The 60948-nt window shown below is 47.4% G+C and overlaps 1 long non-coding RNA gene across 1 annotated transcript; it reads left to right on the top strand.

Moving 5' to 3' along the window:
* Nucleotides 1-14911: 14911 nt before the first annotated feature.
* LOC118660342 lies at nt 14912-60419 on the top strand. Its single transcript, XR_004968875.1, has 3 exons — nt 14912-15160; nt 22910-23026; nt 60147-60419. It is a non-coding gene; the product is annotated as an uncharacterized LOC118660342 (long non-coding RNA).
* Nucleotides 60420-60948: the final 529 nt, after the last annotated feature.

Genomic DNA, 60948 nt, shown 5'->3' on the forward strand with positions numbered 1-60948 from the left:
CTCTGCTTCTCAGCCTCTTTCCTTGTCTCCACCTCCTTCTGAGCCAGGAGAAAATCCACTTGGTTCCCTTCTGGCCCTTAGAATGGATTCTTTAAGGCTGCTTCAAAGGCTCCCTCTGTCTTTTTTCTCTCCCTGCTCTGGAAACCGTGGTCCCGTTGCTTCCTTTAGAATTTTGTCTGAATTATTGGCACCTTTGGTTGCAAGGCCCAGACCAGACAGGTCCAGCTAACCCTGAGATGGGTGGCTTACGTTCCGGGAGCCTAGTGATTTATTTCTCTATATGACATTTTCAGGAGTACTTTAAAAACATTCAAGCTTCTAGACAAGTGTATGGTATTCATATCAAAACCTCTGCAAAGCTCCAGTTCAGGCGAGGCATAGATTCCTGTTTTGTTCTTGTTTGTAGGCTGAGGAGTTATCGCTGGATAAGTCGTAGCACTTCTCCGTTAGTAGGGATCTCAGGGATAGTATTCCAGTGCTTCAGCCAGTGCAGCAGTCTGTCCATGCCTCAAGCAGAACCAAGTAGTGAAGTCAAGGACAGCTTCATCACTTGAGCCTCTCTTAAGGATGAGAAGGTGATGCTTATCTGAAGGTACCTACGGTGGCACGAGTGGGTCCTGACTGAGAGCAGGTGGCAGGTGTAGGGATCAAGTTGCCTGAACTAGATCACAGCATGAAGGGAAATGTTCAATATTTTCCCATTATTTTTGCATTCTAATGTGTCTTTATGATCAATCAGTATATGCACTGCAGCATTCAGTTCTTTCTTATAACATTTGCTTCATTATCTCACTACATAGACAATAGCCTCTAAAGTTCTACTGTTTGTATATATATAAGTAATGGCTCTGTCACTTCTGGTTGAATAAATCAGAAACTTTACAAAATTCTTGGCAATAGCAGCCATACAATAAATATGCTTAAGAGCTGGTGGAAACAGATAGGTTCTTAAGCATGTATTTATAAACATTATTAAATCACTTATCTGGTCAGTTAACCCAGTGAAATAAACCACATTTTTCTTAAGTATATTTTAGAATAGCAAGAGGGTGAAAATGTATACAAGTACTAAATTATTAAATAACCATTTTCCTTTTTATTTTTTTGCCATTGGTTAAGAAACCATTCAGCTGTTTTGAAACAGACATTTGTCTAAAAAATACATCAATGGTGGCTATTTAAATTAGAGCTTTACTTCACATTTATTTTTATATTTTTCTTTGTATTTCCAGCCTTTGTTTCCACAAACTCTTTGAAAACCAGATATAACTGCAGCCAGCTCTTTTTCCTAAAGATTCATGTAATAACAAAGAAACTTATATCTTAATTGGAGATAGAAATGTCTATAGATTGATAAGTTGATATCCATATACAGCTGTCTGGGTATAAGTTTACCCTTTAGGTCAAGTTTAAAGGGGTGAAATCCCCATCATTGTCTTTCTTATCACCGGATGACAGTAAATGTTAAGGACATCAAATAAATCCTGCCTATGTTAGCCACAATATCACTTTCTGATGGTCACACCTTTTGTCAGTTAAAGTGCACAAGTTTGTAGGGCAATGGTTCTTAACCACTTATTTCCCATTGTGTTGGCAGGTGCCTCTGTAATCTGCATGTATAGATGATGAGCTATTGATGAATTAGATTTAATTTTAAAATAATGCCAGCTCACCCAATGAGCAATGGCCAGGGAGTATTTAAAGATGCAGGGCCCTAACCGGTTTGGCTCAGTGGATAGAATGTCAGCCTGCGGACTCAAGGGTCCAAGGTTTGATTCCGGTCAAGGGTATGTACCTTGGTTGCAGGCACATCCCCAGTGGGGAGTGTACAGGAGACGGCTGATCGATGTTTCTCTCTCATCGATGTTTCTAACTCTCTATCCTTCTCCCTTCCTCTCTGTAAAAAATCAATAAAAAAATATATTTTTTTAAAAAATAAAGATGCAGGAATGGAGACTGGGGAAGAGGACTAGGCTTGAAATTCAGATCCATTCAGGAGAGAAGGTATTACAAAGAGCCACCTCATCTACACATGCATGTGTGTAAGCATGTATTCCTTCCTTCCTTCCTTCATCAAATCCTTATTGAAATCCCCGCTCAGTGCCAGGTGTCATGATACTATTGATGAAAGGGACAAGACACACTCCTGCCCCTAAGGAGATCACTGCTGAAAGTCCCAATCTTTGTTTGTAAGCATTTGACTTTCACCAACTTTCCCCCTAATTGCTGCCTTAGTTTCTTTGTCTGCAGATATCAGCTGCCAATGCAAGATGTAGAATCAAACGGTTTCAGGTTTGCTAAAATAATGACCCATTGACGGGAATATGGAGTTACATTTTCTAAACATTCTAGGACACTTATTCCTTTTAAATTTAAAACAGATAGAAAGGACATTTGCCAGGGCAGAGAAAGCTAGTTTCCAGACAGTGATCATATTTGAATTGGACTTCCAAGTACATGGAGCCCAAAGGTATTACCTTCCTGGAAGTTATCTGCTGAGGACACGCTGTCTTTGAGACTGAGTCCAAAGCACCCTCCCCCTCAATCAGGCAGGTGTGATTCCTGCTCTTCAGTGGGATTTGGGGGACCAGGGCTTGGGAGCTGAGTCCCACAGGGTGGATTTGTCTGTGAAAGACTTTCTGGGTTCGGAATCCTATCTTTGTCTCTGTGCCTGTTTTTGCACATGGATCTTCTCTTTGTGCATCTGGTCAATAGTTTATTCCCAAGAATGTGAAGTCATTGTTGGCCAGAAAACTTCAGCCCTTGGACTCTGCTCTTTAACTCCTGAGTGAGTGTCTGGTTTTCTGGATTTCTTGTGTCCTCAGTGCCCTAGGGTTAGCCTCCAGGAAGGCAAATGCCGGGAGACAGGACCATGGGCAGACCAGGGGACACGAGGGAGGACTTTTCCAAGGTTTTCTGCTTTGGTGTTAAGACTTATAAATATGAGCTTCGTCTGTTTCATGTGCTGCCAGGGGCGCCTGCACTGGTGCTTTTTCCTGCCTCTTTCAAACACTTATTGTCCCTCAGTCAGCCTCAGACACCTGGGAAAGGCTGTTTTCCACTGAACAGTCAGAATAATCTCTTTAAACGCATTTGGAAGACTCAGGCACTTTGTGGCACTTGCCAGGGGAGAGCTTTTAAATCCTCGGGGACACAAATCACATTGCAACTCCCAGAGCACGAGGCCGTTAGCACCCCTATGGCCATGTGGCCTGGAGGTGGAGGGAAGATCTCCCTTTCAAGGGTGCGGGGCTACCTGACCTGCTCCTTAAACAGAGCCTCCACTTGTTTATGTGCAGGAGGGAGCCCCTGGTGGTGAGGCATCTCTCTCCAACTCATTGGAGAAGCTCCTTAGAGGCCTTTGCTCCCTTTCTACCAATCCCCCACCGCACAGCACTCAGCAACGGAAGCCTCATGCTGCTGCCTGCTGCTGGTTGAACCACCGAAGTCTATGGGTTCTCTATGAGGGCTGGAGTGGGAGAAGCAGTTTAGGTTATTCTCTGGTTGTCCACTGCTGTGTAACAAACCACCCACAGCCTGGTGGCCTAAAACAAGAAGCATCTTCTTATGCTTATGGATTCCTGGGGGCAGAAACGTAAATACGGCACACTAAGGATGGCATGTCCCTGCCCCACAGTGTCTGAGGTCTCAGTTGGGAGGACTAGAATGCCTGCGGGGGCTCGAGTCACTGATGTTGGAATCATCTGGAGGTTTCTTCGAACATGTCTGGTGCCTGTGCTGGTGCTGGGATGCCATGGAAATTGGGCTCAAAGGGGTCTCCACCAGTGTGCCTACATGTGGCCTCTTCATGTGGCTTGGGCTTCCTCCAAGCATGGTGGCCCCACGGTAGTCAGACTTACAACCTGGAGGCTCCGAGCGCTAAGAGTGAATGTTGTGATAAATGAGTCCTTTGATACTGAGCCTTGAGGCCACTTTCCCCATCTCTATTGGTCAGAGCTGTCACAGACTCCTAAGCACTGGAGGCTGTGCTTTAAAGCTGCCACAGATTCCATTTGAGTGAGGACTCAACTCCAGTATCAGAGACAGGATGGGAACATTGGTGGGAAAAAAGATAGTCCTATGGCCATAGAAGGCAGATGGAGCCTTTTTATTTTTTAATTATTAATTCTGGGGCACTAACCCTGAGTTCCGAGAGCGACGTTATCCCTTCCACTTCCAGGTAGCAGTGGCCGGAAGGGTTACAGGCGAGTCAGCAGAGCCTTCCTGGGGGCTGGGCTGGGGCTGGGCACAGGTGCGTACGCTGTCCTGTGAGCACACGCTCACACCTCCGTCAGCCTGAGACCTGAAGACTTTGCTTTTAAAACTTCCTCCAAGAAGCTCTTTCTGGTCCCTGGGCGTCAGTATTTTTCCTGACTTCTCTGATGCGGAGACACGCTCCTCACAGGCCTCTCCCTGGGTGGCGCTGAAGCAGACGCCATGTGCTACCAGTCAGCGCGGGTCAGTTCAGGTGCCCTTCCCTTGTCCCCAGGATTGACATTGGCTGGAGAAGACATTTAGGGGGACTTGTCCTCAAAGTCCGCACCCAGCCTGTGGCCTGGAGCAAGCTTAGAAGGGTTTGACTTTTCATCCGAAGCACATAGGGATTTGCAGTTTGCAGTTTGGGACCGTGGTGTGTGTCTCCGTGAACTGCCTTCACCCCTGAGCGCTACTGTAAGGCGCTAGAGAGAAACCTTATCGCATGTGCACCCTCTGGCTGCTGAGGAACTGGGAGGAAGCACTGGGGCTATTTTATTAGCATCTTCTTTTCTTTAAGTGAAATAATTCTTAGTCCCTAAAGTCACCAGCTCGTTTGGCCATCTGGTGGGGTTCGTCTGCCACTGGAAAAGCACGTTATGTTGGAAGGTTGGGTCCAGGAATGTCCTCTATGGAGCAGCAGGACTTCCAATGGAATCTTGGCTTTTGACTAAGACTTGCAGCTTGAATCTCCCAGGAGAGGCAGCTGAGCTGCTGGCGGAAAATACCCTGTGAAGACCGTTCTGAGCTCTGCCTCAAGCCGCTCTCAGGACTGAGGAAGTCCCATCGCAGTCCTGTCTCAGGCTGGACGTTTCATGAACAAACACCTTTCTGGGTTATCCTTAAGAGAGTTCATGTATATTTTGAGGATGATCCAAGATAAAAGGAGGGAGATGAAATCTGGAGGGGGATAAAGCAAAGAGAGGTGGGGAGGAGACAGGACTGGGAGGAGATGGGACGGGGTGGGGGGAGGCAGAAGGCACACAGCGACAAGCACAGGCAGGGCCATCTCATCATTTATTCCGTCACGAATAAAGTACTCACCTCTGACCCGCTCAGGTGGAAGGAATAACTGTGTAGGCGTGTCCGTAGCAAACGGCCCTCACAGAGCTCTGGAATAATTCAGCCTGGCCTCACTCTTCCCAGGCTCCCCGCCCCCAGCATGGCAGCGATCGGGAATGAGACCCAGGAGGCTGTAGTGAGGCCAGCTTCCGCGGATAAAGTCGCCCAGCTGCAAAGCATGAAGTCCTTTGAGACAAGCCATTGGATCAGAGAAGATTTTGAAGCCCCAGTGGCTCTGAGGTCTCATTTTCACTCCCACAACGTGACTCCCTCACATCTGGCCCCTGGCCTAGCTGCTTATTTGGTGATTGCATTTTGGGCTGCAGCTCAGAGATCAGCCCCCAGGCACCTTTGCAGGTAAGCAAGGTGTGACTTAGCGCCTACACATCTCTGGGGGTGCAGTGCTTTCACTTACACAGGTCAACCCAGCAAGTTAAGATTTCAAAGAACCTAGGAACTGCTGGGCAGTAAATGGTGAACCTCTAGGCTGTGAGCTACCCAAGAGAAATGCCTCTGTTTCCGTGTTTCTGGGAGAGCTCTGTGCCTGGCCCACGGGAGGACCCCAGGGGTGAGGGGCAAGCATAGCGACCTTGGGGAGAGTCTCAGGGTCACCCTGCAAAGCCGCAGGTAGATTACAGAAAGCACCTGGTTTTCATGGACAAGCAGGTTTATCCCAGTGGTAGAATAGGGCATGTGCGGGGAGCCCCATGGTCAGCCCTGGAGACTGAGGGCTGCTGGAGGCCTGGCTCCTCTGACGGTCTTAGACCAGCGATGGAGAGGGCGGGGGCACGGTACCGATGCCCTTCCGTGCTGAGCTGTGCCGGCGTGAAGGTCTCAATGCTGTCACCGGTGGCTGGCGTTAGTTTCAACAGAGACGCCTGGACCTTTGTAACCCCTGGCCTGGCTCCTGCCCCCAACACTCAGGCAGCTGGGTTCCTCCTGAGTGTCTGTGTTTGGGTTCTGGCATCTGCGCTGATGAACGGAATGCACCTTCCAGCCCCCTGCTGCTGCTGGCTGCTCATCTCTGTTTCAGGCTGTTTCCGACCTGAGAGGTGGAGAGGATGTTTCTTTCTGTTAAAAATCACATTAAAAATTAGGAATTTAATAGCTTCCCAGTTCAAAGTTTTATTTTCTAAGGCCTCTGAGTAGCCCAATCTGACGGAATGCCTAGAAAAATAAGAGTCTTAACAGGCCCAGAGTAATTGGCAGCCCCTGTGCTTCCTGCGCTCACAAGTTCTCATTGTTCTCGGAGGGGCCTGGACATGACTCAGTTCCTCTGGACACAAGTCCTCCCGCTCTTTGGAGACAGTGATCTCCGGGAAGGGAGGGCCAGGGCTGACTCACTTGTGTCTTCTTGTCTAGCTCGACGCTGGGCCCCTGAGGACACCAGCTTATTAAATAACTGAAGGGTGGTGTCACCTTCAGCTCGGTGCCACTGGCTTGGATACCGACTGCCTTTGGAAGAAGCTGGCAACCACCCTCAGGGGTCTGGCATTGTACCGAGTGCATGGGTTTTGGATTCTGTGGAAGATTGTTTCCAAAGATGGTCACCAAACTCCTGGCCAGTCCTCATGCCCCTTTGAAATGTGCCTGTCCCTCCTCCCATCCCAAGGTGGGGTCCATTGCCCTCTCCTTGAGTCTGGGATGGCCCTTTGACCTGCTCTGACCAACAGAAGAAGGAGTGATGTCACTTCATGTCCAGAGCTATGCTTTGTCCACCGTGTGGGTCCATTTCACTTTCTTGGAGTCCTGAGCCACCGCAAAAGGAAGTCTCGTGTCCTGCTGGAGAAACCAGGTGAAGAAAGACAGGCCCTGCAAAATGAGACTCCATAAGAGAAGAGAGGCCTCGCAGGATGAAAAACCGAGAGCAGAGGGGGCCCCTTGCTGTGGGCAGACACGTGAGTGAGGCCATCTTGGATCTTCTACACAAAACTGCAGCCGCCTGAGAGAAGCCAGACCACACTCCATGGGTCAGACAAGCATCCCGATGAGCCCTGCCGGCCAACCCACAGAACTGTGGGCAAATAAAATGGTTTCCATTTTAAGCCACCAAGTTTTGGGCTAATTTGTTACACAGCAATATATGACAGATATAAACTGATATAGGTTTGTTTTTTTTTTTTCAATTCTGCACTTGTTAACTGTGTGACTCTGGGCAAACTTTTTTAGCCTCCCCCTTTATATGTAAAATAAAAAATAAATAAAATAAATAATAATACCTACTTCCTAAAATGAATAGTAAACATGTTCTGTGGGACCTTGTCAGCCATGCCCCTAATTTGGAGTTGCCCACAAGCCAAGTGCAGGGTTGGGCCTGTGTGGCTATGAATGTACCACATGGGTTTAGCACAGGGGTGGGCAAACTTTTTGACTCGAGGGCCACAATGGGTTCTTAAACTGGACCGGAGGGCCGGAACAAAAGCATGGATGGAGTGTTTGTGTGAACTAATATAAATTCAAAGTAAACGTCATTACATAAAAGGGTACGGTCTTTTTTGTTTTTTTAGTTTTATTCATTTCAAACGGGCCGGATCCGGCCCGCGGGCCATAGTTTGCCCACGGCTGGTTTAGCACCACCCACAACCATAGCAGATTGGACCACACACAGGCACCTGACCCAGTGGGCGGATTCATAGGTCAGGTGAGCCTGTTCGATTTTCTCTTGAGATTAGAAACTAAGCCCAGAAATGGAAGGCAGGGAGCTGAGCCCTGGAGCTTCCAGGCCATGGAAAGTCGAAGCCAGGATCAGAGTCACAAGGAGCCACAGTCACACACGAGCTGAAGGCGAGAGGGAACTGGAGCTCTGAGAGCCCAGGAGGCCAGCGCACAGGGCAGGCATGCGGAAGGAAGTCCAGAGCAGAGGCTTCCGGCCGACCTTCCCCTCCCTCCTGGTACAGCTCCCTTTCCCGTCTTTATGCTCTGACCTCCCCTGAGGCCTCTTGCCTCAGGCGGGTGTAGGTGGCTGTTGCTTCCCACCAAGCCATCCCTGACCACATTTGAAAATGGATGTACACTAGACACATAGTGGCTGTCTGATACATGGTAATTATTAATAATATTCAAGTCTTTGGTGTAGAATAGTGTTTCCCTTTTTCTTTATTGGCCCTGGAGGCAGGGACTCTTTGTCTACTTTTCTATCAGAATCTGTATTCTGTCTTCTCATTAGGTTTGATGGCATTATCTCCTGCCCTGAGTCCCAGGGAAGATGCTAACCTCTTTCTAAACTTCACATAGAAGCACAAGGTTTTTTCCTTTGAGGCCACAGATCTGCTGAGTTGGGGGGAGTTGTGGCTGCCTCTGCCATAGACTATACCTCCCAGCAGCCCCCTGAAGAAGAGGGAAGGAAGTCCGTGAGCAGCTCTGGTTTCTGGGTGCTTCCTGTGAACAGACCCACACAGAATAGGACTTTTCCAGAGTTGCAGGCTCCAACTGGATGCTTTACAGGTTGGCTCCAGAGCAAGAATTTTCAATCTCTGGAAAAGAAAGACTCAGTCCTTTGATAATATTTTCCTAAGAGCAATAAATTCTGTGTCCTCATCTGTATAGAACTTTCTCTTCTAACTTGAAGCAACAGCTGAGCTTTTCACTAACTAGCAATGTGACCGTGGGCAAATCATGTAACCTCCAGGCCTTACCCTTCTTGCCTGGATAACCAAGTTGGCAGCAGGCTATTCTCGTGGAATTGTTGGAGGTTCGAGATTACTAGTGGCCTGGCCCAGTGCTGGGCAGGTGCTTGGTGACCGGCTGCTTCCATTTCTCCTGGGACCACTGGATGGTCTGCTTCTCTTGTCCTTGCTTGCTCCATTTTCTGGACCCAACTTTCATATGTGTCTTGGACTAAATGGACTCTTAGCAACTTCAGAATTGAACTCTGCTTCCCTGTTGCTCCTGGGTCCTGTGACCTGCCTTCGAGTCACGGCCCCGCAGGCTCCTTCCCTGTGTGAACTCAGGGCGGCCCCTCCCATTCAGTTCATCGTGGCTTTGAAGTTGAGACCCAGACACCCCTCAGCAGGCACCATCCGTTGGCTTCCTCCTGGGGAAGAGAATTGGCTATGCAGAGTCACTCATTTCTTGCCAAGATCTTCTTTTCATGTGGCTCTGGCCAGGGTTAAGGGGAAAAAGTGAATGTCCTGGAAAAGAGCCCTCTGTACATTCTGTGTGAGCATGAGCTTGTTAGCTCTTCCCTCAAATCAGGTGAGATGTTTGATGAGAAGACCTTGGACACAACACGGAGGCCAGTGCATCCTGCCTCCAGCCCTGACCACCCCCAGGACCCTCTCTGTGGTATTTCTGCCTATGGCTCCACACCAGGCTCCCAATCTGCGTATGCTGGCCTCCCCCAATACTGGACAGCAAGCAGGAGAGCCTTGGGCCAGCTCTCAGGCCTGTGCGTTTCTTTATCCTTTGCAGGTAGGGCACAGGCTCTGTTGGCAAAAGCTGGTTCAAATCCTGCTCACAAGCAAAGAAAGTACACATTCAAAAATAAGTATATCCAGCAAGAAATTAAAAATGGGGAATAGGTTTTAATGATACAAAAAAATTCTACATAATGTTAAAATAATAGGCCAATTTAGTCAATATGGTTTAAAAAATGGGAATCAAGCTAGCCTGTGTTGGAATTCGTACAGACCAAACAATGGATGGTTGTTTGAACACTGAACTTTTGAGCTGGTTCCTTTGTCTCCTTATTGGCGCAACTCAAATCTGAGGGAAGAAAGCTGCTGAGAAATCTCACAGAGCCTCCGCCAAGCAGGAGACCGGAGAGCACATTCTTCAGATGGTTGCGCATCATGCTGTTGAAAGCGACGGTGGGTGTCAGGGTGGAGGCTGGGGTGAATGAGCGGAGCATCCTTCACGCACAGCCCCCATCACCAGTGCTGCCCCATCGCGCATCCTGGCCCCCTCCCTGGCCTGGCTGATTTACAGGAGAAACATAGATTCACAATCTGTCGCCATCCACAGGTGATTATCTGAGGTTGGCCTTCCCTTGGGGAGAGGGTGGAGGGCTTTTTATTCTAATAAGCTTTGCATTTATGTAGAAAGAGAAGGAAGGTTCACAGCAGGAATGCTCTAATTAAGCTCCCAGTCACTCTGGGTGGAAGGAAAGGACATCTTTATAACAGCAGCCGTGCTTGCACAGAGTAAGTAGATTTTTTATCGCTTGATAGGAATTTATAATAATAAATCTCCTATTTCTTCTGGTAGCCATTTCTTGCAATTGGAAAACAGCACAATGCCTGACTTTACCTAGGAGAGGGTCAATATCACTATGGCAGAAGCATGAAAATACTGAGTTGCTGGTGATTCTTTAAAGACATAAAGCTTCCCCCCCCCTACACATTTTGCCTGTATTTGCTAAATTCCTACTTGAATTTAAAAATATTATAACAGGAGGAGGATAGAAAAGAACTTTTGTAACCTCAAATATGCTTAATGATCAGATTCTCAGAGATATTTGTAATTAGCACCTGTTTCTCAACATTAAAATTTTGTCCATGCCCCTAAAAATAGTTTATTCACTGTTGCCTTTGTTTATGCCATTAATGTGTTTATAAACAGCACATAGAAAATTTAGCCTAATGTATCAGATTTCTTCTCAACTGGTAAATCCAAGTTAATGGGGTGTAACTTAATAATGTCTTCTTTTTAAAATTAAACTTTTGTGTTTAGTTTTGTCTAAAAATGTAAGTTTCCTACAAAATTAAATCATACGATAAAGTAATTATGGAAATATATATTAAAAAATCAAAGTAGGAGGTAACAATGGCCTCCTTCCTTCCTCACCTGTCCTTTAGCACCCGCATCACCCAGAAGTGAGGGATCATTCTTCTCTCATCCCTCCCCACGTCCCTCTTCTCCATCAATAACCCCAGGTTTTCTTTGGGGACTGTCAACCCTAGGGTTCTTAGCTTAGGACTGGCTTGTGAGTGAATTAAGCCCATCAGTACATGTGGCAGATATTATTTGCCACATATACTGATGGCTGTTTTTCTAGATGTTATTCTAAAATCTTCTAGAACCTTGTCACTCTTCATCAAGAGATGGAGGCTATGTACTCTCCTCTTGAATCTGGGTGGGTTTTTTGTATCTGTGTCAATCAACAGCATAGGGCAAAGTGAAACTGTGATTTCTGAACATAGGCTATAAAAATTGAAAACACTTTTGTCTTGTTTTCCTGGGATGCTGCCCTATAAGCAGTCTGACAGCCCTGAGACCTCCATGCTGTGGGGGGAGGCCCAAACTGGCCCAACTGAAAAGATCACGTGGAGATGCTCCAAGACTGCATGAGAGAGGGATGCCAGTCAGCTCCCAGCACCATCTCCCCTCCCCCAGTTTCAGCTCCCAGCACTATCTACCCCTCCCCCAGTTTCAGCTCCCAGCACCTTCTGACTGCAAATCTGTGAGGGTTCCTAAGCCAGAGTCACCCGGTTGAGTTTACCCAAATTCCTACCCACAGAAACCAGGAGAGATAATGAGATGATTGTTGTTTCAGTTCCTAAGTTCTGGAGGGATTTGCTACTCAGCAGCAGATAACCAGAACAGCATGCCTCATCTCTCTGGCCACAGTGATTGCTGCAGGATGGACATATGGCCCACTTTAATCTATTTGGTCTGTTTGCCATGAGTGCTGGAACACAGATTCTCTTCTCCTCTGGACTCCCTGGCATGAGTACACAGGCTCAGTAAGACGCTGTAACCATCTGACTAGCAAGAAGGAGAGACAGGCTGAGGGCAAAAGCAACAAAAGGAAGCAGAGCAGAGGGAGACATCATGTGACGTCACTGAGCCCTGAACCAAGCCGCACCTGAAGCTACCATTGGACTTACTCATTACCCACTCGAAGCCATCTGTTCAAAAAGTTTGGAATTGCAAGTCACCGTACAGATAAAACAATTTAATTCCTTTATTTCAATTCCTTAATTCCTGAATTTTCCCCATTTTACTCCTGACCCACGGCCAGCCAGACATTAGAAACCCTGCAATGACAGGGAGCTCACCACCCTCTGGAGCACCTATTCCATTCCCAAGCAGCTTTAATTGTTGAGCCAAAATCTGTCTTTCTGCAATAGTTTTCATAAGGCAAACTAAAATGTCTAAGAATTCTCTTGTTACAGAATTTACCTGGCAACTGAAAAATACACAGGGATACCAGAGGTACAGGAAAAACCCATTTATTTTCAGATGTTTTGCATGTACTAGTACAGGACTCAGGGGAGACTGTTTCTCTCCAAATCCTGAGCAAGCCAATATGGAGGAAGCTTTCCCTTTATACCCTTTGGTTTCTTTATCCCCCAAATATGGATCAGACTTCTGGACCTTTTGCAGGCTTTGCAAAAAGCCCCGTGTGTTGGGATGGGGACCGTGAGACCACACCTAAAGGCCTGGCCTGGTGCCAGTGCTGATAACCCTGTCTGGGGGTTATGTATTGTTCATGGTTTATGGCCTTTCTAAAATGGGAGTAGTACTTAGGTAAACAGGTCTTGCGGGCCCAGATAATTAAGGAAGGGGCAGTGACTAGGCTATAGGCCCGTGGTCAGCAAACTGCGGCTCGCGAGCCACATGCGGTTCTTTGGCCCCTTGAGTGTGGCTTTTCTTAAGCCTTAGGAGTACTCTAAGTTAATAACAATGTAGTTTAAGTTTTAAAAATTTGGCTCTCAAAAGAAATTTCCATCGTTGTACTGTTGATATTTGGCTCTGTTGACTAATGAGTTTGCTGACCACTGCTATAGGCTAACAAGAATGTGCATTAGGTTACTGGCACAGATTCAGATTGCTAGCCCCCCCAAAATATCTCATTTTCCCCATCACTCTATATAAGAAGAGTATCTAAGTTTTAGCAAGGCCCATAAGAAACAATTTTATGATATTCAAACTGCCAAGATAGAGAAATGTGAGGTGGGTGCTGTAATAATCAGCTAGATTGACAACTGGTTGATCACTTTCTAGCTAAAGAGCATTGATTCATCGATCAACCTAAATCAGCATCAGGTAGGAGCTGCTTTCCTTGGTCTCCTTGTTCTTGTCAGTATTGAAACCAGTGGCTTGGACAGGCCACTGAGGTTATGCTGTGAGTAACATGAAGCTGGGAGGGACAACTGTTACATTGAATGAGAACTCAGGATCCTAAAATATATTGATATGCTAAAGAACTGCTGACTCTAAGATAAAATTTAAAAAGAAACACTTAACATTCTGCTCTCTAGTCTTCTCAGAATCACTGTATAAGTATGAGAGAAATGAAAAATGACTGAGTTTGGCCCGGCTGGTGTTGCTCATTGGTTGAGCATTGACCTATGAACCAGGTCAGGGTTTGATTCCTGGTCAGGGTACATGCCCAGATTGTGAGATCAATCCCCAGAGTGGGGCGTGCCGAAGGCAGCCGATCAATGATTTTCTCTCATCATTGATGTTTCTAATTCTCTCTCCCTCATCCTTCCTCTCTGAAATCAACAAAAGTATATTAAAAAAACACATGACTGAGTTCGGAGTAACGCATATGGATTTAGACATATACTTGTCAAAAGGACTTGATGTAAGACAAAGGGGTTATGTAGCTATCAAAAAGTTCCCATCGATATCTTACAAAGAGATAGCAGAATGATCAAGGGAGTTTATTCAGTTTATTTATTGCTGACTTCCAGATTTTCATTGCGTGTTATTGACTAGATGAGCATGTTTCAATTTGTGTGGTTGCTTTAAATACTGTTCAGCCTTCATTTCATTTATTAATATCAGGTGCAGCTAAGCTGCCTGAAGCAAAGAAAGTGCTCATTCCTTCCAGTCCCCCATCTTCAGCTTAATGCATGCCATACTCCCAGTTTACCTTCTCGCCAGCACGAGTGTTCCCAGTTCTCTGGGCAAGAACCTCGGGCAAGAGGAGTCAGTGGCCGGCGGCTGCTATGCAGTGGCCATGGTCCATGGGGCCGACGCCATATCTGATGATAATGCATGGTGTGTGCAGAGCTTTCCAGACCTGAAGCAGAGAATCCAAGACGCTCTCTCTCATGAAGGGGAACCTGCAAAAACATCATTTGTCTAGAAGCGGAGGGCGCTCTGGCACGGCTTCGGGTGGGGAGCGTGCTTTCTCTGTGTGTGTAACCTGTAGAAATAGCCCCGGCATCTCGGGTGGGCCCAGCCTGCCTGTGGCAACACTGGCTCCACTTGGAATAAAACCCACATGGAGAAACGTACAGAGGAAACTATTCGAGAGGGATCTGGGTGTGTTTCAGACGTTAAGTCTGCAAAGAAAAATCTGTAGACTTTTTTTTTTAAAGAAAAACAAGCCCCTGGAAATGAACTTTGAGAGAGATCATTTATGCAGGGAATCTTCCCAGAAGGGAAAAAGAAACAGTTTAAAAGCAATTCAAGTTTTAATAGGGCCTCCTCCCCCCCATACTAGGAACAAGAAGGAAGACAGCCATTGGAAAACGAACGGTTCACTGAAGCTCTAATAGAGGCTGTGGGTGTGCTGAGCAGAAACCGAAAGACATTGTTCTCATGCTGATAAATGACTCCAGTTTCTCTCTGTGTGTTAATAGCTGCTCTGTGTCTTCAGATCTGAGGAAATGACATTATTAACAACAGTGACCCTTGTCCTGTTTACAGTCCTGCTCACAGCTCTCTCTGTTTTCCTTCCACTTTTTCTACTACGTAGACACATCTTCTAAGTGGAGGAGTGGAGAAAGAATAAAACTGAAAAGGCAAAACAGGAGGGTGAGCTGCGGGAACATTCCAGAACCTCACTGCCTTTGCTGTGCTCTGCACGCTGGCCACCGCACCCACCGAGAACAGAGGCCCGGAGGCTGGGCACCAGACTAGCCAGTTAGAATCGGCAGGACCGTGGGTGAGTTTCTTGAGTCCTTTGTGGTGATGTTTTCTCAGTTATCAAATGAAGGTCTTCACAGTGATGGCGATGGCGTGAGAGTCAACTGGATTCATAAACTCAGCATTTTCAACCTTATTTTCATTCTCGTCCCTGTGTCTCACCCAAGGAAATATTTTAGATTTTTTCTAATTGTTCCCCACATGGAAGTTGGAACCCACAGACATGCTATGGGAACCGAAAGAGAGTGCAGGCCGTGTTTATATACCTGGTGCTGCTCCTCCCACTTGTCCATCCCCCCAAATCACTCATGTTCAGGACTCACTGCAGGTAGGAGAGAAGGTTCTTGAATACTGTTTACTGCAAAGTAACACACGCCAAGCAGAGCTCTCTGAGTAGAGCCAGTCCCGGGGCCTGGTCGTAGGAGCAAACTAGGGAATCAGGGAGCATGTGGGTCTTCAGTGGACAGTAGGTGCCTTGCCCCAGGTGACAATCAAATGGCCTGTGGCCAGAACTGTGCCTGCTGTAGTTGTGGGCCCGGTGGCCCCCTGGGTCCTGCGGCATGGTGGGCTGTATGGCGCTTTCCTCTCATCCACCTTTGGGTGTCGAGCAGTCACATCTGGCTGGTGTCCTCATCTGCCTCAGGATTCCATGTGTGGGAGGCTGGGCTCTCCCTGGGGACACATCTCCAGGGGGTCATCCTCTCCAGCTCCACTTCCTCTGTGTCCTGGTATAATCTCCTCACTACTATTCCAAGCAACTGAGTTCCCTGTGGTCGGAAGGCCAAGCCTCCAGGATTAGAACAGTGTTGATGACATGAATGCCAAAACCCTGTGCTGGGAACCACGCATGCCAGCACATCTGTTTGGACAGAAGGACCGAAATAACCAATTATCCTGACATGTGCCACAACATTTTATAAAGTAAAAGTGGCCAATCAACTTGGGTAAAACCAATTGAAGAGGTGTGTGTGTGTGTGTGTGTGTGTGTGTGTGTGTGTGTGTAAAGTCATAAATTCAAAATACACTCACCCTTATCCAAGGCTGTGCTGATATCATTGCCTCTTGGAGCATCTGGGAGACCCCACATCAGTCACCTAGGGGAGGGTCTTGTTGAAAGGCAATTTCCTGGGCTCCCCCTCTGTACTGCACCAGAATCTCTGAAGTGGGACCCAGAAATCTGAAGTTTAATGAACACCCTGAGGAAGTCCTTTTGCAGACGGAAGTTTAGAACCATTGGCTCTAAATGCTCAAATAGTTTGGTCAGTTCAGTGACAGCATCAAATCAGACTACTGACATGTCACAGAGAGAGAGAACGGTACCTTTGCTTATTCTATAAATACTTCAGAACGACACATATCCTTGTGCACCTTTTGCGAGTTTGCAGAGCATTTTGTACCCTTATGTACTTCAAGTGTCAGAGGCAGATGAGAGACCAAATAGTCGAGCTAGTGACAACTGTTTTCATCTCCAAGGGAGGAGTCCCCTCCACAGGAGCAGTCCTCCCAGTGTCAACACCCTCCATAGTTCAGGGTCACCAAGAAAGATACGACTCACCTAGACACTGGGTGGCCAGCACTTTCCTCCCAGAGAAGTGACAGAGCAAGATTAGTCTCCGGGGTGGCCCGGGTCTTGTCCTGCGGCTGACAGCCCTGTGAGATTCCAGCTTCTAAGAAGATATAACTAACAACTCACCTTCAACGGAAAACAACGGGGCTCACCGTGATGGGTCAAACAGCCTGACACACCTTCCGAATGCATCAGAAACGATTGCCGTGTTTGCAAGGAGCTCAGCGTGGGGAGAGGGGGCTAAGTTCCCAACCGGCTATGAAGCCAGCTTGGCTGAGCAAACGTGTGAAGTTTAAGACAAGGAGCAGAAACCGATACGGCTACTCAAGTGAAAGGGGAAGTTTATTGCCAACATGTACACAAGCAGTGCGAGGCTGCCCACAGGGCAGACCACGAGGGCGCTATGTTGTCAGTGAGAGCACTCCTTGTCCCTACCTGCTGCTGCGGGAAGTGGGCTTCTTGCGATGTCATGAGAGAAAGAATTTCCTGAGACTCGCATGGGAGAATGAGGTGTTGTGGAAAGCTTTATTTCTGTGGAATCAACCCCTTGAGTTTCCAAGGCCCCATTTCTCTTCCTCCTGCCAAGGAGAAAGCCCCATTTTGCTTTTAGCAAAGCTAGGATCAAAGCTGCTGTTCCATGTGTACACAGTCCAGTCAGCATCAGGCTGGCTCAGCTTGTGTTCGCAGCTGCGGTCTATTGCCACATGGCTGTGGAGGGAACACGGCGAGAGCAAGGAGGCAGGAGGGAAACGGGGACAAAAGAAAAGGGGCGAGAATTCCTTTGTCTCAGGATTTAACCTTTCAGGATTTTGCACACTTGCAGTGGCCCCACCCCCCATGGCCAATGATCTCTGTTCCAGGTTAGGCTGACAGACACCTTCCCTATGCCACCCAACTTTACTGCACATGCACCCATCCCACCCTTGTCCAGTCCCTTCCCGCCTGTGATCTGCAGAGACTTTCCCTGGGGAGTGCAAAGTTGCATCTACCTGGTGAAGCTGCCTAGATGGTCATGCTCCTAAAGTCTGGCCTCCCTTTGCTTTCTTCCTATTATTAATAAGTAGCTAATTACAACAGTCTCACTTACAGCACTGGCAAAGAATTTTTAACGATCTGATAGGTGATGTTTAAAGAGTAAAGTAGGTAGCAGGTGCAAACCACACCTGTGCAGGACTTGCTACGTATAGTTGAGCAGGATTTTTACTTTTAGTGACTTTTGTAGGGGTAGGGAATGTTCAACCTTCTCTGGTTTGGTTGAGGCCTCTCGGGGTGTTAATGTGGCCCAGATTCTGGGATGCCCTGTGGGATCCAGGCTGGCACTGCAACCGGGCCCGGCTGGCACTGACACAGAGGCCTCTGAGGAGGGCGCTTCTGCCTCAGGTGTGGAGTCTGCACAGCTGTCCCGGTAGCCGGTGACCTGGCTGCTCCAGGCAGGTCATCCCGTTCACACAGCACGGCTCTGCGCGTGGCTCTCCCTCTCACACACACTCTCAGTCTCAGTTCTATATATGTCCCTGCCGGGCCAGGCCCCGCCGGTTCACTGAAGCCCAGCCAGGGACGGCGGGCTTGCAGTCCTGTCTGGAGTGGGACAGGCAACATGGCCGAGAAGGGTACAGATTCAGGAGTGGGACTAATGGTTTCCCATCCTGAGTCCACCACACCCTGATGACGTATTAGCCACATTTTATATTTTTAAATATATTTTTATTAATTTTAGAGAAGAGAGAGGGAGAGATAGTAACAACAGTGATGAGAAAGAATCATTGACCGGCTGCTTCCTGCACACCCCACACTGGGAATCAAGCCTACAACCCAGGCTTGTGCCCTGATCGGGAATCGAATTGTGACCTCCTAGTTCATAGGTCGATGCTCAACCACTGAGCCACGCCGGCTGGGCATATTAGCCACGTTTAAAAACCCTGCTGCCTCAGTTTCTTCATCTGCCAGATGGGGCAAAGAATAGCACCTACCTCATAGGGTTTCTGTGAGGAGTGATGAGCCCCTGAACACTGTGCCTGGGCACAGGAAGTGCTCAAGAAGTGTCAGCCAGAATTGTTATGAAAACTCTTAGGAGACCCTGTCACCATCTGGATCAAGGAGGGAGGCAGTTCCAGGAAAAAGGGTGTTAATGGCTTAAGCGCTGGGCAGCTGGCCAAGGACAGCAACTACAAAGGCCCAAGGACTGGGCAGCTTTGCGAAGCATATGGGGACGTGGCGCTCCCATGAGTGGTCTGCAAGCCGTGGTCAAGAAGAAAGGAAGCGGACGGTGCAGGATGTTACCGAGAAAGACGTTTAGATGGAGAGATTGCCTCCCACCCACAAGGCAGCTGTGCTGTCCAGAGAACAGGCGTGATAGGAAGGTCATGAGAAGTTATTGTCATCCTGGCTGCTGGTCCCTGGAAGATAAGACTGTGTGTGAGGGGGTGATCATGTGGGAAATGACTCAGGAAACATTTACATCAAAAACGAACTTGAGTCCAGAGAGTTGTCATCTTCTACTTGTCTGTTTTTGAGAACGTGACTCATGAGCAAGAGGCAACCCTGGCGGCCGACAGCTGTGTCACTGCGACCCTGGTGCAGACCCCTTCCTTGGCCAGAATGTTCAAAGCTTGCTGACGCCTGAAGAGAGCAGAGCTTCCCTGTCTCCCACGTGGAGTAAGTCCAGGCTGCTGGGCTTGGCTTGGCAATGAGAGCAGAAAGGGAATGCAGGAAATGAGCAGGCTTATTCTAAGCACTTTAAGTGCATTATCTTATTGATGTTTAAATCCACTGAGAGATAAGGAAAGTAAACTCAGAGAGGTAGATTGTTTGCCAACGTCACACAGCAAATGGGAAGGGGGTGCGGCTGGCAGAGGATGCCAACGCCTTGTCCTGACTTCTTGGCCGACTTTTGGGTGGGTGCTGGGTGCACCCCGAGAATGCTGACTTTTCCACCTCTTGCCCGAGTCTGCCTGCTTTTATGCCTGGGAGCCTCTCTCCAGTCCCCAGGGGCCTGCTCAGCCCACACTTGGGGAATTTCAGCCAGATGGGGACAGTTAGTCGAGGACCCACCACCTGGGGATGCCACCAGGCTGGATTACATGCTCAGGCGGGACCACAGGGGTTAGTCACCCCCACTTATAGAGTCCAATGACAGGTTCTTCAACATGAATACCAGCCAGGCCTGTCTCTGGGCTCAGGCTCAAGATGAGGCCACTGTGTTTGCTGGAATTCACAGCCCCAAAGGCCACAGAGGGGCTATGGCAGGACTGCCTCCGAGTTGCCCACAGTGACACCTGCTCATGGACACATGCCCTGAATGACTTTTCTCCCCCCTCAGTTGTGCTCCCAGGGATCCCCTCTGCAATAAGCCGACCCCCCAAGATAAGCAAGTGCCTCCTCTGAGAAGCCTTCCCTGGCGGTGGAAGTTAACTGTGCATGCCAGCCCAGCAGGGCCACGTGCCAGATGACGGTCAAACACTGTCTGGATGTTGCTGGGAAGGTGTTTCTTAGATATGATGAATATTTTACAAGCAGCAAACACCTGCTCTTCACCCACAACTTCTTAAAGAAATAGCCTTTCATTCTGATAAAGGATTGTGAGATTATGTTCCTACTGGATGTGTCTTGTAGCACATAGCATGCTTTCTTCCTTTTTTAAAAAAAATATTTTTAAATTGATTTTAGAGAGGAAGGGAGAGGGATATAGAGGTAGAAACATCAATGATGAGAGAGAATCATTGATTGGCTGCCTCCCGCACACTCCCTACTAGGGATTGAGTCCACAACCCAGGCATGTACCCTTAGCTGGAATTGAACCTGGGACCCTTCAGTCTGCAGATACTCTATCCACGGAGCAAAACTGGCGAGGGCAGCACGCTTTCTTTACATTGTCCTTTCATAAACAGATCTCAGAGTTTTTGACACAGCAGCTTTCTGTTGACAGATGGACAACTATGTTGTATTTGTCCCAAAACACTGCAAACCGATTCCTGGTTAATTCCTGGCCCACCTTGCCATCTTTGGAAACTCACCTCTCTTCTCCAAAGATGTTAATAATAGCCGTTCTTGAATATTTACCACATGCCGGTCCTTGTCTAGGCACCATACATGAAAGCTAATTTACATGCTGCAAATCTGTTGTTTTCAGACTGGGCAACTGAGGCAGGTAAATAGCTTTTGTGGAGCTGCCTCGCTGGAGCTTGCCCTCCTGCCCTGCTGCCCTCGGTCCCTTCTTGCCTAAATGCCACAGATTGAAAATTCATAGCGCCAGCTCCTGATTCTCCCTCCCAAATTCCCGACTTGTATCTCCGACGGCTCTGAGGTGCCTCCACCTGAGTGTCCAAAGGTGTCTCCAAAGTGACCTCTCCCAGCCTGAGTGCCCCATCTCTCCTCCACTCCTGCTGCTCTGCAGGGAGTGGTTTCTCTGCCAACTGGGATGCTCAGGCCAGAAACCAGGGCACTACCTCGGCCTCCTCCCCCACCTCCCCCCTCACATGCAAACCATTCATCCTCGGCTTGTCCTTCCCCCTGCCTATCCCTAGAAGACCTACTCCAGGCCCCCACCTCCACATCTCCGTTCTCCACAGTGTGCCAGGACCATTACAGCACACAAATAGACCATCTGTATTTGTTATCTATTGATGTGCAAGAAGTTATCTCCAAAACCGAGCCTCAGAAAACAACCAGCATCCATTACCTCACAGCTTCTGAGGGTCAGGAATCTGGGGGCAGTTGCTGAGTGGTTCTGGGTCAGGTCTGTCTTGGGCTGCCGCCATCTCAGGACTTGCTCAAGGGAAGGTAGGCTCCCAGCTCACTCATGTGGCTGTGGGCTGAGGACATTGGTCCCTTGCCAGGTGGGGTTCTCCATAGCATGCCAGCTGACTTCTCCCAATACCACGATGAAAGACAGTCTTTTTACGACATAATCTCAGAAATGACATCCTATCACTTCTGCTGTGCTCTGTTCGTCAGGAGTAACTCACTAAACCCAGCCACACTCGGATGGAGGGGGTCACCCAGGGTGTAAATATCATAGGAAGTGAGGGTCACTGGCGCCATCTTGGAGCCTGCCTACTACATCGCATGTTTGCTCAAAACACTTCAGTGAGCACACATTGATGTACGACATAGTCCAATGTGGGTTACAGGCCCTGAGAAGGGAACACTGTTCCAGCCACACATGTCACCACCTTTCCACATGCACCCTGCCCTTCCCTGGGGTGCACCGACCACGCCACGCACCAAGCTGTGTACAGGGATGCTGCCATGCAACCATCCAAAGCGTTAGCCAAGCAAAAGCCTCTTTCCCCTCCTTTGGTTCGGTGGCCATTTATATGATTGTTTTAACTTTGCTTAATGATTGCAACTTTCTTCCCTTACAAAGTTTAAATGTAATGAATTTTAACATCCTGAGAAATGTATGAAATTCCATATGTAACAACCTTTACACTAAAGCTTGCTAAAGAGCCACATTTAGAGAAAGCCATTTAGAGAAAATGTATGTGTTGTTCATTGTAGCATTATTTACAATAGCCAAGCTACGGAGGCGCCCCACGTGCCCATCAACAAACAAGTGGATAAAAGAAAGCTGTGGATATAGAAACACATATACAATGGAATATTACTCAGCCATAAAAAATGAAATCATACCGTCTGCAACAGCATGGGTGGACCTGAGGGTCTTATTCTAAGTGAAATAAGCCAGTCAGAATAAAGATAGGTACCATATGATTTCACTTATATGTGGAATATAAACAAACAAAAGAGAAACAGACTCCTAGATTCAGAGAACAGACTCATGGTTGCTAGAGGGGCGGGAGTTGGTAGCTGGGTAAAAAAGGTAAGGGGATTAAGAAGTACAGATTGGTAGTTACAAAATAGCCATGGGGATGTAAAGTACAAGATAGGGAATACAGTGAATAATATTGTAATAACTATGTATGGTGGCAGGTGGGTACTGGAAATATCCCAGTACAAAAGGGGGGGGGGAGACATTGTGGAGTATATGACCGTAACCATGATGCTGTACATCTGAAACTAATACAAAATAACATTGAATGCAAACTGTAATTTAAAAATATTTTAAAAAAAGAGAATGTCTGTGTTTATATGTATAGCATCAACATTGAAATGGTGATTATGTTCTCAGTGTCTAAGACACTTGACCCAGAGATCAAGGGAGCATTAACTCATGTCTCTGTCCTTTCTGACTTTTTTCAGTTACAAAATGAATAGCATCTCAGGAGGCCAGTGTCTCATTCCAGGGACCCCGCGTGTCCCTCCTGCCCCAGACGGAGAAAGCAGGGCCTCAGCATGCAGAGGACAGAGTAAAGTGAGGTAGGAGTGGAAATGGTCTTTCCTTTTGTTGTTGGAATCTACCGTTGCCCAGGCAGCAAAACTCTGACAGGGCAGGGAGATGACAGTGAGGCAGGGGCGAGGGACAGCCATGCTCTGGTGTTTGCAGCCCCTTAAACAGCACCCGGAGGCTCAAGTGCAGTTTCCCAGGTCATCGCTCCCTCTCTCTCAAAGCTCCTTTAGAGCCTGCAGTGCTTCTCCAGCCTCGATGAGCCCTTCAAACAGTGGCTTGTGGCTCCTGCCATTCCTTCCATCCCCAGCTCCCAAAACCTCAGAGCCAGCATCTCAGGGCATGTCTACTTTGGCTTACGCAGAGCATTACAAATCTTTCCCTAATCTCTCTTGGCTTCTTGCCTCTTTCCCTTGTGCACTGTTTGTTCAGCATTCAGAAAACTGCTGGTCCCTTTATCAAACACCACAGTTTATAATTTCCCAAGTCTTCACTTTTGAGCAATTAGATGCCCCCGTTTGTTGAACAGGAAAGAATCATCAAGCCTCGTGTCACAAGCTCTGCTGTGCTGGGATCCCTGGAGGGTTGGTGGTTGTTTTTTTAGCTATTGGAATGGAATTCTAAAATCTATTTTTCCTGACCTGAAGCAACACTGACACCCCTTCCATACTCCCCCAACCCTGCCCAGTTCAGTCTCGGGTTAACATGGGTTTAAGTCCAACACAATAGGGGCAATAGAGGCTTTACAGTGAACTGATAGGAGACTCTGGACTCAGAAATGGCCAAGCATCACCTCCACAGCCCCAGCCCTGGCTGCAGCCAGCCTGTGACTCAGGTGGTCTCCGGGTGCTTGGTGTGAGACCCCTCCCCCAGGCGAGTGTATCGGCTGAGCCCTTGGCTTTGGAGTTCCAAGAACGGGAGCTTACGTTCTGCTCTGCCCTTTGTGATTCACTTGGGACGCCTGTCCTTCATCTGTAATAGAGGGAGCGCTGGAGTCCATGAGCAGAAGTTGTGAGGATTAAAGGAGGAAATGCAGTGCTAAGAATAGCACCAGGAAGGGGCAGTAGTTACCCCTCGTGTGGAGGCTTCCTGGGCCTCCCATCAGGCTTGGCTTCCCTAGACATGGACCACACTTTGTGCTTCTCTGTCTTCCCTGGGTCGTGTCAGGATGCTCATTCCCTTCGTGTCCAGCTTAGCGTACTGACAAGGAGACAAAGTTAATCAAAACCAAAGGTGCGAATTACAAGAAGCTGGACGCCCGATGTCTCCCCGAGGAATGTTATGCTGCAAAGCATGCTTTTAATGAAGGATTGAGTTCTCTCAGCGGACATTCAAGCAGCGAGGGAACGACAGAGTGGGGACTCACATGTCTTCTCTGTAGATCCCGGCTCTTCATTGAGGGCAGCTTGCCGAGCTGGGCTCTCTTTGGGAACATGTCCGTGTAGGGCTCTGATAATCAGATGAGAGGGCTTGACAACGAGGAGGTGCTCCTAAGGGTTCTTTGTTAACCCAGAACCGATGGCATAAATGACAGACGTGCTGCAGTATTAGGGGCAGAGTACAGATGTGTGCAATTTACTTTGAAATGTATCAAAAAGTAAGATGGATTAATAAATGGATAAAGGGCTCAATAGCTTGATATATCTTGATACAACAAGTGCGTTTAATAAAATGTTAACGGTAGAATCCAGCAGGTGAGTCCACATGTGTTCAACATAAAATTCTGTCAACTTTGCCATGTTTAGAAATTTTCATAGTAAAAAGAAAAATGGAACAATTCCACAAAAAAACACCAGAGTATGATAGTCTTTCCCTAAAAGAATGACTAAAAGAGGTAATTCAGGAAGAAAGTGAGCACAGAATGAAAAATGATAACTGAAGTACAGGAACAATAGTCTAGAATTTGGAAAGAGAATGAGTGCAGTTAATGTGTTTTAGGTCCTGATTATTATTTAGAGAGAGTTAAGATATTAACTTTAAACTTGATCAATACTTTCTGTTTGACAGGAAGTATTGATAGGGTTGTTGTAGGGATTAAGTAACCGAAAAAAAGTACAACACAATTTGTCACATGGCATTTTTTTTTGCCATATATAAGGGGTTGGCAAAAGTAGGTTTAGAGTTGTAATACAATTAAATAATACAATCATTAATAAATATTAATATAAGAATAAACTGTGTTTCACGTACCCACAACTGTAAACTTACTTTTGTCCACCCCTGGATAGTAAAGTAGGAATGGAAGGGGACGTCCCTAATGATTGATAGATGGTGTTTAGCAGAATGAGAGCCAATGTCAGCCACAATGGTGAAATGCTAAAGAAATAAATTTTAAATTCAGGAACATGGAGATACCACAATAACCATTTCTATGATAATGAAAATCCTAGCTATCGCAGTGAGAAAATAAAAGTACAAATAATGAGGATAGAAAAAAACAACAACAACTGTCATCACAGTCAGGTGATACAGTTCAATCTACATTAAACACCTCAAAAATTAAGTGTTTTAGCAAGATGATTGGATTTAAGATCAATATAAAAATCCATGGCATCTATAATAATAAAAGTGTAATATGCTAATTAGACCAGACAGCCAAATGACCTTCTGGACATCCTTTGGACGACCTTCTGGACGAAGCTGAGGCTGCGAGGACTGAGGCAAGCTGCCGCAGCTGCAAGGGCCAAGCCCCTTGCACAAATTTCATGCATCGGGCCTCTAGTTTATATTATAAAAATGTTATGAAGGAACAAACTGTAGCAAATGGATGAATCTTGGAAAAATTTTGAGTGTAAAAAGCAAGTTGAAGAGGGTTAATATCCATTATGGTACCATCATTTTTATGAAGCTCAAAAACAAGGAAAACTAAACAGCATATTGCTTAAAGGTACAGATGTGAACCATTTTGAAAAGCAGCAACGAGAAACCCAAGTTTCAGGATTTTGCTTTCCCAGGCCAGCCAATCAGGAGGAGACATCTGGGCCACTTGAAAGGTATTGGTCTCCTTCTTACATTGAGCGATGATTCTCAGATGTTCCTTGTATAATTATATTTCACAACCGATGAAGACACTAAGAATATTTTCTATTAATGAAGTATTACATTCAATATTTTTGGCATAAGCCAAAGCATCCAGTGACTTGCTGGTCATATTGCAAGTGTTGGACTTTATTTTTCCACTTAATTCTTATTTCCTATGGGACTTCTCAGCATCATGAGCCAGGCCAGAGTGACATTGTGAACTCTTTTGCCTGAAAAATAGCCTCTCCTTCCTTTCAGTCACATGCCCTTTTCTCTGCCCAGCTTCCTACGAATCAAAGACCCAAAGCTCTAGCTGACTGTTTGAGGAAGATTTTCCCAGCAGACCTCTTATTAAGAGACATGTCATCCCCGGCCAGCATTGCTCAGTGGTTGAGTGTCTACCTATGAACCAGAAGGTCATGGTTCAATTCCCGGTCAGGGCACATGCCCAGGTTGTAGGCTCGATCCCCAGTGGGGGCGTGCAGGAGGTAGCCAGCTAATCAATGATTCTCTCTCATCCTTGATGTCTCTATCTCTCAGTCCCTTTCCCTTCCTCTCTGAAATCAATAAAAATATATTTTGAAAAATACTAAAAGAGAGAGAAAGAGAAAGAGAGAGAGAGAGAGAGAGAGAGAGAGAGAGAGAGAGAGAGAGGTATGAACCCATGGCATCACCCCTCCCCACCAGCAGATTGCCTGACTGTCTCAAGGCTCAGGGCTTGGAGCCATCCTGGAAGCCCTTTTATAGGGGAGTGGGCCTCTCAAGACTTGACTAGTTCATGGGACCAATGATTTTTAAATGCGATTTAATTAAAAGCATCTTCTTCCAAAGAGCCATGAAAAAACTTGACTTGGGGAAGTTGAGTTCAAAGCCCTGACCAGGCAGGTATGTGTGGGGCCTGCTGTCCCCTCACCTCTGCCTCTGGGGAGCTCTGTGGACTTGCTGACTTTCTCTCTGTCTTCACTTTTCTTTCCTTAAATGTGTTGTGATCATATTAGCAGACTCTGTGGAGCCATGGAGATTCATAGTTAATAAAACCTTTTGGAAACGTAAACAGAAATGTGCACAGAGGCACGTGGAAGATTTTGCTGTCAGCCCCAGCCCAACCCCCACCTGGGGATTAGGTCAGTTTGGCACCTGCCTCCTGGGGAGCTGGGGCCATGATTCATCAGTTACTTGCTGAACTAGCATGGGCATCTTTCCCACCTGTTGGCCGGGGCAGCGTGAAAACTGGTGTGCACCTCACAGACAGAGCGAGTGGGACCCGAGCTCCTTCCAAGGCTCTGTTGTGCATGCATGCAGGCCAGCTTTCAACTGAGTCCCTCTGCAATGGCAAACGCCAAGACCATGACTGAGTCTATGGGAACGAGGAGTTAGGAGCATGATTTAATTAAAAGCACTATTTCTGTCCAAAGAGTCAAGAAAAAACTTGAGTGAGGACAGTTGAGTTCAATGCACTGAGAGGATAGTGTGGGTGTCCATGATACAGATGGAACCAGGGGGCCGGCAAGGGGCCATGGCCAAGTCCAGGCCAGAGGTATTGACAGAGAAGAGCAGCCTAGGTATAGTGCCTCCCAGGGCTGGTGCTGGATCGTCCTCTCTGCTTCTCACGCTATAGTCTGGCTCCATCTTGGTCCCACTAGTGGCCTTTGCATGTTGGGTGACATGGTTGGAAGCATAGGCCGGGTGGCTGGGCACGTCTCCCTGGGTTCCAGCAGAAGCTGACTTTAGAAGAATTCCTTCATCTTTCTGGGCTTCTTCTTTTTTTAAAAAAAATATTTTTATTGATTTCAGGGAGGAAGGGAGAAAGATAGAAACCTCAATGATGAGAGAAAATCATTGATCAGCTGCCTCCTGCACATCCTCTACTGGGGATTGAGCCTGCAACCTGAGCATGTGCTCTGACCGGAAATTGAACTGTGACCTCCTGGATCATAGGTCAACACTCAACCACTGAACCATGCTGGCCGGGCTACCATACTTTCTTTAAATATGTTTTTCTGCTCCCATTCTTATTCTTCTCTTTTTCTGAGACTTTATTACATGCATGTTAGTTCACTAGATATCCCATAGGTCACTGAGGCTCTATTTGTTTAGATTTATTTCTCTCTGTTCTTCAGATTGGATACTTTATATGGATAAATTATCTTTGAGTTCACTGACCATTTATTCTGTCATATCTAATCTGATCATCCAATTAAGTTTTCAATCCTTTTATTTCTGAAATTTCCATTTTTTATAGCTTCAATTTCTCTATTGAGATTCCCTATCTGCTTTCTCATTAAGACCATATTTTCCTTTAAGACTTTGAACATATTTTGGTATCTGTTTTAAAGTCCTTGTATACTAATTTTAACATCTGGGTCATTTCAGGGTCTATATCTATTTACTGTTTTTGTCCTTGGTTATGGGTTAAAATTTTCTGCTTCTCACATGTCTAAAGTTTTTTGTTAATAATCTAGATATTTTGTGTGGTACAGCATAAGTGGCCTTTAATTTCTAGAGTTGTACTTAGGAGTTGGCCTTCCTAATGTCCCAGCTGAGTAATTGGGATGATAATGAGGGCTATCATGCTGGTTGGGCTAGAATTCCACTGTTTTCTGCCAGGCCTGTTGGAACAATGTGCAGCCAGCCCTTGACCAAGGATCCACAGAGAAGCTTTGCACAGTTTTCAGATCCTTCATGCGTCTATCTCTCCCCACTCCCAGTGCAACTACTTTCTCTTCTGAGTTCTGAACTTTAAATTCTGCTTTCTCAGCTAAGCAGAACTGCACTACTCTGTTTGAGTGTTATCTCCTGATATTGAAGTCAAATTGTTCTCAGCCAGAGAGCCAGGGTGAATGTGGGGCTCACATCATGTACTTTTCTTCTCTCAGGATCCCAGTCCTGCAGTGCCTATTGTTCAGTGTCTGAAAACAATGCCCCCGTTTACTTGTCCAGCTTTATAATTGTTTATGGTGGCACCAGGTACTCCAAACTGTCCAGAAAAAGAAGTTCCTCTATGTGTTCATTTAAAATTCACGTGATAAACAGGAAAATTAAGAGATAATTATCTTAAGTCAACTCTATTATCTCAAAATCATTTTGACTCAAAAACATTTTGCATGTAAATATAGATGATATGTAAATGTTATGATTTGAAAAATTATCTAAATATAAGATGTACCTATTATGGTTTTTGCACTTAAGGGTTGCTACTAGTTCTTGAAGATCTTAGCATAAGTTGTAGGAACTTATATTCCCATTGATATAGATTCCAAGGATGAATATTTCCTTTAGTCCTAACACTAGATCATAGATTGGCCAGACCTGAGAAGCTTGAACTATTATAAAAGTAATGACTTTATGAGAAATTATTTAAATAGAATGAGAGTTTAAGGTGCAGCCAGAGAATGAAATTGCTGTTACATTTCAGATACTAAAGAAAGTGTGACTCAAAGAGGAGACAGATGTTTATTTTAGTTGCTTGAACTGCGGGAGTGAGAGTATGATTGACATCCTGGAATACCATGCAACCATCACTCAGCTACCGTGGGTCACACATGAGCTTTCCGGGAAGTTCTTTATTGAATGTTTTCTTTGCTTCAGTGGTTAAACCTGGACTGTCCAGGGACAGCCTAATGAGCCAGTAACATTTCAAGCTGAAACCTAATTAATGCAATGACATTAGGTTTAATGTCATTTAAACATTTTAAATGAGTTCAGGTTTAAAGGACTCATAAAAAAGATCTCATAAAAAAGATGTGCTAATGCCGCCAAGTGCAAGTAAGAAAGTCTGCATCCCTGTTATAAAGGAAAGGAAATGTCAGCTCTCTGTGGTCAGCTCAATGGCAGTTTGTTTTTTAGTGTCCAGTAAATTACTGTTTGCTTTTAAAATTGGCTAAGACTTTTGGTTCAGGCAGGATGTGTTAGAGCACCTGGCCTTGAGAAGTATTTGGTAACTAGGCCAAGGCAGACCCCTTCCTGGGCCTGGAGACTTATTAGGGTTGGTCTGAGGCCGGGGTTAGGTGAGAGAGTGTGTGACCTACAAAGGTCATTAAAGGTGTGAGATGGTGGTTAAGATTCAGGCTTGGAATCCGACCCATGCAGATTACAGTCCTGACTCTGGGCAGATTAACTTGGCCTCTCGGAAAGCAGTTTCCACATCTGCAGAATGTTGATCATAATTGAATTGGCTTCTCCGAATCCACGTGATGCTTCAGTGAGATTTTGTTTATAAGGTCCCGAGACAGATCTTGAAGATAATAATGCTCAGTCAATGGAAGATGTTATTATGAAACATGCATGTCCCATGACTTCTCTGTAAGTTTGCACATTACAAATAAAATAAAGCCAAAGCATTGCGGTGTTAAGATGCCGGTGGGTCATAGGTTAGGTATGAACAAGTGTCTCTCTCCCTCCCTCTCTCCCCCACCCTCATCCCTTCCCATGCCTTCAGAAGATTGCTACTCTGTGCAGCACCTGGGCAACCTCAGGCTCATCCAGTGGTTGGTTAGGTAGATCTGTCAATGTCATTTCCCAATGCTTGTGTTGTGACATTAAGCAGACTTGGGGCACACTGTTCAGGATGAAGGGGAGCACAGTTAATCCATCCTGGAGTTTGTACTGGGCGGGCCAAGCTTTGTTAGGCTGGAAGGAGGTGTCTCTTCTACTGGGAAGCCCCAAGGAGGCAGGAGCTTTCAGTGAGAAAACCTCCTCCCTGGTCTGTTGTTTCCATGGACAACTGCCCAAAGCCGTGGTCGGCAAACTGTGGCTCGCGAGCCACATGCGGCTCTTTGAGTGTGGCTCTTCCTAAGCCTTAGGAGTACCCTAATTAAGTTAATAACAATGTACCTACCTATATAGTTTAAGTTAAAATTTGACTCTCAAAAGAAATTTCAATCGTTGTACTGTTGATATTTGGCTCTGTTGACTAATGAGTTTGCCAACCACTGGCCCAAAGGATGTTTTCTGGGGGGTGGGATGCTGGCAAAGGCGGATTTTAACGTTTATAATTTGTTTGCATGGGTGAACCAGGTGTACACCGAGACTCTCTGGCTGTCCTCTGTGTCCTCACTCTGCTTGACATTCTTTATCTGTCTCCATTTCCCCCCTGAACCTTGCCTGCAAGGTGAGAAGATCTTAAACCATATAGTGTCAGATGGACAAAATTGTGCCCTTGATAGAGTACTTTAGAAACTAGAGGAAAGGAAATGTCAAGACCACCTTTTCTACCTCTCCCCATGCACCTGGGCATCTGGGGCAAGGTGAGCCTGGAGGCAGCAACAACACCTGGTAATGACAGCTCAGTTGACAAGTTCAAACAACGGTGTCTTGGAGTGAAAGGCACTCGTCAGGCTGTGATGAAAGCCTGTCCACTTGTTGAAAACCTCTGATGCTGAGAATGGAGGGAAAACAGAGCCGAGCCTGACTTCCCCTCCCTGTTCACCTCAGTGGCATTTGAGTCCCTGAACCAAGGCGGCTTAGTGCAAACAGCCTGGCAAATTTTAATTTTTAAAAATATATTTTTATTGATTTCAGAGAGGAAGGGAGAGGGAGAGAGAGAGAGAGAGAGAGACATTAATGCTGAGAGAGACTTATTGATTAGCTGCTTCCTGCACACCCCCTACTGGGGATTAAGCCTACAACCCGGTCACGTGCCCTAATCGGGAATTGAGCCATGACCTCCTGGTTCATAGGTAGATGCTCAACCACTGAGCCACACCGGCCTGGCCATTAGAAATTTTTTAAGAGGACAAGCCATAAATGTTCTCTGTGATGTTTCAAATTTCCAAAGTGAAGGAGCTCTCTGAAGTGTCTCAATGAAAAGGAGTTTTGTTGGGGCCAGAATGACAAATGAGATAGCACAGCCATCCGCACTCGGGCTGTGTGCAGGGCTCGTTGTCAGCCCTGGTTCACACGCAGGAGCCAGAGGCCAACAGTGACCTCAGCTCCACTCCCCACTCCCAGCGCCAGTCACGGGGCCTCAGGGCCTTGACCTCAGCGAGACTCTGAGCCCTCCACCCAGGCCCCAACCACAGGCTCCCGCTCCAGCCTCTGAGGGGACCAGAGGTGGAAAGTTTACTGATTGACTCACTGGGGGACTTTCCAACTTGGAAGCCAGGATCTTCATCCTGTATATTTCAATAATAAAAAATAATTACTGCCGCTGGTGAATTTTTGTGCTAACCACCAGGTCCAGACATCTGCATTAAACTACGCTGCAGGGCCTGTAGTAGAGATTTTTCCACAGCTGCAACTCTCTGCACAAACTAGGACATGTCCGGCAGCTGTGCCCCCACGAAAGCATGGCAAGAATGAAGGCGTCCAGATAGAAGGGAACTGGCCAGCTGTGCATGTCCTCACGGTCGACCTGAATAGTGGCTGCTTTTGGCTAATGCTACAGAAATGAGAAATGCGCCATTAGTTAGAACTATGAAGACAGGACTGCATGTATTCATCAGAGAGGGGATTGGAGGAAGGGGGAGAAAGTTGGCCCTGAGTTGGATTTAGGAGACTGGATTCAAATTGAGAGGCAGCCTGAAAAGCTGGGGCCGATTAGCAACCTCATTTCTGTCACAGAGGAAGAATCAGCGGCAAGAATTTTGGAAGGAATCCATTTGCACGCTGTTTTTGAGCATCCAGTTTAGCATTATGGAAGCTAAGAAGCTTTATCATTACCTAATACTGGTTGTTGCAATACATAGACATGTGGTCATATCTTAGAGGAGAATATTTACTTAATTGGGAAATCGGTGACCCTTTTCACAAAGAGCACAAATGTGTAGCATTTGTAGAAGTGGCCATGCCTGTCTTGCTCTGTGCACACAGACGTCACCAGGCCTTCATGTCCTGTGTGTCCTGCGTGTCTCTCAGCTGACTCAGCCACTCCTTCCCCACCTTAGATTCCTTATCTTTCCATTTACCCTTTTCCTTTGTGCTGTGAGATTATTCAGGGAGCCATAAGTCAGGGTTCTCTGGAGAAACAGAACCAAAAGGAGAGCCATATATATATGAGAAAGAAATGTTAAGGAATGGACACATGATTATGGGGCTGCCAAGCCCAGAATATGCAGGGTAGACCAGCAGGCTGGAAATTCGGGCAGAGGGTTTATGTTGTAGTCTTTATGGTAAATTTTTTCGTTTTAGGAAATCTTCGTTTTGGCCCCATACGCCATCAGCCGATTAAATGAAGCCCACCTACAGTATGGAGGGTAATCTTGATTTAAAGCCAACCAATCAAACATGTTGATCACATCCACAAAATACCTGCACAGCAGCATCTAGACTAGTATTTGACCAAACAACTGGGCACCACAAACCAGCCAAGTTGACACATAAAAGTACCCATCACACCTCGTGTCTGTTTCAGAAACATTCCAGAGCTCTGGAACTACCAGAGGAGTCGCTCCCCACAGCCCCCGTGGCTGAGCTCTGTGTGGGGCCAGTGGGGCCTGGGCGGGTGAATGTGTGGGATAATATTATGAATAGTGTTTTCAGAGGTGGAATCAATGTCATTTGGCTGTGATCAACTGTTAATAACATCTCCAAATTCTAGAACACTGAAAAGATACAATAAGGATTATTGAGGGCTAAAAGGAGAATAAATACTATTTACAATTCGGCAACAGGTGGCTACCACTGTGAAGCCAGAGTGCAGAAGTGTGCACCTCTCCTTTGCTCCCTCCCTCAAACATACCGCGTACACAGAGAGGCAGCAGACCAGGCGAAGGGCAGCCTGGGAAATTCCATGCTCTCCTGCTAAGCCCTTGGCCCTGGAGCCGGGCCTGCCTGTGGTGCAGCTATCTGCTTGCAGAAGTGGGGCTGTTGAAGGATACCCAGGACTCCGTGTTTCACAAAGTGCCTGTCAGTCATCAAGAGAGGGGTCACTGGTCCAGAGGCCCAACCTGCTGCCTCCGCCTGCAGGGCCCCCACCCTCGTCCTATCCATGCTCTCTGACAGGGACATTCATTCCTTCTTGACTTGTGGATTGTCGAGTGCCAAGTTCAGGAGGAGAGAGGATTTCCCTTTTTTTCTCTTTGTTTGGACCAGCGTGCCTGTGGCTCTGCCCCTCTGCCTGTGCAATCTTCCTCTTCCTTCTAGGCAAGCACAGCCCCTCCTCAGCTAAGCTCTCCGGGGCCTCCAGCCAGGCAGAGCTCCCCTCTATCAGCTCCCGGGGGCTTATTCTTTCTATCACTCACTTAAAAACATCTTATCCAGCTGTTGGTAACTTTTATGTCGGGATTTTATCTCTTTAACAAGGTTGGAAACTCCCTGAAAGCTTAGCCCAAAGGTCACATTTATTTAAAACCTGCCCTACGCTGCCTCCCGCAAACACAGCCCACATCCACATAATCCATACCCACCTAGGCATGTGCGCGCACACACACACACACAGCCCAGAGGAGAGGTTTACTAAATACCTGTGAGTGATGCTGATGATGCTTCACAGACTAGCTTATGATCATTTGACATATAATAATGACAATTATGACAATTTTTACAGAAAAGTTTATCCTCAGAGTTAGTTCATGTAGTTTTCTAACTTAAAATTGCATTCGTTGAGCAATTACTATGTGCCAAAGACTACTCAAGACACTTTAGGTGTATGTTGTCTTAAATCTCGCAACAGCCCTGCAAAGAAAGAATTCACATGCAGGTTTTTTAAATGTCCCGTTGTGACTCAGAGTGGTTAACTCATTTGGTTGAAGTCACACAGCTCACAATGGTGGGATTGGGGTTTATGCTTATTTGCACCTACCAAGCCACACCACTGTGCACAGTGAGTGTAGGAAGGGAAGGGAAGCAGGGAACCTCCCCAGCACTGTGACACCTCCATGGTTTGGCCCAGGTATCGTTCGGAAGTTACATGAGCTTAGGCCAAATCTCAAAGTCATCCGAGCCCTTCTGGTTAGATTGCTTAGTGTGTAATATGGGGGAGGCGGGGGAGGGCAGAAATAATTTTCTTACCCTACATACAGTATCAACACTACACAGAGACTGACTGTAGTTCTAGGGTTTATTTAGAATCACCTTCTATACTTCATGGAGCATTCTTGATTTTCTGTCTGCCCAAGATACTAAAATCCATGTGACATTTGATATTTGTTTCTGGATCCATTTTGCATCAAACAAACAAACATCCTACCCTTCAGAGGCTGGAACCCCAAGACAGATGAATGACAAGGGAAGGCAAGCCCTCTGCTTGTCAGTTTTCTTCTCAGTTATTTCTGCAACCAGCTCTATATCATACAGAGATCACTAGGGTTCTGTCGTTTTCATTTTTAATTTTAGTATATGATTTTGGTTTTCATTTATATTTTTACTAGCAGTAATTTTTCTTCATGCAGTGCCACTTCTGAGGCAGGGCACAGTTGAACTGGCCAAGTCTGTCATACTGACATTGACCTAATAAGCAGAAAAAGTCATTCCCAGTTCATCCACGGATTTGTCAACAGTAAGGTAACCTATCGATGCAGAGAATGAACTTACCCCCTCTCCCTTGTTAGAGCTCTAAACTTTTCCTCTTCCTCCTCAAACTTTGAGAGCAGATTTCCAGGAACAATGGCCAGTTTTCAAACATTCCCTAGAAAGGGTGTAGCCCTGCATTTCGCATTCTCCCCCACCCGCACATCAGTGACACTTGCAAGCCCAGCTTTTTATGCTTTAGCCTCAGTGCGTCCAGAGGTGAAGCAGAGATAACTCCCCTTCAGGGCGATGGCGAGGGAACTGTGAGAGCCTGGAGGAGGCAAGGTCCGCGGGGGAGAGAACTTGGTTATATTCTACCCCGTCTCCAAAGCTGCTTGGTTTCTAGTCCTTTTTCCTACAGTTTGACTCCTTTGAAAACTACGCTCCTAAGAGAAGTCTGTAGGGGGCAAGCCTCCCAGGCTCCTGCTGGACGGTGCCAGGCCAGCACGCGGAAGGCCCTTGGTTTGCAGACATGGGTAAACCTGCCGATTGATCTGCACCGGGCCCTGTGCCCCCGCTGCTACTCAGCCAGCATTGAGACTTGCAGGCGTCTAAGGAGCATACTTTTTGGAAGCCATTTCTTCTCTGGGCTTTTTGACTATTATGATGTCATTCACACTCCCCTGTTTTTATTCCAGATGCATAACATCCACACAAAACGCTGGCGGTCACGATGGTGTTGGGCTCCAAAAACTCAGGGCTTGTCTTTTCGTAGCCAGTGGCTCAAATGGCGTGGCCTTCTGAACTGGAGTTGGCACCATTCCTAGCATTTGCTGTGGGAAGTTCAGTGTGGGGGTGGGAATAGTGGTGCGGTAGGTCCACTTCTATTCATTGGGAACCCCCGTAATATTACAGACCCAAGAATATGCCGTTCTCAAGGCAGTAGCTTATTATTATGGGTAAGTCTAAAGAGCTTTAGATTGTCTTCACCACGTTATGGAAGGGCTAGTAAATACACGTACAGGATGACCCAGTTGCAGAGATGTTTGCACAGGCACAGTGACACCAAGGAGCAGCATCTCCATCATGCCCTACCTCCAGACACCCAATATACGTACAGGATGACCCAGCTGCAGAGATGTTTGCACAGGCACAGTGGCACCAAGGAGCAGCATCTCCATCATGCCCTACCTCCAGACACCCAATATACATACAGAATGACCCAGCTGCAGAGATGTTTGCACAGGCACAGTGGCACCAAGGAGCAGCATCTCCATCATGCCCTACCTCCAGACACCCAATATACGTACAGGATGACCCAGCTGCAGAGATGTTTGCACAGGCACAGTGACACCAAGGAGCAGCATCTCCATCATGCCCTACCTCCAGACACCCAAGTGAAACTAGTGAGCTTGGGATGAGAGTGTAGCTCCAGTACAGAGCCTCTAGGCCAGTGGTTCTCAACCTTCTGGCCCTTTAAATGCAGCTCCTCATGTTGTGACCCAACCATAAAATTATTTCTTTGCTACTTCATCACTGTAATGTTGCTACTGTTATGAATCGTCATGTAAATCTCTGATATGCAGGATGGTCTTAGGCAACCCCTGTGAAAGGGTCGTTCAACCTCCAAAGGGGTCGCGACCCACAGGTTGAGAACTGCTGCTCTAGGCCCTTCTTCTAACTGGATGGCCAGCCCTAGACCCCATTATTTCTTATATTGAGATTTATATATGCTGGGAGTGAAAGCTGAGTGGTCTCTAGAAGTCTGTGTATTAGGTATCTGTTGCTGCATAACAAATGACCCCAGAACTGAGTGACTGAGACAACAATCCCTCTTTGTCATTTCTCACGGTTTCTGTGGGTCAGGATTTCAGTTAGGGCACAGCAGGGGTGGCCTGTCTCTGCCACGTGACCTCTGGGGCCTCAGAAGGGAGTCAAACAGGTTGGGGGTTGAAGTCATATGAAAGTCCATCACAGTCATATCTGGTAGCTGATGCTGGCTGTTAGCCGGGGGTCCAGCTGGGGCTGTGGGCCAGACACCCACATGTGACATCTCTGTGTGGCCTGGGCTCCTGACAACGTGCTGACTGGCTTCTAAGAGTGGCCGTCTTGGGACCCAGAGAGAGCCAGGCAGAACTGTATACCTTCTGTGACCTTGACAGGTGTGCAGTCACTTCTGCCGTGCTCTACTGGCCAAGGGGTCACAGAGGCCTTGGTTCAAGGGTAGGGTGCAGGGACTCCCCCTCTCATTGCACTGTGAGAGCGTAGGGGGTGGGGGGGGGCAGATATTGGTTCAGCCACCTCTGAATAGTATAGCCTGCTGTGGGTACCCTCCGTGTGCCCTGGAGTTCCTGTGGACGTGCATTCATTATCGGCCTTAAATGGCACAAGCCCTCCTGAATAAATGCTGATGGAACTCCACGAGACCCAGGTGACTCCCGTCTCCTGTGGGGTACAGTGTGGTTCAGCAGTTCAGCGAAAGCCCAGAAAGACCGGCCAATTGGAAGAGAAGTGAGCTGAGTGCTGGGCTCTCCTCCCTGCTAGGCTCTGGAGAAATGTCTGGAGAGCACAGCGAATGCAGCCTCACCTGCAGATGCTGAGCCTGATGTTTCTCTATGCGCAATCCCATCAGACTCACCGGACAGCAAGCCGATCCAGGAGTGACGGTCTTTCACAGAGGTCCGTGGTGACAAGGCCACTCTCTGTCCAAGGATTCTACGTTCTAGGGAGGAGATGGACAATACACAGAACAGAACAGACAAAGAGGCACATGAAGCAGAAAGTGGAGCTAGTGTCGGGCATTTTGGAAATGTGCGCACAGTGCCATACAGCACAGTGGCTGTTCAGAGTGCTGGATCAACGCCTCTGCGGGGCTCCTGGGTATGTGTCAGCCAGGCCCATTCTGTGGCTGGAGGAGCTAGAGTCGCTAGGGAGACCCCGGGCCTGTGACACTAATGCCCAGGAGAAGTCCCACAGGTGCTCAGCACGGCCAAGGTGAGGATTCTCGATTCCTGGCTGCAGGCTTTCCCTGGGCTGCAGGGCCCCAGGCTGTGGTGGCCTGTCTAGGCCTCAGGTCAGCGGGGGATGGAGGCTGGGCCAGGAGCTCTGTCCACCTGGGGCCTGGACTGTGTGCTCAGAGGCCCTTTGAGAACTAAGTCAACGAGGAACCCACTGAGAAGTACAATCTTTCCCATCCATTCAGATCAGAAAATGAGTTAAAACTTCTTTCTTCTTTCTACTAAGAAAGAAAACTTCTTTCTTAGTAGATTTGGTCATGAGAAGCTGAATGTAAATACCGTTTTTGTGGGTTAGGTTGCATTTTAAAAGCTCTCTGACATCAGGATTGGCAAAATGTTGGAGGTGAATGAAGGGTGCATGGGGGCCCATTACACTGTTCTCTCTCTCTTGCTGTATGCTTGAAAAGTCCTCAACTAAAGAAGAAGTGAGTAAATACATAGTTGCCCTTCTGGCAGTGGCTCTTGCTTTCTCCTCTTAAAATGAGAACACTTAATTCTAACCACTTTTTTTTTTTGCACAATTAACTTCTGCAAAATGAACATATAACTGTTCCTGCACCCTGGGTTTCTGAAGCCAAACATCAGCATATTGAAGTGATTTGCAGGATTAACTCCACCTTTCATGTCATTGATGCTGAAATAATCTGAATAGTTTCTGCCTATAGGGAATATGTTTATGAAGCATCAGAAGGAGACAGGGGGCTGGAGAAGTTGTCAGAGCGATAAGAGATGAGCCTGGAAGCAGGGAGAAGGTTGGGCCCCTCTCTCCTTCAGCAGGTCAGTGACCCTGGGCATGTTTCCCTGTGTCTCGGGATTTTAGTTTTCTCATAAGCAGGGGAGGAGTTTGCTCTGGATCACTTCAAAGACCGAGCCTTCCCACAGTGAAAAGAGAATTCTGGGGGTCACCGCATGTCATAACTGAAAATACCATGATCACTTGAGACAGACAGGGAGAGATTAGGATTTCCCTTTTCTTGGACCAGAAGTCAGCACATCCCTCGAGGCCTGTCAGAATGTTCATATCACCCATAGGCTTCTGGCCTCTGAGTTCTCTCCTCCCTTCCTAGGCTGACCGTAGACATCGGGAAAAGGAGCCGAGGACAAGGGGAGGAACAGCTCCTGGTTGCTGACAATATTTCACAAGAGTTCTGAATTTATGAGCTGACACTGCACACTAGGTCATGCTCTTCATGTGGAAGAGCCACCCCTGCACCTGCACCCTACTCCCTGCATCTTCACCCCAATCCCCACACCTGCACTCCACTCCCAGAACCCGCACACGGCCTGACCCAGCTGTCCTGGACCTGCCACAGCCCTGCACCAACTGGCCCCTGTCTGAATCTCCTCCTTTTTATGCAGGGCTCACTCTACACTTTCTCTAGGAGACATTTCAAGCTTCCCCTCTGCTGATCCCACCTGGCACCCTCTCACCCAGCCTCCTGCTAGAGTCCCATTCCCCCCCCCCCCCCCCCCATCACTTGTGTTCTCAGGGCACCTCTTCACCAGAGAGCACGTGCCCTGAGGGCCAGCTGTGTCTTTATTTCTCTAGGTTTTGTTATTCTTTTTGGTGTCCTTGGTGCCCAGGACAATGTTAGACATGCAGCCAGTGACCCATGAAATGACTCATTGGCTGGTAACTTGATTTCACGTTGCCGCTGCAGCCATTGCGGGTCACTATAGTCTCCCTCCCCTCCCCTCCCCTCCCCTCCCCTCCCCTCCCCTCCCCTCCCCTCCCCTCCCCTCCCCTCCCCTCCCCTCCCCTCCCCCCCCTTCTCTTTTCTTTTCCAATAAAGGCAACTTGGAGATAAAACCACAAAGAGGCCTACATGCCAAGGACCATCCTAAACATAAAGGACCTGTGTTGGGTTACCTGAGGCAGGTCACCCTGGGGGCCTTGCCCTCTGCCTGAAGCGCCCTCCCCCAGAGCCCAGTGAGCCAGGGACTTAGAGGTGTTCACACATCTGTCCCCCCCCCCCCCCCCCCCCCCCCCCCCCGTTTCCCAGGGCCTTTGAGTGTTACACCAGAGGTGCTCATTTCATGCTCGGGGAGGGAATGACTTTCCCACTTAGGTGGCCACGTGCCATGAATGGGGCGTTGAATGATGGGAGAGTTTTGAGTTTGTTTCCTACATTGGGCGCCTAAGACTGGGGTGATGGGGGCTCCAGACCCAGGCCAGCTCCTCCAGCCCTGCGCCCGGAGGCAGGGGCTTCTTGGGGGCAAGTCAAGAAAGCAATAGATCCCAGACAAGAAAAAGCTAAAAGCTGTCACCATCAAACCAGTATTTCAAGAAATGTTAAAGGGGCTTCTTTCAGGAGAAGAAAAAAAAGACCAAGAATAGGAATAATAAAATGGCAGTAACTACAGACCAATCAACAATTACTTTAAATGCAAATGGATTAAATGCTCCAATCAAAAGACTTATGGCTAACAAAGGCAAGCACTTAAAAAGTGTGCCTTCCCGCCTCCCCACACTGAAATCTAGAGTCTCTGTTGGTTTGAATGCTCCTCCCCTGCCGTTTCTCCAGAGCTCGGCAGGCCCTGAGAACCAGAATCAGAGTATCACCCCTTAGGAATGCAAAACGCTTCTGGTCCCAACACAGCTTTGCTTAATAATATGCTCTACACACTCAGGGAGCCCATTTGGGTAAAATACGGTTTTCCCTTTTCATGCATTTGCTACTTTCTCCAAACAAATTCGCAGGGAGATGCAACATCAGCAATTTGACAATTTGGAACTGAAAAAGCGATTCTAGAGTCTGGAGTTTCATGTCTCTCCTGATAGAAAAAATAAAAGCCTTTGAAGTGTATGAATCTGTGCTTGGCAAGGCCTGCGCCTGACATCGGCTCATTTTTCACAGACCAAGCTGACGCAGGGACATCAACCCTCCACCTTCCACACCGAGGCTCTACCCACCAGCCCTTTCACACACGACAAGAAGGGGATGTGGCCCCCATCACTGGGCCCTCACAGACAGGAGTCCCCCCAACTGTCCCCTCTCCATCTTCCTAACCATCCGTTCCCCACCCAAAGTGACACACACAAACGCGGCTCCCCCACCAGGCAGCCGGCGAAATGCCTTCTGGAGTGTGGGAGGCTGGACGCTGGGGCAATGTCGTCACGCAGTGTCCCCTCTCCCTGGCGGCTCACGCATGGAGCTCGAGCTGTGTGACAATATCATACAATACAATATCATATTAGTTTCAGGTGTGCAGCCTAGTGATGAGACATTTCTATAACTTAGGAAACGACCAGCCTGATAAGCCTGGTGCCCAGTTATTACAACAATATTGACTATATCCCCTGTGCTGTACTTTACATCCCCAGGATTGTCTTTGTAACTGGCGGTTTGTACTTCTTAATCCCTTCCTCTTTTTCTCCCATTCCCTCACCCCTTCCCTCTGGCAACCATTAGTTTGTTTGTTAGATTGCACATATAAGTGAATTATATGGCATTATCTTTCTCTGTCTGATTTACCAGGTGAACCAGTTAATAATGTGGATTTTTTTCAATAGATGGAGTTACACATATGTTGATATATATGCAACTTGATATGTATGCTATTTTGCTGTATTGACAGCAAGCTTCAAAACTTCATATGTCAAATTTGCTGAAGGTGTTAACATCATAGATATTTTTATGCTTAAAAATGTCAAATTTCATGCCAAAAAAAGAGCACTTGCGGGAAGTTTTAATTCATTATTTTGAAGAAAAAGTTATACTTCAGGAAGCTTATGGTGAACATGCTCCATCTCAAGATACTTGTGAACACTGGTTTAAATGCTTTAAAAGTGATGATTTTGATGTGGAAGACAAAGAACATGCAGATCAACTGAAAAAGTTTGAAGACTAACAATTACAAGTATTATTAAATGAAGATGCATGTCAAACTCAAAAACAACTTGCAGAAAGATTAAGCGTTGCTCAGCAAACAATTTCCGATTGTTTACAAGCAATGGGAAAGATTTTAAAGGAAGGAAAATGGGTGCCACATCAACTGAATGAAAGACAAATGGAAAACCGAAAAGTCATCAGAAAAATGTTGCTTCGATGGCACGAAAGAAAGTCTTTTTTGCATCAAATTGTGACTGGCGATGAAAAGTGGATTTATTTTAAGAATCCCAAAAGCACAAAATCATGGGTTGATCCAGGTCAACCATCAACATCGACTGCAAGGCCAAATCGCTTCAGAAAGAAGACAATGCTCTGCGTTTGGTGGGATCAGGAAGGTGTGGTGTAATATGAGCTTCTAAAACCAGGTGAAAACATTAATACTGATCGCTACTGACAACAAATGATCAATTTGAACCACACTTTGATTGTGAAACGACCAGAATGTGCCAGAAGACACAGAAAAGTAATTTTGTTTCATGATAATGCACCATCACACACTTCAAAACCAGTTAAAGACACATTAAAAGATCTTGCCTGGGAAGTATTTACCCACCCTCTGTATTCCCCAGACCTTGCTCCTTCAGATGACCACTTGTTCCGATCGATGGCACACGCGCTTTCTGAGCAGCACTTCAAAACGTACGAAGAAGTGGAAAATTGGGTCTCTGAATGGTTTGCCTCAAAACAAGAAAAGTTCAATTGGGATGGTATCCACCAATTACCTGAAAGATGGGGGAAATGTGTAGCTAGTGATGGACATTACTTTGAATAAAGCACTTTAGATGTTTCTCTTGAAATTATCGTGTTTTCTTTGATTACAAAATCCGCCATTATTAAGCGGTACACCTAGTATTTTTCTTAGCACATTACCCTGTAGGTCCATCCATGTTGCAAATGGCAAGATTTCATCCTTATTATGACACAAACATTCCATTTGTGTGCTACATCTTCTTTATCTGTTCCTCTGTGATGGACACCGGGGTTGCTTCCATATCTTGTCTGTTGTGAATCATGCTGCAGGGAACGTGTGGATACAAATGTCCTTTCGATTTAGTGTTTAGGGTTTCTTCAGATAAACACCCAGAAGTGGAGCTGCTGGGTCCTTCTTATCTCTTGTTATGCAGCCTTTATTTTAGAGTCTATTTCGTTAGATACAAGTATTTTGCTACCCCAGTGGGGTTTATTTTGTTTCTATTTGAATAAAATATATTTTTCCATCCCTTTACTTTCAGTCTGTGTGTGTCTTTCAATCTGAAGCGATTCTCTTGTAGACAGCATTTGTAAGGTTCTTGTTTTCTTATTCATTCAGTCTCCATATGTCTTTTGATTCGAGCATTTAATCTATTTGCATTTAAAGTCATTGTTCATAGTTCTGTAGTTACTGCCATTATATTATTCCTTGTTTTGGTCTTTTTTTTCTTCTCCTTAAAGAAGCCCCTTTAACATTTCTTGTAATACTGGCTTAGTGGTAATGAACTTCTTTAGCTTTTCTTGTCTGGGATCTATTGATTTCTTGACTAGACCCCAAGAAGCCATGTTGGAAGCCATGCGGCAAGGACTTGAGGGTGACCTCAGGCCCACAGCCAGCAGGAAACTGAATCCTGCGTGCAGCCACTTGAACTTGGGTGTGGCTTTTTCCCTAGGGGAGCCTTCAAATGAGACCCCAGCCCTGGCTGAAAATTCCATTGTAGCCTGCGAGGCACTGAAACGGAGGGCTCAGCTGAGCCGTGCCGGGGGTCCTGGCTCACAGAAACTGTGCAAGAATAAATGTTGTTGTAAACCTTTAATTTGCGATTATTTGTTATGCAATAACTGATATATGTAGTACCTTAAAAACATGCTAAAATATCTGGGGATACATGATTGGGAGGCATTACTATTGACAATTTGGGCACTAGAGAACTTTTGCTATAAAAATATATTAAAAAGAAGAGCACTTAATTTTGTAGTCACAGGTTGATGAGGCTAGAAGAGCCTGGTTATTTGAGAAGTTGCTTGTGAATTATTTATTTCTCAAAACGATGTGTCTCACCCTTTGCTCAGCACCTCTCTCTCTTCTCTCGTTGTCTGATTGCCCACCTGGACACTGCTTTCCTGCCTGTCTTGTTGTACCAGTGACTCAGTTGGACCATGTGCATGTCTCTGATTTTAGTTTATTCAAAAGGAGTTGATCCCATTGGCTCCTTTCATGGCATCTAATGATCAAGTGCAGCTCCCCACCCCCCACCCCAGCCCATGCTCAGGCCTGGGTTTGGGGACTTCATTTCCCAAGAGGAACCAGAACCTCTGAGCCCTATCTGTGCAGAGAGGGGTTTTAGACACGGAACACATCTATTCAAGAAAGACTTGGAGCAATCAGGACACAATCCATCCAAAATGAGTTCATATGGGGGCGACATTTAAGGGAATATCAGCCACTTTAAACTCTGAAGCCTTGGAGGCCAGCCACGCCCCCCCCCTCCCCCCAGCCTGCTGGTTGGGATCACTGTTGCAAAGGGAATTCAGTATAGAACGTGGGCTAGAACACGGGCCAACCCATGCTGGCAGCGTCCCTTTGGCCTGTGGTCCTCTCACCACATGTGATCTTTGGTATCCGTTCCTGACAGTGGCGATTCCAAGCAAGGCTCCCCACCACAGGGGCCTGGAGAAAGCCCAGGAAGAAGGGCTTTCAGGAAGTTGCTACATTCCTGGCCCGCCCCTCCCCCCCCCCCCCCCCCCCCCCCGCCTCCTCCCACCACCCCGCCAGTCTCCATACGTGTCTTGGCTTTACTTTGATTAACATCAAGACCTCATTCCTCCATGTTTTCTCTTGGTTGAAATCCAGTTGAAGTGGAGAATTTGCGTATTTCAAAGTCTACAGTTGGATTTGGAGTATTCTTAATTTCTCCGCAGCCTTTCAACTTTATTTCTCAGATACAATGCTGGCGGGCACTCCCTTTTAAGCCGCCTTTGTGATGCTGAGTTCTGCTGACACACCTCAAAGTTTGAGGAAATGCTAGAGAAGATTTCTGCAATGAACAAAATGCAGTGTTTAGGAAATTGGCCACATTGTTGTCAAAAATGGGTTTTTCCTCTTAATTTGCTTTATATCAAAGCATTTGGACTAAGTTTATTTTAAGCATTAACTGTTTGGGAGGTTTTCTTGAATATACCAGCCATTTATATCTCCTTATTATGAAAGAATCCCCCCCCCTCCCCCCCCAATACATCACTACCTAGATGTGAAGAAAGATAAAGGGGTTCCTATGTGTGACCACTTTCTCAGCCTTCCCTTCCCTCAGATGTCCTGGGACGAAGGTTAAATCAGGCATGGGCCCTGCAGAGTGAGAATTTCCTGTAGGCCTTTGTGTGAGGCATTCTTGGTCTTGGGACACTGGTTGGTTTCTAGACCAGGAAGGAGGCGAGCTGGCGGAACCCAGGGCTGACAAAGCTGGGTACCACAGGATGCTGGGGAGCTGCAGCTGCAGGCTGAGTGTTGGACCAGATCACTCCCAACTCTTCTATCCTCATAAACTTATTTGCCAAACTCTGTCCTCCCACCATGGGGGCAGGTGAGCTGGAGGAATTCCTTAGAGTGGAGGCTAGAGTGTGGGTGTGCTCATCCAGGCAACATGTAAGTTCAGACCAAGGGAAAAAGCAAAGCTGAACTGAGGTATCCAGATGTATTTCTTCCCTTGGTCTCCAGGGATCTGGCCTTGACCTAGGGGCTGGCCTTGCATGCAGGAGGGATGGGGCTGCAGACCTAGAGCAAAAAAACAACTTCGGGAATCGAACAGGCAGAGCAGGAGGAATAGGAAGGGGCTGGGCAGAAAGGAGGAAAAGCCCTGCATGCAAGGACAGCAGCATGAGCGAGGAGGAGGGCTCACAGAGGGACAAGGAGGCGGGGACCCAGGAGATCCTGTGAGGCGCAGGGACCTCGGCAGGGCCCACTGATCTCATCTCTGGTGGAGAGGGCAGAGGAAGGCTGACCCAGCCCAGCAAATCCAGTTTCCCAAGCCAGGAATGGAGCTTAGAGCATTGCCAGGAGAGAAGGGAGGCCAGGAGCTGGTGTCAGAGTCGTGATCTAGAGTTAGCAAGACCAGACCAAGTTCAAATAAGGACCCATAGCGAGGGGATGTGCAGGGTGGCGGGAAAGCTTTGCCTTGCCCAGGAAACATGTTTGGCCTCTGCTTGCATTACTACTCAGTCAACGCATGACCTCTGGGGGGGTCAGGTGGGATACTGAGAGGGCCAGGCCGGAAAGGATGCTGGGTGCTTAAATGGACAGCCATCACTCAGCGAGCATCAGGGCTCAGGATAATTTCACTCCCTGGTGGGAAAGAAACGCACCATAAGGTCTTCAGACCTGGGTCTGTTGCTCCCAGTTGTTCGAGGGGCAGTACCTGCCTGCGGGGAAGGAGCCTCTTTGAGGACCACAAGGCAGAGGCGGGGTTTCATCCTCCTGCCTGAGCTGCAGGGCCAGCCGAGGTCTTGCGGGGGAGAAGGCAGGCTCGGGCTCCCTACAGCCAGTGCACATTTTCTGGGAGAAGCCTGTTTGGTTTCTGTGATCCAGGCTGGACCTGGGGATGCTGCTGATGCTGTAAGAAAGATGGCTGAGGCTGAGGCTGCAAACCTGTTGGCGAGTACATTCATTGTCCTTGGCTGGATTGGGCATTTTCAGATTTTCCTGCTTTGGGTTATTTTGCTGTTAGCATTTTTTTTACCTTATTTTTTTCTCCTTCGCCAGTAGGAAAATGTGTGTTTCACATTTTTCTTGAATGTCTTCTTTTTCCCCCAAGGGCAGGGGTGGATCTGGTTTTGTGGGGCCCGAAGCTTAACAGGTTGGGAGGGTCCTCTTTAAGAAAAAGAATACAAAATTTTGAACATAAAATTAGGTACAAAAGTGATGATATTCATTTGGAATGAGAAAAGAAGCCACAATATATTACAACTTTAAAAAAGCTGTCCATTGTAAAACAACACAAGGTCTAGAGAAATATCACACTAATTAGCTGCCTGACTATAATATCCTTTTTCCTACATTTTTGACTGCATACTGGGGTGACCTCCTCCTATAGTAATAGTTTTTTGTTTAGAGGGAGAGAGAGAGAGAGAGAGAGACACATTGATATGAGAGAGAAACATTGGTCGGTTGCCTCACGTACACGTCCCAACCGAAATTAGGGCTTGAGCCCACAGCCTAGGTGTATGCCCTGACCGGGAACTGAATTAGCAACTTTTTGGTTTATGGGATGATGCTCCCACCAACTGAGCCACCGGCCAGGGCTCACTGTATTTTTCTTTTGTTTTGGTTTAACTTTTAGCATCAACGCTGAAGGGAACCCTCCGTATCTCCCTTTGCCAGCAGGAAATGAATGTTTTGCAGAAACATTTGTTCCAATGAGGATGAGCTAAAGTATCTGGTTCCTCGTTCTCCCTTCAGCAGGACCACAACTCAGACCCCGGGGAGAAGGAAAACATTTCCCATTTCAGAGCCTCCAAACAAGAAGATTCCAGAACCCCTTCATGCATGCATTCATTCAGTCAGGCAGCAACCATCCACCGGGCATTGATAGCTGCGGTGCTGGGGTGGGCAGACATGAGACAGCCTGTCAGGGAGGCCAGCACAGCCAGGGGCGGAAGCGGCTGGAGTCCCTGATGATGGGGAGAAGCAAAGGGGTCGCACACACTGGCAGTCCCGGGCCAGCTCTGGCTCCCACGTGTTTTGTTTTGCTTGAACAGTGTTGTGCTACGTTCATTTTTTAAATTAGGAAATAGTTGCCAATGTTTAAATATTTGGAAAAAATTTATGCGCACTCAAGAACGCTCACTTCCTACACATTTACAACCCGGATTTCCAGTGTCTATAAAAACTGAAGTGGGCCAGGTTCCCAACCTCTGAGCTGGGAAGGTGGGGGTGGGGTGGTGCCGGGCCTGGTCCGCACCCCACAGACCTCCATCAGCTTTACGTGTGTGTGTGTGTGTTTGTGTGTGTGTGTGTGTGTATTTGTGTGTGTGTTGGGGAGAGGGCGGGGGCGAGATTTCATTTATAGAAAGAGCTCTACTGGTTTCGTTAGTTTTTTACTGTTTGAAAAACACTCTTTTATGATATAAATCTCCAAAACATATAAAATAGCTTCTTCCATGTTGGCTAAGTTCATGGTGTGTTTCCATTCCCTTCATATGTCTTTTGTGGACCCTTTATTCTGGGTGGCCCAATACAAATTGGGTACCAAGTGTGGTCATATTATGCTAAAAGAGACCACATTATGGTCATATTATGCTTAAAATACAGTCATATACAATGCCTTAAAACCTAAAGGGGCCATTTAGTTACCAAGGATCTTCACAAATCTCATGCTAAGGAGAAACTATGGATCTGATTTACAATTACAAGCTTTTAAAATAACCATTAAGTTCCATTTTTTGTTAAATAAATCTGGACAGTAGTCTTTTGTAGAAACAGATTTGCTAGAGGAGGAAATGGACTGTGAAGAAAGAACTGGCTCCTGAACCTTCTAACCAAACTGACCAAGCTCCCCCTCTCCCTCCCAGACCCCTCTGTAAGTCGATCTCTTTCCATTTCCCTGGCTTCGCCTCAGACTGTGACCATCTCTGACTGTTGGCTGTGCTCTGTGGCGAGAGGGTGGACCTCGGGGGGCGGTCTCCGGGGCTGCTGCGGACAGACTGGGGTTCACCTGCCTACACTGCTGAGCTGTGGCCTCCCTTCTCCTTCCTCCGCTCCTCACACGCTGCTTTTCATTTTCGTTAGTAATTGATCACTTCTTACCTGTCAGCCAACTGGAACATTTTATGATGTTTGCAAACACAGCTTTATAGCACCAGGCGGTTTCTTTTAACAATTTTTTTCACTATGAATCTGATGTGCCCAGGCAAAGCCGGGGACAGAAACCCAACTGAACCCAGGAGTATTTGCTAAGGAATTCCCAGGGTGTGTTCAGTTAACTTCCTTAGTATCCGTCACACTCTTCTTTTTTCTTTTCCTTTGTTAATCGTCACCCGAGGATATTTTTCCATTGATTTTTAGAGAGAGTGGAAGGGAGGGGGAAAGACAGAGAGAAAGAAACATCGATGTGAGAGGGACGCAATTGGTTGCCTCCCCTATGCGCCCCAACCAGGCTGGGTATCGAGGGGCCTGCAACCGAGGTACGTGCCCTTGACCAGAATCGAACCTGGGAGCCTTTAGTGCATGGGCTGACGCTCTATTCACTGAGCCAAACATGCGAGGGCTCCTCATGCTTTTCTACAAAGGCCAAAGGGGAGCCAGTTGTGTCTGTGACGTAACAATGGCTAATGGAACGAGGCTGGGTGGGGAAGGCATGCTTGGGGACTCTGGGTGGGACAGGGGCTGTGCCCCCACGTGGTGTTCAGACATTCGGTCATTCATTCCCTGGAATGGACTCATTCATCCAGGGGTGTGCACACAGGGCATCCTCCAGAAAGGGGATCTGAGGTCAGGAAATCCATTCTAGGGAGAAAGATGGGAGAACACGGTTGGTCACACCCATCACACCCACAGCAAGTCCAGCTGGATGGCTCTGACTCCACGCCTTCCAGCCTTCGCTCTTGTGAAGAACCCAGAGAAGAATGCAGGGCAGGATGGTGCCATTGTAGGCATATATCTAAATCAGTTCTAACGGACATAGAAATAAATCATTTGCAAACTTTGGTACTTGAATATCCACCTTTCACATTCCTTAGAAATGATCCCTATAAAGGAGCAGGTCCCAGGGCAAACCCAACTCCAAGCATCCCAGCAGGAAAAGACGGCACAGTAAATGGGGATGATTAAGGAGAGTTTAATACTGAGAAGTAAAGCTTCTACAAATGCCTATCACTTGCCTACAGTTGTCAAGTCGAAAAATCATTAAGTCAAACCATTATAAGTCAGTGACTGCCTGTATTACAAAGCTAGAGTAACAATATCAAATGGTACTGGCATAGAAATGGGCATATAGACCAATAGAACAGAATCAAAAACCCGGGGATAAATCCAAGCATATATGGTCAAGTAGTATTTGTTAAGGGAGCCAAGGATAGTCTCTCAGTGAATGGTGTTAGGAAAACTGGATATTCACATGCGAAAGAGTGAAATTGGAGCCGTATCTTACACCACTCACAAAAATTAACTTGAAATGAATTAAGGACTTGAACATAAGACCCAAAATGGTAAAACTCCTGGAAGACAACACAAGGAAAAAGCTCCCTGATCTTGACAATGATTTTCTAGATATGACACCAAAAGCACAGGCAACAAAGGTGAAAATCAGCAAGTGGGACTTCGTCAAGCTAAGCAGCTCTTCACAGCTAAATAATCAAAGTGAAAGGCAACCCACAGAACGGGAGAAAATATTTGCAAACCATACATCTGATAAGGAATTAATATCCAAAACATATAAGAAGCTCATACAACTAAAAAAAAAAAAATCAAATAATCTAATTAAAAATGGGCAAAGAACCTGACTAGACATGTTTCCAAAGCAGACATACCAGTGGTCAACACGCACAGGAAAAGGCCGTCCACATGACTAGTCACCAGGGAAATGCTAGTGAAACCACAGCGAGATGTCACACCTCACCTGCTGGAACGGCATCAGAAACACCAGGTAGCAGATGCTGCGAGGATATGGAGAAAAGGGAGCCCTCGTGCACTATTGGTGGGAATGTAAATTGGTGCAATCAGTGACAACAGCGTGGAGGTTCTTAAAAAATAATAAACCAATTAATAGAACTGCCATATGATTGAGCCATCCCACTCTGGGTATGACGTATGAAGGAAACAAAATCAGTGTCTCGAAGAGCTACCCGCACCCACATATTCATTGCAGCATCATTCATATCAGCCAAGATGTGGAGGCAGCCCAGTGTTCACTGACGGAAAAGTGAATAAGGAAAATGTGAGATACACACACAACAGAATATTATTCAGCCACAAGAAAGAAAAGATCTTGCCGTTTGTGACCAGGGGATGGACCTTGAAGGCATATCTCACATGCGAAATATTAAATAACCAAACTCATAGAAACAGTAAGTGCCATTGCCAGGTGCCGGGTGGTGGGGGAAATGGGATGTTGGTCAAAGGATACAAACTTCCCGTTTCATAAGATAAGCAAGTCGTGGGATGATGTACAACATGGCGGCTATAGTTAACAATAGTACATTGTATACTTGAAAGTTGTTAAGAGACTACATTTTAAATGTTTTCACCACTGTCACCACAATAACGTAATAGAGATTGTGTGAGATGATAACAAACTTACTGTGGTAATCACTTCGTAATATAGATGCGTATCAGATCACCACATTGTACACCTTAACCTTACACAATGTCATTGTCAGTTACATCTCAGTAAACCTGGAGGGCAACAGTGGTGTGGTGCTGACCTGTGGGTTTAGTTACAGGGTTAGAGGCGTGTAAGGAATTTGGGGTTAAGATGCCTATTGCTGTGGCTGGAATAGGGGGCAATCTTCAAGGTTCTGAGGCTTCCCGGACCCAGAGGTGTGCTTGGAAGGTCGAGCAACCCAAATGCTAGCAGGTGGGGCTCTCAGCGGGGCCGGGAGGGGTTCCTAGTACAGCCAGCGGGAGCGGGAGCAGCGTCTCTGTGGGCTGACTACACGCAATCTATACATCCCGGGGGAAGGGCAAGTTGAAAGCCTGTTGATATAACCCTGACACCATGTAGACCATAATAAATGGGGCAGGCCAAGTAACAAAGGCAAATAATTCCACGCCTGAACTTGAAAAGCATATTCTAGGTATATAAACATACAGAATACACATGTTTATAGGACTGCAACGATGACAATAATTTATCCACTTTTCCTGAGGACTTAAGAAAATAAATCGGGTCATCTTTCGTGCTCATTGTTTTTGGTAAAGTAACATAGATGTGCATAGATAAATATACAAGTATTTGCAGCAATTTGAGGTTTGCTACAATAGTCTAACTCTGTCAAACTTACGGTGGTTCTGCCTCGAGGGCAGCATATTGACCCTGAGATGATGGTGTCTGCAGAAATGCATTGGCCTGGGGGGGAGGGGGCGGGGGGGAGCATATTCTTCAATAGGAGGACGACACCCACTTGGCCTGGCTCTTAGGTGTGTCAGTTCTTCCCGAAGCCGGCGACTTGCACCCGTGAAACCCTCTTCCAGGGCAATAAGAGCCCTTGCACACGGGATATTCTTAACAGCTGTCACATTTGGAGAAGCCATTGAAGACAAGTCTAATAGAGCTGGTTTGACCCCAGTTTCCTATAACGGTAGAAGAGTTCCTTGGGATTCTTGTGGTTCTGCGGAGAATTAGTCTGTTTCTCTGTTAATTCACTTTCTGTGGATCATCCAGTATTTCACTTCTCCTCTAAAACCTTTGAGAAGTTGTCCCTGATATGTATCCTCCATCAGCATGCTCATTCCCAAATGAGGCAGGCCAGAGTGAAGAGTCTGAGGTCAGCTTCACGCTGGAGTCTAGGCTCTGATTGCACCAGGAGGTAGAAAGGACCAGGGCCCACAGAGAAAGTTTGGGTTAACTGCCAGATTCTACTGCTGGAAGCATCAAGCCAAGTCCCCGATGGACGAGGTCCAGGACTCCTGCCGTAGCCTCAGGTAGATGCGTCCGGACGAGGATTCCTGTGTGCAGAGCTGAGGACGGTAATGCCCTGGCTTTCTCCGGGCCTGGCGCCCACGCTCTCCAAGGAGGAGGAAGCCCAGGGATCCGGGCAGGTCCTCGGTGGGGTTCAGGGTTCTCTCTGGATGCATGCAAGTCGACGGTCTGATAAAGAGTGCTACTTCTCTTGAGAGACCTAGTATTGCCTCGTCTGGCTTCAGTTCTTCAGAGTCACTGTGCAGGGACGATTGAATAGCCTGCTCTGAACCTTGGGTAAAAGGCTCCCTAATAAAGCTGACCCCTGTCAGGAGTCTCTCTTAAGGCAGCTCTTCTCGCTGGTCCTCTCATCTGTGAAAGGTTTGCTGTCCTCCCTGGTCCTGTCCCTGCTGGTCGGCCAGCTGGCGTCTCTGTCCCGGTCTACAGCCTCTCAGGGACACAATGCCCTCCGTGGGCCAGCTCACCCAGGGCAGCCTCGCCACTGGTCTGATCAACTCTTTTGGATACTTTCAACCTAACAGCTTCTGAGTAGCTCTGGGTCCACCCTTGACTGACAAGGTGTTGAACCAACCAAAAGGAAGAGCTAAAAATTCATCTATAGGATCACACTCAGGATGTGAACAATGGTTTCTCTATCAGTTAACTTAAAACACACATTTTCACATTACAAAGAAGTTCTTGTTTATTGTCCTGTAAGGGAGAAACTCTACATCATTCACACTCCTGAGCACCACTGGGTAAAGACGCACCAAAGGGGAAGGATTCAGTAGGTCCCTCTCCGCGGCTTCTCTTCAGTCACCTGCTGCCCTGAGAGCTTGTTCCCCAGGAAACACTGCAGGGATGTTCATGTCTTTAATGCTAACTTACCTTGAGGTTGTCCACACGAATACAGCCACCCATGGAGTGAAGAGCTTTCTTCTAACAAGTTTCCATTTAGTGAGTGAGGGAAAAAGGCATTTGATAATTGCTAGTCTGGTTCTCACGAGGTCTAAACCCTTGAGCTCAAATGTCCTCTTCTTACCTCACATGGTCTCTCTGTTCTGTTTTGTTATGAAATGAAGACTGTGCTAATGAACTTCTAATTGTGGGAAAATTCCGTGACCAGTAGGGATATAGAAATGGCTTTGGTAACTCATAAGAGTTCGTATTTATAAAGCCCTAGCCTGGTGCCAATGCAAGTCCTCCCTCCACCCGTCCCCCCGCCACTCTGGGAGGGGTCCTGTTTCCTCTGCTCTGCAGACAGCAACTGAGGCTCAGAGCAGGTAAAGAGAACCTTGGGGGTTGGGTAGCTGCTCAGTGGCAGTCACGGGGTTTGGCTCCTAGTCAGTGCCAGACCCCAAAGCTTGTGTCCTACCCCTCCCCTTGCCGGGTGAAGCCAGCACTCCCCACAAGTAAGCAAGGAACAGCCCCAACTTCCCAGCCCGCAGTGTCGTGGTGCCACATGGATGGGGTAACGTGGCCAACCTGGAGTTTGCCAGTGCCAGGGCACTCCTCACGGATTAACCCAAGCCAGGGAGCAAGAGCGTTAAAGGGAAGAACAGCTGCTCGAGGAGCTTTAACAGTGACTATTAAGATTCCTGTTTGAAACCCAACCCGCTTGACAAATGGTCCTGGCTTCAGGCCTCTCCCCAGTTTCCACATGGCTAAGGTTCCTTCAACTGCAGTGACCATTTAGGGATCTGTCTTGTTCCAAGTGCACTGTGAAGTGGAAAGTTTGTGGGACCCTCCCCCTGAGCCCCCTGCCCTGCCCCATCCCCATTACCTCCCCTGTTTTTCCCAGTCCTGGCCCAGGACACGGCCAGGAGTCACGGCCACCAGAGCAAGCGGGTGTCTTGCTGGTGTGGCCGTGGGGAGAGGCCCCGGGCTGTGTGAGAGCCACGGGGACGGTGGCGAGCCCAGCGGCTTTGCTGGCTTCTGCGCCCTTGCAGAGCCTCACTCTTTCCTGCGGGGTTCCGCCTACACACAAGGCCTGCCCGCTGTCAAGCTTGGACGTGAAGATGCAATTGGAGGCGAAGATAAAAACAAAGCTTAGTTAGGACTTGGGCCTGCCTTCTAGCATCCTGTGAGGAGGGAAACTAGTCACTGAGGTTTCAGGCAAGAATGTGCTGGAGGCTGAAGTGCAGATTCCCTAGGAGGTGAGGCCAGGATTCGCTTTTATTGCTCAAATTTTACTTTGTTCTAAGACTCGTGTACGTTTGTGAGGTTGCAGTGTTTAACATGTGTGTCATACAAAGCCCACCTCATCTTTCCCCCGGGCTCGCGGGTGGTGCTCCAGGGCCCTGTCCCCCCTCCTCCCGCGTCCAGTCAAGCCATTTCCTCGGGTTCAGTGAAGCACGCGTTTTCTTACCGAATCCTTTCACAACTGTGATTTCCTGCTTGCGGTGCCCAAAGACTAAACACAAGGAAAGAGAGAGAAATACATGCATGAAAATTAACAAAAAAAGTGGGACATTTTCAGTCTTTAAGGCTTTGAGTGTTGTTGTTTTTTCCAAAAATGAATATTCTATTCTGTTATTGTCCAATTAAGGTAAAAACCGAGATTCAAGTGTTTCCTTATTCAACAGCATGCATTCAGCATGTCAGCCTGTGCTCTGCCCTGAGGACACATGGATGCACGTCCGGTGCTGGCATGGAGAGGGGAGCACATATGCAGGCACATAGACGAAGAGCCCGAGGGACACTGTCTGCAGGACGGGCAGATGCTGAGGCTCCCAACAGCGCCCACCCGTGTCCGTGTGCCGCCCTCCGTCAAGAGTGGAATCAATTTCCTCCCTGACGCAGGGCTGCTGGGGACTGGCTTGACCCACAGGATGTGGCGGAAGTGATGACGTGCTACCTCTGAGCCTGGCCCTCAGGGGGCCCCCAGCTTTCATCTGCACCCTCTCCAAAGCCAGCTGCCAGCTTAGAAACTCAGGCCAGACCGTGAATGGTGAGCGGTCACAGGTCACAGGGAAAGAGAGAGGCCCCGTGGATGAGAATGGAGCCACCCCACTGACACCAGGTGAGGGAAGATTAAAGCTTCTCTTAAAGTCCTGCCCAAACTCCCCAGCACAGCATCGCGGGCAGTGAGGCGGCCGTGGTTTTGAGCCCCTGAGTTTCGGGTGGTTTGTCATTGAGCAAATGATAACTGAAGCAACAAAGGTGCTGACCTGTAAAGAGGGAGTGAAGGGACCAGGCAGCTAGTGCTACCTGCATCACCCGGGCTGCGTCAGAGGCTGTGGGTGGTGACAGAGAACCGCCTCCTCATGGGTCATTCCCCAGCTCCCAGCTCAGGAGACAGGCTCCTGAGTAGCCACAGGCACACCCGCGTGATGCTCTTCCATGCCAGCGCTGTGCCTGCACTCACTCACTCAGCCTCACCACCAACTTCTGCGGCAAGGGCGCTGTCACCAGTAGGAAAACTGAGGCTCAGAGGGGTGGGGAAACCTGCCCAAAGTCGCACAGCCAGTGAGTGGCGTTCTGTCCGTGGCCCTCCAACACCAGTTTGGGCTTTCGGCCTCCATGCATCTCTCTGCCGGGAGCCAGGGGTCAGGGAGGAGCCGGCCTGGTCCCTTCACTATTAGAAAGCTGTTGAGGGGGAGGCTGGCTGATGAAGACGCCGACCACACCCTCCGCCCCGCTGCTGGGGGTCCCTGAGCGGAGGCCTCCTCTCTCCTCTCCCTTTCCAGCGCCTGCCTGTCTAGGTCTAAAAGCTCAGGCCCCACGCCCGCATGTAGCCAGGTCCCCCAGTGTGTGGGACCCGCATGGAGGCAGGAGTCGGGACGAGGTGTCTGCCAGTGACTTGACCTTTACATATTTCACCAAACCAGAAAAGAACCGTGGCTGCTGTGCAGCCCTGCTATTTAGAATTTTGAAGTTTTGTTCAGATTTTTCCAAGAAAAGATAATTTTTAAAATTTAAAACAGTTTAAAGTTGTTACATGCTTAGAAGTTTAATTATTCAGGGACCATATCCATACTGGTCGATACAGTTTGATAAAATTTACTTCAAGATCATACTGATGCCACGGAGTGAGGCATCCCCACGCACACGTGTGTTCTCTGTATTTTATACCCAGTAGAGACTCTGACGCAGCTGAGTGCAATAGGTTTATAAAGCTTTCATTTCTCCTTGTCGCCTGGAGGCGGGCCCAGCGGGGAGACGGTGGCCCTGCCTCTCTGGACCGAGGGTTGAGAGGCTCGGTCTCATCTGAAGCTGGTCAGGAACCACGCAGCCCCTGGGGCCCTGGGGTCAGCTCTGAGCGTCAACCCCGGTCAGGCCTCCTTGCACAAACACGTGCACGCCGCCCCCTTCTCTTGGGGATCCCGCCTCCTCCCTGCTCTGGTCCTTCCCCCTGCGTTCCTGTGGCAACGCGGTCGTGTCCTGTTCTCCATTAGGCGGAGGACCGGCCGCCTTAGAGCCTCACCACCATCTCTGCAGCGAACCAAGAAAAACAAACCTCAGGTTGGCCACGGGCCGGACTGGGCTGTGGAAAGCAGTCCTGATCATCTGACCCTTTACAGCATGAAATTACCCTTTTGCTTGCCTCACATTTTTCCCTCTGTAATGTACTTTGTTTAATATTCGTAGAGCCACCTTCGGGTTTTTTTTTCTGATTAGTGTGAGCCTGGTATGCCTTTGTCTAGACTTTTACTTATGACTTAGTCGTGTCTTTATTATTAAAGTGTGTTTCTTGTAGACAGCATGTAGTTTGGCCCGACAGCCTCCGCCTTGCGGTGAGGCGAGTCCCTTTTGAGTACTCGACCCAGTGCCCAGAGGGGTGAACGTGTCCAGCGGGGCTAGTGAAAGGGTTTTCTTACACATCCCGTGTTAATTCCGGGCGCTCTCTCCTCGCATCTTTTTGGATGTTTCTTTTCCTTGCCTCCTGTATTTTTTCACGTGCATGAGTTGATCCGTTCTTTGCTGAATACTCAGGCGTACTCTGCAGACCTACTAGGCCTGTCTCTTCGTGTGAAGTCCTTTCTCTCTCTCTCTCTTCTCTTCTCTCCTCTTCTCTTCTTCTTCTTCTTCTTCTTCTTCTTCTTCTTCTTCTTCTTCTTCTTCTTCTTCTCTCTCTCTCTCTCTCTCTCTCTCTCTCTCTCTCTCTCTCTCTCACACACACACATTTTCACTGTGAGCTCTCCCTGATGCTCTCCCTGGACTTTAGCTCCAGCCTCTTCACTCAGGCTGGCTCCCAGCCCCATCCAGGTTCCCCTCCCTAACCTGCATCCTGGAGACTCAGGTAGTAAGCTGGGGCAATTATAAGCCTTTCTTCCTTTGTTTCCCATTTCTCAAGGATCCCTGTCTGTCACTCCCCGAAGCCCAGAGTCTTGGGAAACATTTCTCAACAGATCCGTTGTTTCTGTTTTATTAGTTGTTTGAGGCGGGTGGGTAAGTCTGTCCCTGTGGGAAGTGGGCATCCCAAGACAGGGAGGTCCTCCCCCTGTAGTGAGCAGAGGCTGAGCGCAGAGGCAGATGGTGAGCCTGGGAGGAGTTTGATGAGTCTCCCACTATTCAGCTATGAAGAACAGTATGCTCTCATTTTTTAAGCAAATCCAACAAATTTATAAATTGAATTAGGCCACTTAGTTATTCGCTATTTCCATCTTTTCTTAGACTTTTCACACTCTGTGATTTCCTTTTCTGTGGAACTTAAAGATATAAAATCATGGGAAAATAAATTATTCTTGTATACAATTCCCAACAAACAAACAAACTAACTAACTAACTAACACATAAGACCTCAAGGGTATTGGGCAAACACTTGGGCCAACTCTGGGTGTCTGTTTTCACCTTCTAATCATGAGCCAAAGTCACTACTTGCAGAACTGCTGTCACACCTCACAACAGAACGAATCACCTCATCTAACTCTGAAGTGAGGGGACATAACTCTGTTGTCAATTTTCTTTATGTATAAGGACTCCCTCCAAGTAGAAAACATACAAAGTTAAATCTTTCTGCAGGAATAATAGAAACTAGATTTGCTGCGGGTTTCATTCTTGAAGGAGAATGACAAGTTTCATGATTTTATCAGCCTGCCACTGACAAGGTAGCAGGACCTCTCAGACCAGGGAGCTTCAGTTACAGACACTCCACAAACTTCTTGAGAGGCCAGACAGATATTCCAGGGAGAGAATTCAGAGCTCAGGAAGGAGGAGTCCGAGAAATTGGACATGAGGAGAGTCTTTATTGGAAGAAGTGACAGGAAACCCGAAAAGCAAAGACTGAACTCTCAGAGGACTCCCGAGCTTGCTGATGGCAATGCGGCCCAGACGTCCAGTCTCACTCACTCAGTTTCCTTTGTTGTTAGAAGAAAGACATGCAAACATAGTGTCTCTAAGGGTGTTTTAATTGCTCAGAACATGTGTTTGATTTAATGAGGCACCGGAACCCAGACATCTTCCAACTCAGCCTTCCACAGAGGATGATGTTCATACCACGGATCTGGTTCACTCATTTCAGGTCCAGACCAAAGAAAAGATGAAAGAGTGGGTGGGACCTCAGGGAGATCTTATCTGACAGGGAGGCAACATGATTCCAGCAGGAAAATACTTCCTGTTATATGTTGTTTATCAACATCCAAGACAACCTTCCTTTCCTGACACACAAAATACAGTGCATCCAGAACTCAGCATTTGTAGAGGCCAGTTCTAAATAGATATAAAGCTGTTTTGGAGGGGTGCTTTACCTTTAAATCTTAAAAACAAAAACAAAAACCATGAGTGGCTGGAACATTAAAATAATTACAGGGAATTAAAAAGAATCTGTTTGGGGGTAGATTTTTGATTGCATTAAACTCCTGGAAAAGTCTCTTTGTCTTCCTGGCAGTAGCAGTGTGTGTTACCTTGAGCTGCTCTATGCTGGTACTGTTAACAGTGGGGATTTGTAACCTACCCTACCATTCTTCTTTGAAAAATATATTTTTATTATTGATTTTAGGAAGGAAGGGAGAGGGACAGAGAGATAGAAACATCAATAAGAGAGAATCATTGATCGGCTGCCTCCTGCACGCCCCACACTGGGGGTTGAGACCACAACCCGGGTATGTGCCTTGACTGGGAATTGAACCGTAACCTCCTGGTTCATAGGTTAACCCTCAACCACTGAGGCATGCCTTCCAGGCCCTACCGTTCTTTTGACCTATTTCCGTAAATGTAGACTCTGACTAAAATGTAGCTTGCAGATAAATGTAAGAATCCTAGGAACGAACTTCAAAAGATGCAGGCTCTGACTTTCAGTCATCCCTGTTCCAGGAGATCTGCTGACCTTCAACAGAAAAACCAGGATGACCTTGGTTCCGGCTACAGTACCTTCAGAAAAGCTCCCAGATACACCTTGTTATGGCTCAGCTCACACCTTATCTCCTCCACCTGCTTTTGCTCCTAAATGTTTGTCTGCAGAAGTGGTTTAATGCACAGGAAACCACCCTATCAACACCACAGCGATGGCACCACCAGCTGCTCTCAGAAGCAGCGCTCCAGTAACTCCTGCTGGACCTTGGGCCAGAGGCATGCTCACCAGTGTAATAACGTAGCTCATTTAATAACTTAGCAGTTCAGGGACGATGGGCCAGGGTAGAGGTCCAGCAGGGAGAGCCCAGGTGCCTAACAAGGACAAAACTACAAGCCCGTGCACAACCACTCCCTGAAGCACGAGCCCCTGGAGATGAGATGCAGGCATCAGCTGTGTGTCAGCTCCAGGCCCAGCAAAGCAGCAAGACCAGGCGGGCGACGCTATGGCTGACATTAGGACCAGCTGCCCTGACTAATGACCCTCGTGCCGACCAATCAGTGGAGACCATGACCCCGAGGAGACACACCAGGAGAGCTGGTGAATGTTCTATAAAAGCCTCAGGATGCCCAGCCCTGTGGCTCAGGAGGTCAACCGTTCGATTCCCGTCAGGGCACATGTCCCGCTTGGGGGCTGCAGCCGATCGACGATTCTCTCTCATTGTTGATGTTTCTGTCACGCTCTCCCTCTCTCTTCCTCTCTCTGAAATCAATTTTTAAAAAATTTACCAAAAATAAGGACTCAGGATGGAGGACCCAGCTCTCT

The sequence above is a fragment of the Myotis myotis genome, unplaced genomic scaffold (assembly GCF_014108235.1).
Source record: "Myotis myotis isolate mMyoMyo1 unplaced genomic scaffold, mMyoMyo1.p scaffold_m19_p_7, whole genome shotgun sequence".
Taxonomy (NCBI): Eukaryota; Metazoa; Chordata; class Mammalia; order Chiroptera; family Vespertilionidae; genus Myotis; species Myotis myotis.